This window comes from Eulemur rufifrons, unplaced genomic scaffold, assembly GCF_041146395.1.
Source record: "Eulemur rufifrons isolate Redbay unplaced genomic scaffold, OSU_ERuf_1 scaffold_34, whole genome shotgun sequence".
NCBI classification, from domain to species: domain Eukaryota; kingdom Metazoa; phylum Chordata; class Mammalia; order Primates; family Lemuridae; genus Eulemur; species Eulemur rufifrons.
The window spans coordinates 1,045,687-1,117,775 of NW_027182817.1; positions in this window are offsets into that span (position 1 = coordinate 1,045,687).

The window sequence follows — 72,089 nt, forward strand, 5'->3', positions numbered from 1 at the left end:
GGGTACGGTTTTTTTTGTGTGTGTGGTCGATGTGGATGGGGGGGGTAAGGCCCTCTGTCAGTTCGCTGGTTAGTTTTTATTATCCCCAGAGAGGAGAAGTGGGCATGTGTTTGGCAGGGAAAAGGGCAGATTCTGTTTCAGAGAATTAACGATGATCCCCATGGTCATCCCATTCCTTTAATAATCCTTTACTTCATCAGCTGGAAATCCAACATGGTTCTATATACTCCTCTTTGCGTCGGAACAGGTAACTGCCTTGTTCCAAGAAGTATGCAGCAGAGCTTTTCAATTAACCAGTACGTTGAAAATTATTTGTACGTGTTCAGCGTTTCACCATAATTGTGATAACGTTTGTTTGTGCCTCCTGAAACCCAAGATGGCTGCCACGAACATAACGATGCTGAGGGGTAGCTGACTTGGTTTTGCCTATTTTTGTTAGTGGAGACTGACAAGAATCCATTCTTCCAAGTATCATCTCACCATCATTTTTCCATTGTTTAAAAATGCAGGAAAATTTTGCAAGTTAGCATTATAATTAGTAGCTGGAGGCTACGGTGTTTTTTTTTTTTTTTTTTCCTGTGGGGTCGGTGTGGATGTGTTGGTCAGGCCCTCTGTCAGTTCGCTGGTTTGTTTTTATTATCCCCAGAGAGGAGAAGTGGGTATTAGTATGGCAGGTGAAAACTGCGGATCTGTTTCAGAGAATTAAACAGGATCCGCATGTTAATCCCGTTCCTTTAAGAATCCTTTGCTTCATGAGCTGGGAATCCACCATGGTTCTATATACTTCTTTATGCGAGGGCACAGAAAACTGGCTTGTTCCAAGAAGTATGCCTCAGAGCTTTTAAATTAACCAGTATGTTGAAAATCCTTTGCAGGTTTTCAGCGTTTCACCATAATTGTCATAAAGTGTGTATGTGCCTACTGAAACCAAATATGGCTGCTACGGACATAACTATGCCGAGGCGTAGCTGACTTGGTGTTGCCTATTTTTGTCAGTGGAGACTGACAAGAAGCCATTCTTCTAAGTATCATCCCACCATCATTTCACCATTGTTTAAAATTGCAGGGAAATTTTGCAAATTGGCATTATAATTAGTAGCTGGAGGGTACGGTTTTTTTTGTGGGGTCGGTCAGGATGGGTGTTCAGGCCCTCTGTCAGATCGCTGGTTTGTTTTTATTATCCCCAGAGAAGAGTAGTGGGCATGTGTTTGGTAGGTGAAAAGGGCGGATTCTGTTTCAGAGAATTAACGATGATTCCCTGGTCATCCCGTTCCTTTAATAATCCTTTACTTCATCAGCTGGAAATCCACCATGGTTCTATATACTCCTCTTTGCGTGGGAACAGGTAACTGGCTTGTTCCAAGAAGTATGCCGCAGAGCTTTTCAATTAACCACTACGTTCAAAATTATTTGCAGGTGTTCAGCGTTTCACCATAATTGTGATAACGTTTGTTTGTGCCTCCTGAAACCCAAGAAGGCTGCGAGGGACATAACTATGCTGAGGAGTAGCTGACTTGGTGTTGCCTATTTTTGTTAGTGGAGACTGACAAGAAGCCATTCTTCTAAGTATCATCCCACCACCATTTTTCCATTGTTTTAAAATGCAGGGAAATTTTGCAAGTTAGCATTATAATTAGTAGCTGGAGGGTACGGTTTTTTTGTGTGTGTGTGGTCGATGTGGATGGGGGGGTCAGGCCCTCTGTCAGTTCGCTGGTTAATTTTTATTATCCCCAGAGAGGAGAAGTGGGCATGTTTTTGGTAGGTGAAAAGGGCGGATTCTGTTTCAGAGAATTAACGATGATCTCCATGGTCAACCCGTTCCTTTAATAATCCTTTACTTCATCAGCTGGAAATCCACCATGGTTCTATATACTCCTCTTTGCGTGGGAACAGGTAACTGGCTTGTTCCAAGAAGTATGCCGCAGAGCTTTTCAATTAACCACTACGTTGAATATTATTTGCACGTGTTCAGCGTTTCACCATAATTGTGATAACGTTTGTTTGTGCCTCCTGAAACCCAAGAAGGCTGCGACGGTCATAACTATGCTGAGGAATAGCTGACTTGGTGTTGCCTATTTTTGTTAGTGGAGACTGACAAGAAGCCATTCTTCTAAGTATCATCCCACCACCATTTTTCCATTGTTTTAAAATGCAGGGAAATTTTGCAAGTTAGCATTATAATTAGTAGCTGGAGGGTACGGTTTTTTTTGTGTGTGTGGTCGATGTGGATGGGGGGGGTAAGGCCCTCTGTCAGTTCGCTGGTTAGTTTTTATTATCCCCAGAGAGGAGAAGTGGGCATGTGTTTGGCAGGGAAAAGGGCAGATTCTGTTTCAGAGAATTAACGATGATCCCCATGGTCATCCCATTCCTTTAATAATCCTTTACTTCATCAGCTGGAAATCCAACATGGTTCTATATACTCCTCTTTGCGTCGGAACAGGTAACTGCCTTGTTCCAAGAAGTATGCAGCAGAGCTTTTCAATTAACCAGTACGTTGAAAATTATTTGTACGTGTTCAGCGTTTCACCATAATTGTGATAACGTTTGTTTGTGCCTCCTGAAACCCAAGATGGCTGCCACGAACATAACGATGCTGAGGGGTAGCTGACTTGGTTTTGCCTATTTTTGTTAGTGGAGACTGACAAGAATCCATTCTTCCAAGTATCATCTCACCATCATTTTTCCATTGTTTAAAAATGCAGGAAAATTTTGCAAGTTAGCATTATAATTAGTAGCTGGAGGCTACGGTGTTTTTTTTTTTTTTTTTTCCTGTGGGGTCGGTGTGGATGTGTTGGTCAGGCCCTCTGTCAGTTCGCTGGTTTGTTTTTATTATCCCCAGAGAGGAGAAGTGGGTATTAGTATGGCAGGTGAAAACTGCGGATCTGTTTCAGAGAATTAAACAGGATCCGCATGTTAATCCCGTTCCTTTAAGAATCCTTTGCTTCATGAGCTGGGAATCCACCATGGTTCTATATACTTCTTTATGCGAGGGCACAGAAAACTGGCTTGTTCCAAGAAGTATGCCTCAGAGCTTTTAAATTAACCAGTATGTTGAAAATCCTTTGCAGGTTTTCAGCGTTTCACCATAATTGTCATAAAGTGTGTATGTGCCTACTGAAACCAAATATGGCTGCTACGGACATAACTATGCCGAGGCGTAGCTGACTTGGTGTTGCCTATTTTTGTCAGTGGAGACTGACAAGAAGCCATTCTTCTAAGTATCATCCCACCATCATTTCACCATTGTTTAAAATTGCAGGGAAATTTTGCAAATTGGCATTATAATTAGTAGCTGGAGGGTACGGTTTTTTTTGTGGGGTCGGTCAGGATGGGTGTTCAGGCCCTCTGTCAGATCGCTGGTTTGTTTTTATTATCCCCAGAGAAGAGTAGTGGGCATGTGTTTGGTAGGTGAAAAGGGCGGATTCTGTTTCAGAGAATTAACGATGATTCCCTGGTCATCCCGTTCCTTTAATAATCCTTTACTTCATCAGCTGGAAATCCACCATGGTTCTATATACTCCTCTTTGCGTGGGAACAGGTAACTGGCTTGTTCCAAGAAGTATGCCGCAGAGCTTTTCAATTAACCACTACGTTCAAAATTATTTGCAGGTGTTCAGCGTTTCACCATAATTGTGATAACGTTTGTTTGTGCCTCCTGAAACCCAAGAAGGCTGCGAGGGACATAACTATGCTGAGGAGTAGCTGACTTGGTGTTGCCTATTTTTGTTAGTGGAGACTGACAAGAAGCCATTCTTCTAAGTATCATCCCACCACCATTTTTCCATTGTTTTAAAATGCAGGGAAATTTTGCAAGTTAGCATTATAATTAGTAGCTGGAGGGTACGGTTTTTTTGTGTGTGTGTGGTCGATGTGGATGGGGGGGTCAGGCCCTCTGTCAGTTCGCTGGTTAATTTTTATTATCCCCAGAGAGGAGAAGTGGGCATGTTTTTGGTAGGTGAAAAGGGCGGATTCTGTTTCAGAGAATTAACGATGATCTCCATGGTCAACCCGTTCCTTTAATAATCCTTTACTTCATCAGCTGGAAATCCACCATGGTTCTATATACTCCTCTTTGCGTGGGAACAGGTAACTGGCTTGTTCCAAGAAGTATGCCGCAGAGCTTTTCAATTAACCACTACGTTGAATATTATTTGCACGTGTTCAGCGTTTCACCATAATTGTGATAACGTTTGTTTGTGCCTCCTGAAACCCAAGAAGGCTGCGACGGTCATAACTATGCTGAGGAATAGCTGACTTGGTGTTGCCTATTTTTGTTAGTGGAGACTGACAAGAAGCCATTCTTCTAAGTATCATCCCACCACCATTTTTCCATTGTTTTAAAATGCAGGGAAATTTTGCAAGTTAGCATTATAATTAGTAGCTGGAGGGTACGGTTTTTTTTGTGTGTGTGGTCGATGTGGATGGGGGGGGTAAGGCCCTCTGTCAGTTCGCTGGTTAGTTTTTATTATCCCCAGAGAGGAGAAGTGGGCATGTGTTTGGCAGGGAAAAGGGCAGATTCTGTTTCAGAGAATTAACGATGATCCCCATGGTCATCCCATTCCTTTAATAATCCTTTACTTCATCAGCTGGAAATCCAACATGGTTCTATATACTCCTCTTTGCGTCGGAACAGGTAACTGCCTTGTTCCAAGAAGTATGCAGCAGAGCTTTTCAATTAACCAGTACGTTGAAAATTATTTGTACGTGTTCAGCGTTTCACCATAATTGTGATAACGTTTGTTTGTGCCTCCTGAAACCCAAGATGGCTGCCACGAACATAACGATGCTGAGGGGTAGCTGACTTGGTTTTGCCTATTTTTGTTAGTGGAGACTGACAAGAATCCATTCTTCCAAGTATCATCTCACCATCATTTTTCCATTGTTTAAAAATGCAGGAAAATTTTGCAAGTTAGCATTATAATTAGTAGCTGGAGGCTACGGTGTTTTTTTTTTTTTTTTTTCCTGTGGGGTCGGTGTGGATGTGTTGGTCAGGCCCTCTGTCAGTTCGCTGGTTTGTTTTTATTATCCCCAGAGAGGAGAAGTGGGTATTAGTATGGCAGGTGAAAACTGCGGATCTGTTTCAGAGAATTAAACAGGATCCGCATGGTAATCCCGTTCCTTTAAGAATCCTTTGCTTCATGAGCTGGGAATCCACCATGGTTCTCTATACTTCTCTATGCGTGGGCACAGGAAACTGGCTTGTTCCAAGAAGTATGCCTCAGAGCTTTTCAATTAACCAGTATGTTGAAAATCCTTTGCAGGTTTTCACCGTTTCACCATAATTGTGATAACGTGTGTATGTGCCTACTGAATCCAAATATGGCTGCTACGGACATAACTATGCCGAGGCGTAGCTGACATGGGGTTGCCTATTTTTGTCAGTGGAGACTGACAAGAAGCCATTCTTCTAAGTATCATCCCACCGTCATTTCTCCATTGTTTAAAAATCCAGGGAAATTTTGCAAATTGGCATTATAATTAATAGCTGGAGGGTACTTTCTTTTTGTGGGGTCGGTCAGCATGTGTATTCAGGCCCTCTGTCAGATCGCTGGTTTGTTTTTATTATCCCCAGAGAGGAGAAGTGGGCATGTGTTTGGCAGGTGAAAAGTGCGGATTCTGTTTCAGAGAATGAAACAGCATCCGCATGCTCATCCCGTTCCTTTAGGAAACTTTTGCTTCATCAGCTGGGAATCCACCATGGTTCTATAAACTCCTCTATGTGTGGGCACAGGTAACTGGCTTGTTCCAAGAAGTATGCCGCATTGCTTTTCAATTAAGCAGTACGTTGAAAATTATTTGCAGGTTTTCAGCGTTTCACGATAATTTTTACAACGTTTGTATGTGTCTCCTGAAACCCAATATGGCTGTCACGGACATAAGTATGCTGAGGCGTAGCTGACTTCGTGTTGCCTATTTTTGTTAGTGGAGACTGACAAGAAGCCATTCTTCTATGTATCATCCCACCATCATTTTTCCACTGTTTAAAAAGCAGGGAAATTTTGCAAGTTATCATTATAATTAGTAGCTGGAGGGTACTTTTTTTTTTTTTTGTGGGATCAGTGTGGATGGGTTGGTCAGGCCATCTGTCAATTCACTGGTTTGTTTTTATTATCCCCAGAGAGGGGAAGTGGGCATGTGTTTGACAGGTGAAAAGTGCGGATTCTGTTTCAGAGAATTAAACAGGATCCGCATGGTCATCTCATTCCTTTAAGAATCCTTTGCTTCATCAGCTGGGATTCCACCATGTTTCTATATACTCCTCTATGCGTGGGCACAGGTACCTGGCTTGTTCCAAGAAGTATGCTGGAGAGTTTTCAAATTAACCAGTACGTTGAAAATTATTTGCAGGTTTTCAGCGTTTCACCATAATTTTGATAACGTTTGTATGTGCCAACTGAAACCCAAGAAGGCTACGACGGACATAACTATGCTGAGGAGTAGCTGACTTGGTGTTGCCTATTTTTGTTAGTGGAGACAGACAAGAAGCCATTCTTCTAAGTATCATCCCACCACCATTTTTCCATTGTTTTAAAATGCAGGGAAATTTTGCAAGTTAGCATTATAATTAATAGCTAGAGGGTACGGTTTTTTTGTGTGTGTGGTCGATGTGGATGGGGGGTCAGGCCCTCTGTCAGTTCGCTGGTTAGTTTTTATTATCCCCAGAGAGGAGAAGTGGGCATGTGTTTGGCAGGTGAAAAGGGCGGATTCTGTTTCAGAGAATTAACGATGATCTCCATGGTCATCCCGTTCCTTTAATAATCCTTTACTTCATCAGCTGGAAATCCACCATGGTTCTATATACTCCTCTTTGCGTGGGAACAGGTAACTGGCTTGTTCCAAGAAGTATGCCGCAGAGCTTTTCAATTAACCACTACGTTGAAAATTATTTGCAGGTGTTCAGCGTTTCACCATAATTGTGATAACGTTTGTTTGTGCCTCCTGAAACCCAAGAAGGCTGCGACGGACATAACTATGCTGAGGAGTAGCTGACTTGGTGTTGCCTATTTTTGTTAGTGAAGACTGACAAGAATCCATTCTTCTAAGTATCATCTCACCATCATTTTTCCATTGTTTAAAAATGCAGGAAAATTTTGCAAGTTAGCATTATAATTAGTAGCTGGAGGCTACGGTGTTTTTTGTTTTTTTCTGTGGGGTCTGTTGGATGTGTTGGTCAGGCCCTCTGTCAGTTCGCTGGTTTGTTTTCATTATCCCCAGAGAGGAGAAGTGGGTATTAGTATGGCAGGTGAAAACTGCGGATCTGTTTCAGAGAATTAAACAGTATCCGCATGGTAATCCCGTTCCTTTAAGAATCCTTTGCTTCATGAGCAGGGAATCCACCATGGTTCTATATACTTCTCTATGCGTGGGCACAGGAAACTGGCTTGTTCCAAGAAGTATGCCTCAGAGCTTTTCAATTAACCAGTATGTTGAAAATCCTTTGCAGGTTTTCATCGTTTCACCATAATTGTGATAACGTGTGTATGTGCCTACTGAAACCAAATATGGCTGCTACGGACATAACTATGCTGAGGCGTAGCTGACTTGGTGTTGCCTATTTTTGTCAGTGGAGACTGACAAGAAGCCATTCTTCTAAGTATCATCCCACCATCATTTCTCCATTGTTTAAAAATGCAGGGAAATTTTGCAAATTGGCATTAAAATTAGTAGCTGGAGGGTACTTTTTTTTTGTGGGGTCGGTCAGGATGGGTGTTCAGGCCCTCTGTCAGATCGCTGGTTGGTTTTTATTATCCCCAGAGAAGAGTTGGGCATGTGTTTGGCAGGTGAAAAGTGCGGATTGTGTTTCAGAAAATTAAACAGGATTCGCATGGTCATCTCATTCCTTTAAGAATCCTTTGCTTCATCAGCTGGGATTCCAACATGTTTCTATATACTTCTCTATGCGTGGGCACAGTTACCTGGCTTGTTCCAAGAAGTATGCTGGAGAATTTTAAAATTAACCACTACGTTGAAAATTATTTGCAGGTGTTCAGCGTTTCACCATAATTGTGATAACGTTTGTATGTGCCTCCTGAAACCCAAGAAGGCTGCGACGGACATAACTATACTGAGGAGTAGCTGACTTGGTGTTGCCTATTTTTGTTAGTGGAGACAGACAAGAAGCCATTCTTCTAAGTATCATCCCACCACCATTTTTCCATTGTTTTAAAAGGCAGGGAAATTTTGCAAGTTAGCATTATAATTAGTAGCTGGAGGGTACGGTTTTTTTTTGTGTGTGGTCGATGTAGATGGGCGGGTCAGGCCCTCTGTCAGTTCGCTGGTTAGTTTTTATTATCCCCAGAGAGGAGAAGTCGGCATGTGTTTGGCAGGTGAAAAGTTCGGATTCTGTTTCAGAGAATGAAACAGGATCCGCATGGTAATCCGGTTCCTTTAGGAAACTTTTGCTTCATAAGCTGGGAATCCACCATGGTTCTATATACTCCTCTATGTGTGGGCACAGGTAACTGGCTTGTTCCAAAAAGTATGCCGCAGAGCTTTTCAATTAACCACTACGTTGAAAATTATTTGCAGGTTTTCAGCGTTTCACCATAATTCTTATAACGTTTGTATGTGTCTCCTGAAACCCAATATGGCTGCCACGGACATAAGTATGCTGAGGCGTAGCTGACTTCGTGTTGCCTATTTTTGTTAGTGGAGACTGACAAGAACCCATTCTTCTAAGTATCACCCCACCATCATTTTTAAATTGTTTAAAAATGAAGGGAAATTTTGAAAGTTATCCTTTTAATTAGTAGCTGGAGGGTACTTTTTTTTTTCTTTTGTGGTGTCAGTGTGGATCGGTTGGTCAGGCCATCTGTCAATTCACTGGTTTGTTTTTATTATCCCCAGAGAGGAGATGTGGGCATGTGTTTGGCAGGTGAAAAGGGCGGATTCTGTTTCAGAGAGTTAAACAGGATCCGCATGGTCATCTCATTCCTTTAAGAATCCTTTGCTTCATCAGCTGGGATTCCACCATGTTTCTATATACTACTCTATGCGTGGGCACAGGTACCTGGCTTGTTCCAAGAAGTATGCTGGAGAGTTTTCAAATTAACCAGTACGTTGAAAATTATTTGCAGGTTTTCAGGGTTTCACCATAATTTTGATAACGTTTGTATGTGCCTCCTGAAACCCAAGAAGGCTGCAACGGACATAACTATGCTGAGGAGTAGCTGACTTGGTGTTGCCTATTTTTATTAGTGGAGACAGACAAGAACCCATTCTTCTAAGTATCATCCCACCACCATTTTTCCATTGTTTTAAAATGCAGGGAAATTTTGCAAGTTAGCATTATAATTAGTAGCTGGAGGGTACGGTTTTTTTTATGTGTGTGTGCGGTCGATGTGGATGGGGGGGTCAGGCCCTCTGTCAGTTCGCTGGTTAGTTTTTATTATCCCCAGAGAGGTGAAGTGGGCATGTGTTTGGCAGGTGAAAAGGGCGGATTCTGTTTCAGAGAATTAACGATGATCCCCATGGTCATCCCGTTCCTTTAATAATCCTTTACTTCATCAGCTGGAAATCCACCATGGTTCTATGTACTCCTCTTTGCGTGGGAACAGGTAACTGGCTTGTTCCAAGAAGTATGCCGCAGAGCTTTTCAATTAACCACTACGTTGAAAATTATTTGCAGGTTTTCAGCGTTTCACCATAATTGTGATAACGTTTGTTTGTGCCTCCTGAAACCCAAGAAGGCTGCGACGGACATAACTATGCTGAGGAGTAGCTGACTTGGTGTTGCCTATTTTTGTTAGTGGAGACTGACAAGAAGCCCTTCTTCTAAGTATCATCCCACCACCATTTTTCCATTGTTTTAAAATGCAGGGAAATTTTGCAAGTTAGCATTATAATTAGTAGCTGGAGGGTACGGTTTTTTTTTGTGTGTGTGGTCGATATGGATGTGGGGGTCAGGCCCTCTGTTAGTTCGCTGGTTAGTTTTTATTATCCCCAGAGAGGAGAAGTGGGCATGTGTTTGGCAGGTGAAAAGGGCAGATTCTGTTTCAGAGAATTAACGATGATCCCCATGGTCATCCCGTACCTTTAATAATCCTTTACTTCATCAGCTGGAAATCCACCATGGTTATATATACTCCTCTTTGCGTGGGAACAGGTAACTGGCTTGTTCCAAGAAGTATGCCACAGAGGTTTTCAATTAACCACTACGTTGAAAATTATTTGCAGGTGTTCAGCGTTTCACCATAATTGTGATAACGTTTGTTTGTGCCTCCTGAAACCCAAGAAGGCTGCGAGGGACATAACTATGCTGAGGAGTAGCTGACTTGGTGTTGCCTATTTTTGTTAGTGGAGACAGACAAGAAGCCATTCTTCTAAGTATCATCTCACCATCATTTTTCCATTGTTTAAAAATGCAGGAAAATTTTGCAAGTTAGCATTATAATTAGTAGCTGGAGGCTATTGTGTTTTTTTTTTTTTTCCTGTGGGGTCGGTGTGGATGTGTTGGTCAGGCCCTTGAAAGTTCGCTGGTTTGTTTTTATTATCCCCAGAGAGGAGAATTGGGTATTAGTATGGCAGGTGAAAACTGCCGATCTGTTTCAGAGAATTAAACAGAATCCGCATAGTAATCCCGTTCCTTTAAGAATCCTTTACTTCGTGAGCTGGAAATCCACCATGGTTCTATATACTCCTCTTTGCGTGGGAACAGGTAACTGGCTTGTTCCAAGAAGTATGCCGCAGAGCTTTTCAATTAACCACTACGTTGAAAATTATTTGCAGGTGTTCAGCGTTTAACCCTAACCAGAACCCCTAAAGCTAACCCTGAACCCTATCCCTAACCCTAGCAGTAAACTTTAACCCTAAACCTAAGCCCAACCCGTAACCCTAATCCTATCCTTTTACCCTAAAACTAACCCCTAAACCTAACCCCTATACCTCACCCTAACTCTAACCCCAATCCTAATTCTAACCATACCCCTTCATAAAACACTAAGTCCTAACCACTAACCTAACACTAACCAAAAACCCCAATCACTAATCCCTAACCCTAATGCTTAACCTTTACCCTAACCGTTAACCCTCACCCTAAATCTTAACACTGACCGTAACCTTAACCTTTAACTCTAAGCCTAACTCTTAACCCTACAGTAAGGAAGACCCTTAATGCTAATGGGATCCCTTATCCCTAACCCTAACACTACAGCTAAATATAACCCTAACCTTGGATCCTTAAACCTAACCCCTAACACTTACTTTAACCCCAAACCCTAACCCTAATCCTAAGCATTAAACCTAACCCTATCTCTTAACCCTAACGCTACCCCTTACCCTAACGCCTAGATCTAACCCTAAATCTAAACTACCGCCTAAACCTAACCTTAAGCCCTAATGCTAACACTAACCCTGAACCCAAACCTACCCGTAACCCTTAACATTAACCCTATCCGTGAACCTAAACCCTGACCCTAACCATTACCCGCACCCAAGCATTTAACCCTGACCCTAACCCTAACCCTTAATGCTAACCCTAACAATAAACCCTAACCCTAAGCCCAACACTTATCCCTAATCCTACACCTTAACCCTAACCCTAACCCTAACCCTAATGCTACCCCCTAAACGTAACTCTAACCGTGACCAGTAAACCTAACCCTAACCTCTAACACAAACCATAGCACATAAATCTAACCCTAAAACTAACCCTAACCCTAAACCTAAACCCTAACTCTTAACCTTAATCCTAAGCGTTAACTCTCACGCTAACCTTTAATCCTAACCCTAATCCTAATCTTCAACCCTAAACCTAACACTTAACCCTAACCCTGTACCAAACCCTAACCCCTCATCTTAACCCTAACCGTAAACCTCAACCCTAAACCAAAGTGTAACGGTTAAACCTAAGAGTAACCTTTAACCCTAACCCTATTCTCTTACCCTAAGCGCTCACCCTAACACTAAACTTCATCCTTAACCCTAACCATAATCCTAACCCTAAATCTAATTCTCAGACTTCTTGCTTTCTTAGAGTTTAGAAAGCCTGCAATCCTCCCATGCCATGCGTGAAAGGAGGCTCTACCACTGTGTCCTGCATGAAACCCACGGGCCCATACCCAGAGTATGATAGAGTGGGTTTCCGGGTACAATCCCAGACCCCTAAACTCCCCCCGCCCGCCTAATGCAGACAGGGCCCGTGCGCTAAGCATAAACAATACCTTTAACAGATAACCCTAACCCTGAACATAACACCGAACCCTGTTCTTATTTCTTCCCTTAACACGTAAACCTCACCGTGCGCCTAACTTTAACCTCTTATCCTAACGTTAATGCATAACCCATTTCCTGAGAACAACCCCTATCCCATAATTCTAACCCTATCTCCTAGTCATCACTGTGACACCTAGTACCTAACCCTAATTCTAAACCGCTAACCCTAACCGTAACCCTACCTACAACCCTAACACTGACAGTAACCCTTACTTCTAACCCCAACGCTATGCCTAACAAAAACCCTAACCCTTGACCCTAACCCTTCACCCTAACCCCTAAGCCTTACCCTAACCCTTAACCCTAATCCTAATCCTAACCATTAAACCTAACCCTAGCTCTTAAAGCTAACCCTAAACCTTACCCTCACGACTAGACCTAACCCTGACACTAACCTAACACCTAACCCTAACCAGAACCCCTAAAGCTAACCCTGAACCCTATCCCTAACCCTAGCAGTAAACTTTAACCCTAAAACTAAGCCCAACCCGTAGCCCTAATCCTATCCTTTTACCCTAAATCTAACCCCTAAACCTAACCCCTATACATCACCCAAACTCTAACCCCAATCCTAATTCTAACCATACCCCTTCATAAAACACTAACTCCTAACCGCTAACCCTAACACTAACCAAAAACCCTAATCACTAATCCCTAACCCTAACGCTTAACCTTTACCCTAACCGTTAAACCTCACCCTAAATCTTAACGCTGACCCTAACCTTAACCTTTAACTCTAAGCCTAACCCTTAACCCTACAGTAAGGAAGACCCTTAATGCTAATGGGATCCCTTATCCCTAACCCTAACACTACAGCTAAAAATAACCCTAACCTTGGATCCTTAAACCTAACCCCTAACACTTACTTTAACCCCAAACCCTAACCCTAATCCTAAGCATTAAACCTAACCCTATCTCTTAACCCTAACGCTAGCCCTTACCCTAACGCCTAGATCTAACCCTAAATCTAACCTACCGCCTAATCCTAACCTTAAGCCCTAATGCTAACACTAACCCTGAACCCTAAACCTACCCGTAACCCTTAACACTAACCCTATCCGTGAACCTTAACCCTGACCCTAACCATTACCCGCACCCAAGCATTTAACCCTGACCCTAACCCTAATCCTTAATGATAACCCTAACACTAAACCCTAACCCTAAGCACAACACTTAACCCTAATCCTATCCCTCAACCCTAACCCTAACCCTAACCCTAATGCTAAACCCTAAATGTAACCCTAACCGTGACCAGTAAACCTAACCCTAACCTCTAACGCAAACCATAGCACATAACTCTAACCCTAAAACTAACCCTAACCCTAACCCTAAACCCTAACTCTTAACCTTAACCCTAAGCGTTAACTCTCACGCTAACCTTTAATCCTAACCCTAATCCTAATCTTCAACTCTAAACCTAACACTTAACCCTAACCCTGTACCAAACCCTAACCCTCATCTTAACCCTAACCGTAAACCTCAACCCTAAACCAAAGTGTAACCGTTAAACCTAAGAGTAACCTTTAACCCTAACCCTATTCCCTAACCCTAAGCCCTCACCCTAACACTAAACTTCATCCTTAACCCTAACCAGAATCCTAACCCGAAATCTAATTCTCAGACTTCTTGCTTTCTTAGAGTTTAGAAAGCCTGCAATCCTCCCATGCCATGTGTGAAAGGAGGCTCTACCACTGTGTCCTGCATGAAACCCACGGGCCCATACCCAGAGTATGATAGAGTGGGTTCCCGGGTACAATCCCAGCCCCCTAAACTCCCCCCGCCCACCTACTGCAGACAGGGCCCGGGCGCTAAGCATAAACAATACCTTTAACAGATAACCCTAACCCTGAACATAACACCCAACCCTGTTCCTATTTCTCCCCTTAACACGTAAACCTCACCGTGCGCCTAACTTTCACCTCTTATCCTAACGTTAATGCATAACCCATTTCCTGAGAACAACCCCTATCCCATAATTCTAACCCTATCTCCTAGTCATCACTGTGACACCTAATCCCTAACCCTATTTCTAAACCGCTAACCCTAACCGTAACCCTACCTACAAACCTAACACTGACATTAACCCTTACTTCTAACCCCAACGCTATGCCTAACAAAAACCCTAACCCTTGACCCTAACCCTTCACCCTAACCCCTAAGCCTTACCCTAACCCTTAACCCTAATCCTAATCCTAACCATTAAACCTAACCCTAGCTCTTAAAGCTAACCCTAAACCTTACCCTCACGACTAGACCTAACCCTGACACTAACCTAACACCTAACCCTAACCAGAACCCCTAAAGCTAACCCTGAACCCTATCCCTAACCCTAGCAGTAAACTTTAACCCTAAATCTAAGCCCAACCCGTAGCCCTAATCTTATCCTTTTACCCTAAAACTAACCCCTAAACCTAACCCCTATACCTCACCCTAACTCTAACCCCAATCCTAATTCTAACCATACCCCTTCATAAAACACTAACTCCTAACCGCTAACCCTAACACTAACCAAAAACCTTAATCACTAATCCCTAACCCTAACGCTTAACCTTTACCCTAACCGTTAACCCTCACCCTAAATCTTAACACTGACCCTAACCTTAACCTTTAACTCTAAGCATAACCCTTAACCCTACAGTATGGAAGACCCTTAATGCTAATGTGATCCCTTATCCCTAACCCTAACACTACAGCTAAAAATAACCCTAACCTTGGATCCTTAAACCTAACCCCTAACACTTACTTTAACCCCAAACCCTAATCCTAATCCTAAGCATTCAACCTAACCTATCTCTTAACCCTAACGCTAGCCCTTACCCTAACGCCTAGATCTAACCCTACATCTAACCTACCGCCTAATCCTAACCTTAAGCCCTAAGGCTAACTCTAACCCTGAACCCTAAACCTACCCGTAACCCTTAACACTAACCCTATCCCAACCCCCTTACCCTGACTCTGTTAACCCTCACCCTAACCCTCAACCCTGACCCTAACCTCAAACCTTAATCCTAACCATGCGTGAGATGAGCCTCTGCCTTTGTCCTGCGTGACAGTTGATGCCCAACACCCAGGGTACGATGAAGTGGAGACGCAGCCTTGCTCCACACCCACAGTGCCCCGTACGTTAGACAGGACCCATGCCCTAACACACACCGTTAAACGTAAGCCCGAACCCTATCACTAAACCAAACCCTTCGTAAGCCCTGAATCTAACTCCTAATAGTAACCCTAATCCCTGACCCTTACTCTTGCCTCTCAGCCTAAACCTAAACCCAACCACTAAACATAATCCTATTCTCTAACCCTAACAGTAATCCTAACCCTAATTCTAACCTAAAACCCTAACCCCTAAACCTAATCCTAGTCCCTAACACCTAACCTTACCCTAAACCGAATTCCAATTCTCAGACTTTTTCAATTCAAAAACTTAAAAAAGCCTACAATCCACCAATGCAGTGTCTGAGATGAGCGTCCGCCCCTATGTCCTGCATGACAGGCAGGCGCCAATGCCCAGGGTACTATGGAGTGGAGTCCTGGGGTCTGTAGGCTTGCTAAACTCCAGTTTGGAAGAATTACTATAGTCATATATAGGGATGCTTACATTTACTTATAGAAAGCAACTATTGGTGTGTGATTTGTAGGCTTGCCTTACTCTAGTTTGGATGAAGAAGCTGAATCATATATAGGAATATTAGCTTTGAGTTAGAGGAAGCATCTATGGGGGGTGCTTTTATGGCTTGTTAAACTCTGGTTTGGAAGAAGTTCGAGAGTCTTATATAGGAAAGATATCATTCTTTCAGAGAAAGCAATTATAGGGAGTTGGTTTGTAGGCTTGCTAAGCTCTAGTTCGGAGGAAGGCGAGAGTCATATATAGGAACGCTTACGTTCACATAAAGCGTCTACGGGGGGACGGTTTCTAGGCTTCCTAAACTCTAGCTTGGAAAAAGAGGACAGTTATGTATAGGAACTCTCGGCGGGGGATTTGTAGCATTGCTAAAATCTTAGATTGGAAAAGTTGCGAGAGTCATACATAGGAATGTTAACATTCACTCAATGAAAGCAACTATAAGGGGTGCTTTCCAGGCTGGCTACACTCTAATTTGGAAAAAGTGCGACAGTCATGTATAGGAAGGCTTATATTCACTCAGACAAAGCAATTATGTGTAGGTGTATAGTAGGCATGCTAACTCTAGTTTGGAAAATTTCGAGAGCCATGTATAGGAAAGCTTACAGTAACTTAGAGAAAGCAACGAACAGGGGTGGAGTGTAGGCTTGCTAAACTCTAGTTTGGAGGAAGTGCCATAGTCATATATAAGGAACGCTTAAATTCGTTCAGAGAATACAGCTGTCGGGGATTGGTTTGTAGACTTATTGAACTCTAGTTTGGAAGAAGTGCGAGAGACATATATAGGAATGTTTACATTGACTCAAAGAAAGCAACTATGGGGGAGTGTTATTTTGGCATGCCAGATGCTAGTTAGGAAGAAGTACAAGACTCATATATAGGAACGCTTAAATTCACACAGCGAGAGCAACTACGGAGTAGTGTCAGGTAGACATGTTAAAGTCTAGCTTGGGAGAAGTTCCAGAGTCCTATATAGGAAAGGTAACAGCCACTTTGAAAAAGCAAGTCTTGGCGGGTTGTTTGTAGGCCTGCAAAACCCTGTTTTAGTTGAAGTGTGAGAATCATATATGAGAACGCTTACATTCACTCAGAGAAAGCAACGATGGGGTTGTTTGTAGGCTTACTAAACTGCAGTTTGGAAGAAGCACGAGAATCACGTATAGGAACACATACATTTTGACGCACTGAAAGTAACTATGGGGTGGTGTCTTATAGGCATGCTAAACTCTAGTTTGGACGAAGTTTGAGAATCACATATAAGAAAGCTTAGAGTCAATTAGAGAAAGCAAATCTCTGGGTGTGGAATGTAGGGCTGCTAAACTCTATTTTGGTTTAAGACGGCGTGGTGGTTTGTAGGCATACTAAACTCTAGTTTGGAAGAAGTAGGAGAATGATATATGGGAACGCTTACATTCACGTAGAGAAAGCAATTATGGGGTGGCGTTTTTGTAGCCATGCTAATCTCTAGTTTGGAAGAAGTTAAGGAGTAATATATAGGAAAGGGTATAGTCATAGAAACCAACTCTCGGGGGATGTTTTGTACACCTGCAAAACTCCAGTTTGGAAGTGGGGGAGAGTCATATTGGGGACCGCGTGCATTCACTCAGAGAAATCAACGATGGGATTGTGATTTGTAGGCATAGTCAACTCTAGTTTGGAAGAAGTACGAGAATCGTATATAGGAACGCTTACCTTCACGCAGAGAAAGCAACTATGGAGTGATGTTTGTATGCCTACTAAAATATAGTTTGGAGGAAGTTCGAGAGCCATATCTGGGAAGCTTACAGTCACTTAGAGAAAGCAACTCTCGGGGGTGTTTCGTAGGCCTGCTAAACTCTATTTTCAATGAAGTGTTAGAATAATATATGGGAACTCAGTGAAAGCAACGTTGTGGTTGTGGTTCCTAGGCATACTAACCTGTAATTTGGAAGAAGCAAGAGAATCACATGTAGAACCGCTTACATTCCGGCACCGAATGCAACTATGGGGTGGTGTTTTGTAGGCTTGCAAAACTCCAGTTTGGACGAAGTTTGAGAGTCATATATAGGAAAGTTTACAGTCACGTAGAGAAAGCAACTCTCTGGGTGTGGAATGTAGAGTTATTTTGGTTGAAATAGAGTTATTTTGGTTGAAGTGTGAGAGTCATATATGGGAACGCTTACATTCACTCAGAGAAAACAACGTTTGGGTGGTGGTTTGTAGGGCATACTAAACTGTAGTTTGGAAGAAGTACGAGAGTCCTATATAGGAACACTTACATTCACGCAGAGAAAGCACTTATGGCGTCAGGTTTTGTAGGCATGCTAAACTGCAGTTTGGAAGAAGTTGGAGAACCTTATACAGGAAAGATTACCGTCACCTAGGGAAAGCAACTCTCGGGAGATTTTTTTGTACACATGCTAAACTCTAATTTGGATGAAGTGTGAGAGTCAAACATGGGACCGCTTACATTCCCTCAGAGAAACAACACTGGGGTGGTTTTTGTAGGCATACTAAATAGTTTGGAAGAAGTACGAGAATGATATTTGGGAACGCTTACATTCACACAGAGAAAGCAACTACGGGGTGGTGTTTTGTAAGCATGCTATAGTTTGGAAGAAGTTCTAAACCTGAACAGTCACTTAGAGAAAGCAACTCTTGGTGGGTGATTTTTAGGTCTGCTAAATTGTATTTTGAAAGAAGTACCAGAGTCATATATACTAATGCTTACATTCATGCAAAGAAAAAACCATGGGGTGATGTTTTGTGGGCATGTTAACCTGTAGTTTGGAAGAAGTTGGAGGGTCTTATTTAGGAAAGCTTACAGTCACCTAGAGAAAGCAACTCTCGGGAGAGCCTTTCTTGGCCTGCTAAACTCTACTTTGCATCAATTGTGAGAGTCAAACATGGGAATGCTTTCATTCATTCAGAGAACGCAACGTTTGGGTGGTGGTTTGTAGGCATTCTAAACTGTATTTTGGAGGAAGTACGAGAGTCATGTATATGAACGCTTACATTCAGGCAGAGAAAGCAACTCTGGGGTCGTATTTTGTTGGCATGCTAAACTGTGGTTTGGAAGAAGTTCGAGAGTCTTATATAGGAAAGATTACAGTGACACAGAGAAAACAACTCTCGGAAGTTTATTGGTAGGCCTGCTAAACTCTAACTTGGATGAAATGTGAGAACGCTTGCATTCATTCACTCAGAGAAAGAAACATCGTGATGGTTTGAAGGCATAATAACTGTAGTTGGGAAGAAGTAGGAGAGTCATATATATGAACCGTTACATTCACGCAGAGAACGCAACTGTGGGGTGGCGATGTATGCATGTTAATCTGTAGTTTGGAGGAAGTGCGAGAGTCATATCTGGGGAAAATTACAGTCACTTAGAGAAAGGAACCATCTTGGGCTGGTTTGTAGATCTGCTAAATTCTATTTTGGAAACAGAGTGTGAGTCATATATGGGAACGCTTATGTTCACTCAGAGAAAGCAACCACGGTGTGGTGTTTTGTTGGCATGGTGTAGTTTGAAAGAAGTTGGAGATTCTTATATAGGAAAGTTTACAGTCACCTAGAGAAAGCAACTCACGGGGTGTTGTTTGTAGGCCTGCTAAACTCTAATTTAGATGAAGTGAGAGAGGCATATATATGAACGCTTATATTGATGCAGAGAAAGCAACTATGGGGTGGTGTTTTGTAGGCATGCTAAAATATAATTTGGAAGAAGTTCGAAAACAGTCACTTAGAGAAAGCAACTCTCGGCGGTTGATTTTTCGGTGTGCTAAATTGCATTTTGAAAGAAGTACCAGAGTCATATATACAAACGCTTACATTCATGCAGAGAAAGCAACTGTGGGGTGGTGCTTTCTAGGCATGCTAAACTCTAGTTTGGACGAAGTTTGAGAATCACATATAAGAAAGCTTAGAGTCGCTAAAGCAAATCTCTGGGTGTGGAATGTAGGCGTGCCAAACTCTATTTTGGTTTCAGAGTGAGAGTCATATATGGGAAGGCTTACATTCACTCAGAGAAAGCAACGATGGTGTGGTGGTTTGTAGGCATACTGAACTCTAGTTTGGAAGAAGTAGGAGAATGATATATGGGAACGCTTACATTCATGCAGAGAAAGCAATTATGGGGTGGCTTTTTTGTAGCCATGCAAATCTCTATTTTGCAAGAAGTTAAGAGTAATATATAGGAAAGCGTACCGTCATTTATAGAAACCAACTTTCGGAGGATGGTTTGTAGGCCTGCAAAACTCTACTTTGGAAGAAGGGGGAGAGTCATATGGGGGACTGGGTACATTCACTCGGAGAAATCAACGATGGGGTTGTGGTTTGTAGGCATACTAAACTCTAGTTTGGAAGAAGTACGAGAATCATATATAGGAACGCTTACATTCATGCAGAGAAAGCAACTATGGAGTGATGTTTGTATGCCTACTAAACGATAGTTTGGAGGATGTTCGAGAGTCATATCTGGAAAGCTTACAGTCATTTAGAGAAAGCAACTCTCTGGGGATGGTTCGTAGGCCTGCTAAACTCTATTTTCAATGAAGTGTTAGAATCATATGCAGGAACGCTTACATTCACTCAGAGAAAGCAACGTTGGGGTGGCCGTTTTTGAGCATACTAAACTCTACTTTGGAAGAGGTACGAGAGACATAAATACGAACGCTTACATTAACACAGAGAAAGCAAATACGGGGTGCTGTAGTGCAGGCATGCTAAACTATAGATTGGAAGAAGTTCGAAAGCTGACAGTCACTTAGAGAAAGCAACTCTTGGCGGGTGATTTTTAGGTCTGCTAAATTGTATTTTGAAAGACGTACCAGAGTCATATATACAAACGCTTACATTCATGCAGAGAAAGAAACTATGGGGTGACGTGTTGTTGGCATGCTAAACTGCAGTTTGAAAGGAGTTCCAGAGCGTTATATAGGATAGCTTACAGTCACCTAGAGAAAACAACACTCGGGACAGCTTTGCAAGCCTCTAAACACTAATTAGCAGCAATTGTGAGAGTCAAATATGGGAACGCTTACATTCACGGAGAGAACACAACGTTTGGGTGGTGGTTTGTAGGCATAATAACTGTAGGTCGGAAGAAGTAGGAGAGTCATATATATGAACAGTTACATTCACGCAGAGAAAGAAACTGTTGGGTGGTGTATGTACGCATGTTAATCTATACTTTGGAGGAAGTTTGAGAGTCATATCTGGGGAAAATTACAGTCACATAGCTAAATCAACCATCGGGGACTGGTTTGTAGGTCTGCTAAATTCTATTTTGGAAAAAGTGATTCATATAAGGGAATTCTTATGTTCACTCAGAGAAAGCAACGATGCGGTGGTGTATTGTTGGCATGCTAAACTTTAGTTTGGAAGAAGTTCGAGAGTTTTACATAGGAAAGCTTACATTCACCTAGAGAAAGCAACTCTCAGGATGTGGTTTATAGGCCTGGTGAACTCTAATTTGGATCAAGTGTGAGAGTCATACATACGAGTTCCAAAATAAAGTTTAGTATGCCTACAAACCACCAGCCTAACATTGCTTTCTCTGAGTGGATATAGGCCTTCCCTTATATGAATCTCGGGCTGCTTTCAAAATGCAATTTGCCTGACCTACAAAACACCGCCCGAGAGTTGCTTTCTCTCACTATAAGCTTTCCTATATATGACTTTGGAACATTATTTAGCATGCCAACAAAAGGCCACCCCATAGTTTGCGTGAATGTAAGCGTTCCTATGCATCACGCTCGTACTTCTTCCAAAGTATAGTACACCTACCAACCACCTCCCCAACGTTGCTTTTTCTGAGTGAATGTAAGCATTCTTTTATTCTCGTACTTCCTCCAAACTCCAGTTTAGTGTGACTAAAAATCACCACCGCAACCCTGCTTTCTCTGAGTGAATGTTAGCGTTCCCATTTATGATTCACACTTCATCCAAAATAGAATTTAGCAGAACTACAAACCGGCCCCCAAGGGTTGCTTTCTCTGTGAGACTGTAAGCTTTCCTATTACTCTTAACTTCTTCGCAACTAGAGATTTGCATGCCTACAAAACACCACCCCATAGTTGCCCTCTCTGCGTGAATGTAAGCACTCACATATATGACTCTGCTACTTCTTCCAAAATACAGTTTAGTATGCTTACAAACAACCACCCAAAAGTTAAGTTCTCTGAGAGAATGTTAGCGTTCCCATGTATGACAGTCACAAATGGTGCAAGGTAGAGTTTAGCAGGCTAACAAACAATCTCTCGAAAGTTGCTTCCTCTAGCGGACAGTAAGCTTTCCTATAAAAGACTGTCGAACTTTTTAGAAACTACATTTCAGCACGCCAACAAAACATCACCACATAGTTTTTCTCAGCATAAATGTAACAGATTTTATATATGACTCTGGTACTTCTTTCAAAATACAATTTAGCACACCTCAAAATCAACCGCCGAGAGTTGCATTCTCTGTCACTGTCAGCTTTCGAACTTCTTCCAAATTATATTTTATCATGCCTACAAAACACCACCGCATAGTTGCTTTCTCTGCGTCCATATAAGCGTTCATATATATGACTCTCGTACTTCTTCCAAACTGGAGTTAGTATACCTACAAACCGGCACCCAAATTTACCTTTCTCTGAGTGAATGAAGCGTATCCATGTATGCCTCTTTCACTTCATCCAAATTAGAGTTTAGCGGCCCACAAACCACCTCCTGTGAGTTGCTTTCTCTAGGTGACTATAAACTTTCCTATATAAGACTCTCGAACTTCTTCCAAACTACAGTTTAGCATGCCAACAATACAGCGCACCATCGTTGATTTCTCTGAGTGAACATAAGCGTTCCCATATATGACTCTCACTCTTCCTCCAAAATAGAATTTAGCAGACCTACACAACACCCGATGGTTCCAATTCTCTAGGTGACTCTAATTTTTCCCACATATGACTCTCGAGCTTCCTCCAAACTAGATTATGATGATTACATAGGCCACCCCACAGTTGCTTTCTCTTCGTGAATGTAACCGTTCATATATGACTCTCCTACTTCTTTTGAACTACAGCATTTATTCCTACAAACCATCACGACAACGTTCTTTCTCTGAGTGAATGCAAGCGTTCCTGCATATGATTCTAACACTTCATTGAAAATAGAGTTTAGCAGGCCTACGAACCACCCCCAGAGAGTTGCTTTCTCTAAATGACTGTAAGCTTTCCAGATATGACTCTCGAGCATCCTCCAAACTATCGTTTAGTAGGCATACAAACATCACTCCATAGTTGCTTTCTCTGCATGAATGTAAGCGTTCCTATATATGATTCTCGTCCTTCTTCCAAACTAGAGTTTAGTATGCCTACAAACCACAACCCCATCGTTGATTTCTCCGAGTGAATGTACCCAGTCCCCCATATGATTCTCCCCCTTCTTCCAAAGTAGAGTTTTGCAGGCCTACAAACCATCCCCCAAAAGTTGGTTTCTATAAATGACGGTACGCTTTCCTATATATTTCTCTTTAACTTCTTGCAAAATAGAGATTTGCATGGCTACACAAAAGCCACCCCATAATTGCTTTCTCTGCATGAATGTAAGCGTTCCCATATATCATTCTCCTACTTCTTCCAAACTAGAGTTCAGTATGCCTACAAACCACCACACCATCGTTGCTTTCTCTGAGTGAATGTAAGCCTTCCCATATATGACTCTCACTCCGAAACCAAAATAGAGTTTGGCACGCCTACATTCCACACCCAGAGATTTGCTTTAAGTGACTCTAAGCTTTCTTATATGTGATTCTCAAACTTCGTCCAAACTAGAGTTTAGCACGCCTAGAAAACACCACCCCACAGTTCCTTTCTCTGCATGAATGTAAGCGTTTGAATATATGACACTGGTACTTCTTTCAAAATACAATTTAGCAGACCTAAAAATCCACCGCCAAGAGTTGCTTTCTCTAAATGACTGTCTGCTTTCGAACTTCTTCCAAACTATATTTTAGCAGGCCTACAAAACACCACCCCATAGTTGCTTTCTCTGCGTCCATATAAGCGTTCATATATATCACTCTAGTACTTCTTCCAAACTGGAGTTAGTATACCTACAAACCGGCACCCCAATTTACCTTTCTCTGAGTGAATGAAGCGTATCCATGTATGCCTGTTTCACTTCATCCAAATTAGAGTTTAGCGGCCTACAAACCACCTCCTGTGAGTTGCTTTCTCTAGGTGACTGTAAACTTTCCTATATAAGACTCTCGAACTTCTTCCAAACTACAGTTTAGCATGCCAACAATACAGCGCCCCATCGTTGATTTCTGTGAGTCAACATAAGCGTTCCCATCTATGACTCTCACTCTTTTTCCAAAATAGAATTTAGCAGACCTACACACCAGCCCCCGATGGTTCCTTTCTCTAAATGACTCTAATTTTCCCCAGATATGACTCTCGAACTTCCTCCAAACTACAGATTATGATGATTACATACGCCACCCCACAGTTGCTTTCTCTGCGTGAATGTAACCGTTCATATATGACTCTCCTACTTCTTCGAACTACAGTTGTTATTCCTACAAACCACCACGACAAAGTTCTTTCTCTGAGTGAATGCAAGCGTTCTCACACTTCATCCAAATTACAGTTTAGCAGACCTACCAACAAACTACAGAGAGTTGTTTTCTCTGTGTCACTGTAATCTTTCCTATATAAGGCTCTCGAACTTCTTCCAAACCACAGTTTAGCATGCCAACACAATACGATCACAGAGTTGCTTTCTCTGCGTGAATGTAAGCATTCGTATATATGACTCTCCTACTTCCTCCAAAATACAGTTTAGAATGCTTACAAACCACCACCCAAACGTTGCGTTCTCTGAGTGAATGTAAGCGTTCCCATGTTTGACTCTCACAATTGCTGCTAATTAGTGTTTAGAGGCTTGTAAACCTGTCCCGAGTGTTGCTTTCTCTAGGTGACTGTAAGCTATCCTATATAACACTCTCCAACACCTTCCAAACTGCAATTTAGCATCCCCACAACACATCACCCCATAGTTTCTTTCTCTGCATGAATGTAAGCATTTGTATATGTCTCTGGTACGTCTTTCAAAATACAATTTAGCCGACCTAAAAATCACCCGCCAAGAGTTTCTTTCTCTAAGTGACTGTCAGCTTTCGAACTTCTTCCAATCTATAGTTTAGCATGCCTGCACTACAGCACCCCGTATTTGCTTTCTCTGTGTTAATGTAAGCGTTCGTATTTATGTCTCTCGTACCTCTTCCAAAGTAGAGTTTAGTATGCTCAAAAACGGCCACCCCAACGTTGCTTTCTCTGAGTGAATGTAAGCGTTCCTGTATATGATTCTAACACTTCATTGAAAATAGATTTTAGCAGACCTACGAACATCCCCAGAGAGTTGCTTTCTCTAAATGACTGTAAGCTTTCCAGATATGACTCTCGAACATCCTCCAAACTATCGTTTAGTAGGCATACAAACATCACTCCATAGTTGCTTTCTCTGCATGAATGTAAGCGTTCCTATATATGATTCTCGTACTTCTTCCAAACTAGAGTTTAGTATGCCTACAAACCACAACCCCATCGTTGATTTCTCCGAGTGAATGTACCCAGTCCCCCATATGACTCTCCCCCTTCTTCCAAAGTAGAGTTTTGCAGGCCTACAAACCATCCTCCGAAAGTTGGTTTCTATAAATGACGGTACGCTTTCCTATATATTACTCTTAACTTCTTGCAAAATAGAGATTTGCATGGCTACAAAAAAGCCACCCCATAATTGCTTTCTCTGCATGAATGTAAGCGTTCCCATATATCATTCTCCTACTTCTTCCAAACTAGAGTTCAGTATGCCTACAAACCACCACACCATCGTTGCTTTCTCTGAGTGAATGTAAGCCTTCCCATATATGACTCTCACTCTGAAACCAAAATAGAGTTTGGCACGCCTACATTCCACACCCAGAGATTTGCTTTAGCGACTCTAAGCTTTCTTATATGTGATTCTCAAACTTCGTCCAAACTAGAGTTTAGCATGCCTAGAAAGCACCACCCCACAGTTGCTTTCTCTGCATGAATGTAAGCGTTTGTATATATGACTCTGGTACTTCTTTCAAAATGCAATTTAGCACACCGAAAAATCAACCGCCGAGAGTTGCTTTCTCTAAGTGACTGTTTTCGAACTTCTTCCAAATTATATTTTAGCATGCCTACAAAACACCACCCCATAGTTGCTTTCTCTGCATCAATATAAGCGTTCATATATATGCCTCTCTCACTTCATCTAAATTAGAGTTTAGCAGGCCTACAAACAACACCCCGTGAGTTGCTTTCTCTAGGTGACTGTAAACTTTCCTATATAAGAATCTCCAACTTCTTTCAAACTACACCATGCCAACAAAACACCACACCGTGGTTGCTTTCTCTGAGTGAACATAAGCGTTCCCATATATGACTCACACTCTGTTTCCAAAATAGAATTTAGCAGATCTACAAACCAGCCCAAGATGGTTCCTTTCTCTAAGTGACTGTAATTTTCCCCAGATATGACTCTCGCACTTCCTCCAAACTACAGATTAACATGCATACATCGCCACCCCACAGTTGCGTTCTCTGCGTGAATGTAACGGTTCATATATATGACTCTCCTACTTCTTCCCAACTACAGTTATTATGCCTTCAAATCATCACGATGTTTCTTTCTCTGAGTGAATGAATGCAAGCGTTCTCACATTTCATCCAAGTTAGAGTTTAGCAGGCCTACCAATAAACTTCCGAGAGTTGTTTTCTCTGTGTCACTGTAATCTTTCCTATATAAGACTCTCGAACTTCTTCCAAACCACAGTTTAGCATGCCAACAAAATACGACCCCAGAGTTGCTTTCTCTGCCTGAATGTAAGCGTTCATATACATGACTCTCGTACTTCCTCCAAAATACAGTTTAGAATGCCTACAAACCACCACCCAAACGTTGCGTTCTCTGAATGAATGAAAGCATTCCCATGTTTGACTCTCACAATTGATGCAAAGTAGAGTTTAGCAGGCCAAGAAAGGCTCTCCCGAGAGTTGCTTTCTCTAGGTGACTGTAAGCTTTCCTAAATAAGACCCTCCAACTTCTTCCAAACTACAGGTTAACATGCCCACAAAACATCACCCCATGGTTTTTTCTTTGCATGAATGTAAGCATTAGTATATATGACTCTGGTACTTCTTTCAAAATACAATTTAGCAGACCTAAAAATCACCCACCAAGAGTTGCTTTCTCTAAGTGACTGTTCAGGTTTAGAACTTCTTCCAAACTATAGCATGCTTACAAAACACCACCCCGTAGTTGCTTTCTCTGTGTGAATGTAAGCGTTCCCAAATATCATTCTCGTACTTCTTCCAAACTATTTAGTATGCCTACAAAAACCACCCCAGTGTTGTTTCTCTGAGGGAATGTAAGCGGTCCCATGTTTGACTCTCACACTTCATCCAAATTAGAGTTTAGCATGTGTACAAAAAAATCTCCCGAGAGTTGCTTTCCCTAGGTGACGGTAATCTTTCCTGTATAAGGTTCTCCAACTTCTTCCAAACTGCAGTTTAGCATGCCTACAAAACCTGACGCCATAAGTGCTTTCTCTGCGTGAATGTAAGTGTTCCTATATAGGACTCTCGTACTTCTTCCAAACTACAGTTTAGTATGCCCTACAAACCACCACCCAAACGTTGTTTTCTCTGAGTGAATGTAAGCGTTCCCATATATGACTCTCACACTTCAACCAAAATAACTCTATTTCAACCAAAATAACTCTACATTCCACACCCAGAGAGTTGCTTTCTCTACGTGACTGTAAACTTTCCTATATATGACTCTCAAACTTCGTCCAAACTAGAGTTTTGCAAGCCTACAAAACACCACCCCATAGTTGCATTCGGTGCCGGAATGTAAGCGGTTCTACATGTGATTCTCTTGCTTCTTCCAAATTACAGGTTAGTATGCCTAGGAACCACAACCACAACGTTGCTTTCACTGAGTTCCCATATATTATTCTAACACTTCATTGAAAATAGAGTTTAGCAGGCCTACGAAACACCCCCGAGAGCTGCTTTCTCTAAGTGACTGTAAGCTTCCCAGATATGGCTCTCGAACTTCCTCCAAACTATATTTTAGTAGGCATACAAACATCACCCCATAGTTGCTTTCTCTGCGTGAAGGTAAGCGTTCCTATATACGATTCTCGTACTTCTTCCAAACTAGAGTTGACTATGCCTACAAATCACAATCCCATCGTTGATTTCTCTGAGTGAATGCACGCGGTCCCCAATATGACTCTCCCCCACTTCCAAACTGGAGTTTTGCAGGTGTACAAAACATCCCCCGAGAGTTGGTTTCTATGACTATACCCTTTCCTATATATTACTCCTTAACTTCTTCCAAACTAGAGATTAGCATGGCTACAAAAACGCCACCCCATAATTGCTTTCTCTACGTGAATGTAAGCGTTCCCATATATCATTCTCCTACTTCTTCCAAACTAGAGTTTAGTATGCCTACAAACCACCACGCCGTCGTTGCTTTCTCTGAGGGAATGTAAGCCTTCCCATATATGACTCTCACTCTTAAACCAAAATAGAGTTTAGCAGGCCTACATTCCACACCCAGAGATTTGCTTTCTCTAAGTGACTCTAAGCTTTCTTATATGTGATTCTCAAACTTCGTCCAAACTAGAGTTTAGCATGCCTATAAAACACCACCCCATAGTTACTTTCAGTGCGTCAAAATGTATGTGCTCCTATATGTGATTCTCGTGCTTCTTCCAAACTGCAGTTTAGTAAGCCTACAAACAACCCCATCGTTGCTTTCTCTGAGTGAATGTAAGCGTTCTCATATATGATTCTCACACTTCAACCAAAACAGGGTTTTGCAGGCCTACAAACCACCCGCCAAAACTTGCTTTTTCAAAGTGGCTGTTACCTTTCCTATATAGGACTCTGGAACTTCTCCCAAGCTAGACTTTAACATGTCTACCTGACACTACTCCGTAGTTGCTCTCGCTGTGTGAATGTAAGCGTTCCTATATATGAGTCTTGTACCTCTTCTTAACTAGCATCTGGCATGCCAAAATAACACTCCTCCATAGTTGCTTTCTTTGAGTCAATGTAAACTTTCCTATATATGTCTCTCGCACTTCTTCCAAACTAGAGTTGAATAAGTCTACAAACCAATCCCCGACAGCTGTTTTCTCTGAACGAATTTAAGCGTTCCTATATATGACTATGACACTTCCTCCAAACTAGAGTTTAGCAAGCCTACACTCCACCCCTGTTCGTTGCTTTCTCTAAGTTACTGTAAGCTTTCCTATACATGGCTCTCGAAATTTTCCAAACTAGAGTTAGCATGCCTACTATACACCTACACATAATTGCTTTGTCTGAGTGAATATAAGCCTTCCTATATATGACTGTCGCACTTTTTCCAAATTAGAGTGTAGCCAGCCTGGAAAGCACCCCTTATAGTTGCTTTCATTGAGTGAATGTTAACATTCCTATGTAAGACTCTCGCAACTTTTCCAATCTAAGATTTTAGCAATGCTACAAATCCCCCGCCGAGAGTTCCTATACATAACTGTCCTCTTTTTCCAAGCTAGAGTTTAGGAAGCCTAGAATCCGTCCCCCCGTAGACGCTTTATGTGAACGTAAACGTTCCTATATATGACTCTCGCCTTCCTCCAAACTAGAGCTTAGCAAGCTTACAAAACAACTCCCTATAATTGCTTTCTCTGAATGAATGATATCGTTCCTATATAAGACTCTCAAACTTCTTCCAAACCAGAGTTTAACAAGCCAAAAAAGCACCCCCCATAGATGCTTCCTCTAACTCAAAGCTAATATTCCTACATATGATTCAGCTTCTTCATCCAAACTAGAGTAAGGCAAGCCTACAAATCACACACCAATAGTTGCTTTCTATAAGTAAATGTAAGCGTCCTTATATATGACTATAGCAATTCTTCCAAACTGGAGTTTAGCAAGCCTACAGACCCCAGGACTGCACTCCATAGTACCCTGGGCATTGGCGCCTGCCTGTCATGCAGGACATAGGGGCGGACCCTCATCTCAGACACGGCATTGGTGGATTGTAGGCTTTTTTTAAGTTTTTGAATTGAAGAACTCAGAGAATTGGAATTCGGTTTAGGTTAAGGTTAGGTGTTAGGGACTAGGATTAGGTTTAGGGGTTAGGGTTTTAGGTTAGAATTAAGATTAGGATTACTGTTAGGGTTAGAGAATAGGATTATGTTTAGTGGTTGGGTTTAGGTTTACGGTGAGAGGCAAGAGTAAGGGTCAGGGATTAGGGTTACTGTTAGGAGTTAGATTCAGGGCTTACTAAGGGTTTGGTTTAGTGATAGGGTTAGGGCTTACGTTTAACGGTGTGTGTTAGGGCACGGGCCCCGTCTAATGTACGGGGCACTGTGGGTGTGGAGCAAGGCTGCGACCCCACTTCATCTTACCCTGGGTGTTGGGCTTCAACTGTCACGCAGGACAAAGGCAGAGGCTCATCAAACGCATGGTTAGGATTAAGGTTTAAGGTTAGGGTCAGGGTTGAGGGTTAGGGTGAGGGTTAACAGTTAGAGTTAGGGTAAGGGGGTTAGGGATAGGGTTAGGGTTAAGGGTCAGGTGTATAGTTCAGGTTTAAGGTTAGCATTAGAGGGTAGGGTTAGTGTAACTGTAGGTCAGTGTTGGGGTTAGATCTCTAGGCATTAGGGTAAAGGTTAGGGTTAAGGTTAAGAGGTAGGGTTAAGTTTAATGGTTAAGGATTGGGATTAGGGTTGAGGGTTAGGGTTAAGGTTATGGGTAATGACTAAGGATCAAAGGTTAGGGTTATTTTTAGGCGTAGGGTTAGCGTAAGGTGTTAGGGTTAGTGTTAGTGTTGTTGGTAGGGTTAAGGTTAGGGTTGGCGTTTCAGAATTAGGGATTAGGTGTTATGGTTATAGCTAGGAGTTAGGGTTAGAATTACAATATAGGGCTTGTTCTCAGGGTGTGATGCATTAACGTTAGGATAACGGGTTAAAGTTAAGTTTACGGTGAGCTTTACCTGTTAAGGTGAGCAGTAGGATCAGGGTTAGGTGTTATGTTCTGGGTTAGGGTTATGGGTGAGGGGTAGGGTTTATCCTTAGGCCACGGGCCCTGTATGCACTAGGAGGTGAAGTTAGGGGTCTGTTATGGTCGCTGGGAACCCACTCTATCGTACGCAGTGTATGGGCCTCTGGGTTTCATGCAGGACCCTGTGGCAGAGCCGGCTTTCATGCATGGCTTAGTAGGATTGTAGGCTTTCAAAACTCTGAGAAAGCAAGAAGTCTGAGAATTAGATTTCGAGTTAGGATTTCGGCACGGTTTAGGGATGAAGATTAGTGGTTAGGGTGAGGGCTTAGGGTTAGGGGTTAGGGTTAGGTTTAGGTTTGCTGGTAGGGTGAAGGTTAGGGTTGAGGTTTTAGAATTAGGGATGAGGTGTTACGGTTATGACTATGGTTTAGGATTAGAATTACGGGATAGGGCTTCTTCTCAAGGTGTTATGCATTCACATTAAGTTAAGGGGCTAAGTTAGGGTTACGGGGAGGTTTATGTTTTAAGGTGAGTAATAGGATCAGGGTTAGGTGTTATGTTCAGGGTGAGAGTTATCTGTTAGGGGTAGCGTTTATACGTAGCGTACAGGCCCTGTCTGCACTGGGCGGGGGGCGGGGGTTAGGGGGATGGGATTGTCCCCGGGAACCCACTCTATCGTACGCTGGGTATGGGCTCCTGGGTTTCATGCAGGACACAGTGGCAGAGCCCCCTTTTACTCATGGCATGGGAGGATTGTAGGCTTTCTAAACTCTGAGAAAGCAAGAACTCTGAGAATTAGATTTAGGGGTAGGATTCTGGTAATGTTTAGGGATGAAGATTAGTGTCAGGGTGGGGTCTTGAGTTAGGGGTTGGGGTTAAAGGTTAGTGTTAGGTTTAACAGTTACAGTTAGGTTTACGGTTAAGTCTCAGGGATAGGGTTAAGGTTTGGGTTTAGCGTTTGGCACAGGGGTAGGCTTCAGTGTTAGCTTCATGGTTAAAGATTAGGAGTAGGGTTAGTGTGAGGGTTAAGGGTAAGAGTCAAGATTAAGGGTTCAGGTTGGGGTTAGGCTTAGGTTTCGGGTTAGGGGTTAGGGTTAGGCTTAGGGTCAAGGGTTAGGATTAGGGTTAAGTGTTGGACTTAGGGTTGGGGTTTAGTGTTAAGTTTATCGTTAAGGATTAGGGTTAGGGTCAGGGTTAAATGTTTGGGTGCGGGTAATGGTTAGGGTCAGATTTAAGGTTTATGGATAGGGTTAGTGTTAAGGGTTTACGGGTAGGTTTAGGGTTCAGGGTTAGAGTTAGCATTAGGGCTTAAGGTTAGGATTAGGTGGTAGGTTAGATTCAGGGTTAGATCTAGGCGTTAGAGTAAGGGTTAAGAGATAGGGTTAGGTTTAATGCTTAGGATTAGGGTTAGGGTTTGGGGTTAAAGCAAGTGTTAGGCGTTAGGTTTAAGGATCAAAGGTTAGTGTTATTTTTAGCTGTAGTGTTAGGGTTAGGGATAAGGGATAAGGTTGGCGTGAAGGTTTTCCTTACTGTTAAGGTTAAGGGTCATGCTTAGATTAAAGGTTAAGGTTAGGGTCAGTGTTAAGGGTTAGGGTGAGGGTTAACGGTTACGGTAAAGGTTAAGCGTTAGTGTTAGGGATTAGCGATTAAGGTTTTTGATAAGTGTTAGGGTTAGGAGTTAGTGTTTTATGAAGGGGTATGGTTAGAATTAGGATTGGGGTTAGTGTTAGGGTTAGGTTTCGGGGTTAGGTTTAGGGTAAAAGGATAGCATTAGGGTTAAGGGTTGGGCTCAGGTTTAGGGTTAAAGTTTAGTGTTAGGGTTAATGTTTAGTGTTATGGTCCAGTTTAAGTGTTAGGGTGAGGGTTAACGGTTAGGATTAGGCTTACAGGTTGGGGATATAGTGAGGGTTCAGTGTTAGGGTTAGGTTTAGGGTTCAGGGTTAGGGTTAGCTGTAGGGGTTATGGTTAGGGTTAGGTGTTAGGTTAGTGTCAGGGTTAGGTCTAGTCGTGAGGGTAAGGTTTAGGGTTAGCTTTAAGAGCTAGGGTTAGGTTGAATGGATAGGATTAGGATTAGGGTTAAGGGTTAGGGTAAGGCTTAGGGGTTAGGGTGAAGGGTTAAGGGTTTTTGTTAGGCATAGCGTTGGGGTTAGAAGTAACTGTTACTGTCAGTGTTAGGGTTGTAGGCAGGGTTACGGTTAGAGTTAGTGGTTGAGAATTAGGGTTAGGGATTAGGTGTTACAGTGATGACTAGGAGACAGGGTTAGAATTATGGGATAGGGGTTGTTCTCAGGGAATGGGTTATGCACTAACGTTAGGATAAGAGGTTAAAGTTAGGCTCACGGTGAGGTTTCCGTGTTAAGGGGAGAAATAGGAACAGGGTTAGGTGTTATGTTCAGGGTGAGGGATATCTGTTACAGGTATTGTTTATGCTTAGCGCACGGGCCCTGTCTGCCTTAGGCGGGGGTGGGGGGAGGTTAGGGGACTGGGATTGTCACCAGGATCCCACTGTATCGGACTCTGGGTATGGGCCCGTGGATTTCATGCAGGACACAGTTGTAGAGCCTCCTTTCACGCATGGCATGGGAGGATTGCAGGCTTTCTAAACTCTAAGAAAGCAAGAAGTCTGAGAATTAGATTTAGGGTTAGGATTCTGGTTAGGGTTAAGGATGAAGTTTAGTGTTAGGGTGAGGGCTTAGGGTTAGGGATTAGGGTTAGGGTTAAAGGTTACTCTTAGGTTTAACGGTTACACTTTGGTTTAGGGTTGAGGTTTACGGTTAGGGTTAAGATGAGGGGTTAGGGTTTGGTATAGGGTTAGGGTTAGGTACAGGGTTAGGGTTAAGTGTTAGGTTTCGGGTTGAAGTTTAGGATTAGGGTTAGGATTAAAGGTTAGCGTGAGAGTTAACGGTTAGGGTTAAGGTTAAGAGTTAGGGTTAGGGTTTAGGTTTAGGGTTAAGGGTTAGGGTTAGTTTTAGGGTTCGGGTTATGTGTTAGGGTTTGTGTTAGAGGTTAGGGTTAGGTTTACTGTCCACGGTTAGGGTTACGTTTAGGGGTTAGCATTAGGGTTAAGATTTAGGTATAGGGTAAGGGTGTAGAGTTAGTGTTGGGCTTTAGGCTCGGGGCTTAGGTTCAGGGTCAGGGGTTAGGGTTGGTGGTAGGGCTTAGATTTATCAGTCAGTTTAAGGGCACAGGACCTCGTTAATCTACGGTGAGAGGGGTGCGGTCGGAGTCATCACGAAAGCACAACATCATTCCCTGGACCCTGGGACAAGACCTACATGCAGGATTCAGGCGGAGCCTCATCTCACACATGGCATGGCTGTATTGTAGGCTTGCTTCACTCGGGAATGGAAGTAGTGTGAGAATTAGGGTTAGGTTTGGGGTTAGGGGTTTCGAGTTAGGGGTTAGGTTTGTAGTCAGGGTTAGGTGCTAGGGATTAGTGGTTAGGGTTAGAGTTAGTTTTACGGGTTAGGTGTTAAGTCTGGTTTAGGGGGCCAGGGTAAGGTTTAGGTTTGGAGTTAGCGTTAGGGTTAGGCGTTAGGGTTAAGGGATAGGGTTAGGGTTAAGGGTTAGCTTTAGGGTTAGGGTTCAGGTTTAGGGTTAGGGTCAGGGTTAAGGGTTAGGGTGAGGTTTAACAGTTAGGGTTAGGGTTAGGGGGTTAGGGATAGGTTTAGGGTTAAGGGTCAGGTGTACGGTTCAGGTTTAAGGTTAGCGTTAGGGGCTTAGGGTTAGTCTTAACTGTAGGTCAGCGTGGGGGTTAGATCTCTAGGCATTAGGGTAAAGGTCAGGGTTAGGGTTAAGAGTTACGGTTATGTTTAATGGTTAGGATTGGGATTAGGGTTAAGAGTTAGGGTTAAGGTTAGGGGTTATGACTAAGGATCAACGGTTAGGGTTATTTTTAGGCGTAGGGTTAGCGTAAGGGGTTAGGGTTAGTGTTAGTGTTGTTGGTAGGGTTAAGGTTAGGGATGGTGTTTCAGAATTAGGGATTAGGTGTTATGGTTATGGCTAGGAGTTAGGGTTAGATTTACGGTATAGGTCTTGTTCTCAGGGTGTCATGCATTAACGTTAAGATAAGGGGTTAAAGTTAGGGTTACGGTGAGCTTTACCTGTTAAGGTGAGCAGTAGGATCAGGGTTAGGTGTTATGTTCTGGGTTAGGGTTATGGGTGAGGGGTAGGGTTTATCCTTAGGGCACGGGCCCTGTATGCACTAGGAGGCGAAGTTAGGGGTCTGTGATGGTCGCTGGGAACCCACTCTATCGTACGCAGTGTATGGGCCTCTGGGTTTCATGCAGGACCCTGTGGCAGAGCCGGCTTTCATGCATGGCTTAGTAGGATTGTAGGCTTTCAAAACTCTGAGAAAGCAAGAAGTCTGAGAATTAGATTTCGGGTTAGGATTACGGCACGGTTTAGGGATGAAGATTAGTGGTTAGGGTGAGGGCTTAGGGTTAGGGGTTAGGGTTAGGGTTAGGGTTGCTGGTAGAGTGAAGGTTAGGGTTGACGTTTTAGAATTAGGGATGAGGTGGTACGGTTATGACTATGGTTTAGGATTAGAATTACGGAATAGGGCTTCTTCTCAAGGTGTTATGCATTCACGTTAAGTTAAGGGGCTAAGTTAGGGTTACGGGGAGGTTTATGTTTTAAGGTGAGCAATAGCATCAGGGTTAGGTGTTATGTCAGGGTGAGGGTTATCTGTTAGGGGTAGTGTTTATACTTAGCGTACGGGCCCTGTCTGCACTGGGCGGGGGGCGGGGGTTAGGGGGATGGGATTGTCCCCGGGAACCCACTCTATCGTACGCTGGGTATGGGCTCCTGGGTTTCATGCAGGACACAGTGGCAGAGCCCCCTTTTACTCATGGCATGGGAAGATTGTAGGCTTTCTAAACTCTGAGAAAGCAAGAACTCTGAGAATTAGATTTAGGGGTAGGATTCTGGTAATGTTTAGGGATGAAGATTAGTGTCAGGGTTGGGTCTTGGGTTAGGGTTCGGGGTTAAAGGTTAGTGTTAGGTTTACCAGTTACAGTTAGGTTTATGGTTAAGTCTCAGTGTTAGGGTTAAGGTTTGGGTTTAGCGTTTGGCACAGGGGTAGGCTTCAGTGTTAGCTTCATGGTTAAAGATTAGGAGTAGGGTTAGTGTGAGGGTTAAGGGTAAGGGTCAAGATTAAGGGTTCAGGTTGGGGTTAGGCTTAGGTTTCGGGTTAGGGGTTAGGGTTAGGCTTAGGGTCTAGGGTTAGGATTAGGGTTAAGTGTTGGACTTAGGGTTGGGGTTTAGTGTTAAGTTTATCGTTAAGGATTAGGGTTAGGGTCAGGGTTAAATGTTTGGGTGCGGGTAATGGTTAGGGTCAGGGTTAAGGTTTATGGATAGGGTTAGTGTTAAGGGTTTACGGGTAGGTTTAGGGTTCAAGGTTAGAGTTAGCATTAGGGCTTATGGTTAGGATTAGGTGGTAGGTTAGATTTAGGGTTAGATCTAGGCGTTAGAGTAAGGGTTAAGAGATAGGGTTAGGTTTAATGCTTAGGATTAGGGTTAGGGTTTGGGGTTAAAGTAAGTGTTAGGGGTTAGGTTTAAGGATCAAAGCTTAGGGTTATTTTTAGCTGTAGTGTTAGGGTTAGGGATAAGGGATAAGGTTGGTGTAAGGGTTTTCCTTACTGTTAGGGTTAAGGGTGAGGCTTAGATTAAAGGTTAAGGTTAGGGTCAGCGTTAAGGTTTAGGGTGAGGGTTAACGGTTACGGTAAAGGTTAAGTGTTAGTGTTAGGGATTAGCGATTAGGGTTTTTGGTAAGTGTTAGGGTTAGGAGTTAGTGTTTTATGAAGGGGTATGGTTAGAATTAGGATTGGGGTTAGTGTTAGGGTTAGGTTTCGGGGTTAGGTTTAGGGTAAAAGGATAGGATTAGGGTTAAGGGTTGGGCTCAGGTTTAGGGTTAAAGTTTAGTGTTAGGGTTAATGTTTAGTGTTATGGTCCAGTTTAAGTGTTAGGGTGAGGGTTAACGGTTAGGATTAGGCTTAGAGGTTGGGGATATAGTGAGGGTTCAGTGTTAGGGTTAGGTTTAGGGTTCAGGGTTAAGGTTAGCTGTAGGGGTTATGGTTAGGGTTAGGTGTTAGATTAGTGTCAGGGTTAGGTCTAGTTGTGAGGGTAAGGTTTAGGGTTAGCTTTAAGAGCTAGGGTTAGGTTGAATGGATAGGATTAGGATTAGGGTTAGGGTTAGGGTAAGGCTTAGGGGTTAGGGTGAAGGGTTAAGGGTTTTTGTTAGGCATAGCGTTGGGGTTAGAAGTAACGTTTACTGTCAGTGTTAGGGTTGTAGGCAGGGTTACGGTTAGAGTTAGCGGTTTAGAATTAGGGTTAGAGATTTGGTGTTACAGTGATGACTAGGAGATAGGGTTTGAATTATGGGATAGGGGTTGTTCTCAGGGAATGGGTTATGCACTAACGTTAGGATAAGAGGTTAAAGTTAGGCTCACGGTGAGGTTTCCGTGTTAAGGGGAGAAATAGGAACAGGGTTAGGTGTTATGTTCAGGGTGAGGGATATCTGTTAAAGGTATTTTTTATGCTTAGCGCACGGGCCCTGTCTGCCTTAAGCGGGGGTGGGGGGAGGTTAGGGGGCTGGGATTGTCACCAGGATCCCACTGTATCGTACTCTGGGTATGGGCCCGTGGGTTTGATGCAGGACACAGTGGTAGAGCCTCCTTTCACGCATGGCATGGGAGGATTGCAGGCTTTCTAAACTCTAAGAAAGCAAGAAGTCTGAGAATTAGATTTAGGGTTAGGATTATGGTTAGGGTTAAGGATGAAGTTTAGTGTTAGGGTGAGGGCTTAGGGTTAGGGATTAGGGTTAGGGTTAAAGGTTACTCTTAGGTTTAACGGTTACAGTTCGGTTTAGGGTTGAGGTTTACGGTTAGGGTTAAGATGAGGGGTTAGGGTTTGGTATAGGGTTAGGGTTAGGTACAGGGTTAGGGTTAAGTGTTAGGTTTCGGGTTGAAGATTAGGATTAGGGTTAGGATTAAAGGTTAGCGTGAGAGTTAACGGTTAGGTTAAGGTTAAGAGTTAGGGTTAGGGTTTAGGTTTAGGGTTAAGGGTTAGGGTTAGTTTTAGGGTTCGAGTTATGTGTTAGGGTTTGTGTTAGAGGTTAGGGTTAGGTTTACTGTCCACGGTTAGGGTTACGTTTAGGGGTTAGCATTAGGGTTAAGGATTAGGTTTAGGGTAAGGGTTTAGAGTTAGTGTTGGATTTTAGGCTCGGGGCTTAGGTTCAGGGTCAGGGGTTAGGGTTGGTGGTAGGGCTTATATTTATCGGTCAGTTTAAGGGCACAGGACCTGGTTAATCTACGGTGAGAGGGGTGCGGTCGGAGTCATCACGAAAGCACAACATCATTCCCTGGGCCCTGGGACAAGACCTACATTCAGGACTCAGGCGGAGCCTCATCTCACACATGGCATGGCTGTATTGTAGGCTTGCTTCACTCGGGAATGGAAGTAGTGTGAGAATTAGGGTTAGGGTTGGGGTTAGGGGTTTCGAGTTAGGGGTTAGATTTGGAGTCAGAGTTAGGTGCTAGGGATTAGTGGTTAGGGTTAGAGTTAGTGTTACGGGTTAGGTGTTAAGTCTGGTTTAGGGGGCCAGGGTAAGGTTTAGGTTTGGAGTTAGCGTTAGGGTTAGGCGTTAGGGTTAAGGGATAGGGTTAGGGTTAAGGGTTAGGCTTAGGGTTAGGGTTCAGGTTTAGGGTTAGGGTCAGGGTTAAGTGTTAGGGTGAGGGTTAACAGTTAGGGTTAGGGTTAGGGGGTTAGGAATAGGATTAGGGTTAAGGGTTAGGTTTATGGTTCAGGTTTAAGGTTAACATTGGTGGGTTAGGTTTAGTGTTAACTGTAAGTCAGTGTTAGGGTTAGATCTCTAGGCATTAAGGTAAAGGTTAGGTTTAGGGTTAAGTGTTAGGGTTATGTTTAATGGTTAGGCTTGGGATTAGGGTTAAGGGTTAGGGTTAAGGTTAGGGGTTATGACTAAGGATGAACGGTTAGGGTTATTTTTATGCGTAGGTTTAGGGTAAGGGCTTAGGGTTAGTGTTAGTGTTGTTGGTAGGGTTAAGGTTAGGGTTGGCGTTTCAGAATTAGGGATCAGGTGTTATGGTTATGGCTAGGTGTTAGCGTTAGAATTACAGTATAGTGCTTGTTCTCAGGGTGTCATGCATTAACGTTAATATAAGGTGTTAAAGTTAGGGTTATGGTGAGCTTTACCTCTTAAGGTGAGCAGTATGATCAGGGTTAGGTGTTATGTTCTGGGTTAGGCTTATGGGTGAGGGGTAGGGTTTATGCTTAGGGCACGGGCCCTGTATGCACTAGGAGGCAAAGATAGGGGCCTGTGATGGTCGCTGGTAACCTACTCTATCGTATGCAGTGTATGGGCCTCTGGTTTCCTGCAGGACACTGTGGCAGAGCGGGCTTTCATGCATGGCTTAGTAGGATTGTAGGCTTTCAAAACTCTGAGAAAGCAAGAAGTCTGAGAATTAGATTTAGGGTTAGGATTACGGCACGGTTTAGGGATGAAGATTAGTGTTAGGGTGAGGGCTTAGGGTTAGGGGTTAGGGTTAGGTTTAGGGTTGATGGTAGGTTGAAGTTTAGGGTTGGCACTTTAGAATTTGGATGAGGTGTTATGGTTATGGCTAGGGGTTAGGTTTAGAATTATGGGATAGGGCTTCTTCTTTGGGTGCTATGCATTAACGTTAAGATAAGGGGATAAATTAGGGTTATGGTTAGGTTTATGTTTTAAGGTGAGTAACAGGATCAGGGTTAGGTTTTATGTTTGGAATTAGGGTTATCTGATAGGGATAGTTTTTTTGCTTAGCACACGGGCCCTGTCTTCACCAGGAGGGGGGGGGGTTAGGGACTAGGATTGCCACTGGGAACCCGCTCTATCATGCACTAGTTATGGGCCCCCGGGTTTCTTGCAGGACACAGTGGCAGAGCCTCCTTTTACTCATGACATGGGAGAATTGTAGGCTTTCTAAACTCTGAGAAAGCAAGAAGTCTGAGAATTAGATTTAGGGGTAGGTTTATGGTAATGTTTAGGGATGAAGGTTAGTGTTAGGGTGCGTTCTTAAGGTCAGTGGTTAGGGTTAAAGGTTAGTGTTAGGTTTAACAGTTACAGTCAGGTTTATGGTTATGTTTTAGGGTTAGGGTTAAGGTTAAGGTTTAGCATTTGGTACTGTGTTAGGCTTAAGTTTTAGCTTTAGGGTTAAAGATTAGGATTAGGGTTAGGGTTAAGGGCTAGTGTGAGGGTTAATGGTAAGGATCAAGACTAAGGGCTAGGGTTTTTGTTAGTGTTAGGAATAAGTCTTCGTGTAGGCTTTAGGGTTAGCGTTAAGTGTTATGGTTAGGGTTAGGTTTAGGGTTCATGGTTAGTGTTATGTTTAGGGGTTAGTGTTAGGGTTAGGGCTTAGGTTTAGGGTAAGGTTTTAGAGTTCGTGTTCAGCGTTACGGTCGGAGCTTATGTTTACGGTTAGGGGTTAGTGTTAGTGTTAGGGCTGAGATTTAGCTGTTAGTTTAAGGGCACAGGACCTGTTTTATCTACGGTGAGAAGGGTGCTGTCGGAGTCTCCACGAAAGCACAAAATCGTTCCCTGATCCTTGGGAAAGGACCTACATGCAGGACTCAGGTGGAGCCTCATCTCACGCATAGTATAGCTGTATTGTAGGCTTGCTTCACTCTGAGAATGGAAGTAGTGTGAGAATCAGGGTTAGGGTTTGGGTTAGGGGTTTGGAGTTTGGGATTATGGTTCGAGTCAGGGTTAGGTCCTAGGGATTAGGAGTTAGGGTTAGTGTTAGGGATAGGGGTTAGTTGTTGGGTTTGGGTTAGGGTGCTAGGGTTAGGTTTAGGGTTGGGGTTAATATTAGGGTTAGCGTTTAGGGTTAAAGGATAGGATTATGGTTAAGGGTTTGGCTTAGGGTTAGGGTTAAGGGTTAGTGTTAAGGTTTAGGGTTAAGGTCAGGGTTACGTGTTAGGGTGAGGGTTAACAGTTAGGGTTATGGTTAGGGTCTTAGGGGTAGGGTTAGGGTTAGAGTTAGGGGTTAGGATTAAGGGTGAAGTGTTAGGGTTATTTTTAGGCATAGTTTTAAAGTTAGGGGCTAGGGTAATGTTTGGTTTGATGGTAGGTTTAAGGTTAGGGTTAGCGGTTTAGAATTCGCATTAGGGATTAGGTGTTATGGTTATGGCTTGGAGTTAGGGTTAGAATTCAGAGATAGGAGTTGTTCTCAGGGTAAGTGTTATGCATTAACGTTATGATAAGGGGTTAAATTTAGGGTTATGGTGAGATTTACATTTTAAGGTGAGCAATGGGATCAGGGTCAGGTGTTATGTTCAGGGTTATGGTTAGGGGTGAGGGGTAGGGTTTACGCTTACGACTCGGGCCCTGTCTGCACTAGGCAGGGGGGGAGGGGTTTGGGGTTGCGATTGTCATCGGGAACCCACTCTAGTGTATGCTGAGTATGGGCACTGGGGTTTCCGGCAGGACACAGTGGTAGAGCCTCCTTTTATTCATGGCATGGGAGGATTGTAGGCTTTCTAACGCTGAGAAAGCAAGAAGTCTGATAATTAGATTTAGGGTTAGGATTATAGTTAGGGTTAGGAATGAGGTTAGTGCTAGGGTGAGGGATTAGGGCTACGGATTATGGGTAGAGTAAAGGTTAAATGTTAGAGTTAGGTTTAACGGTTCCAGTTAGGTTTAGGGTTACGTTTTAGGGTGAGGGTTATGGTTAGGGGTTAGGGTTTGGTACAGGGTTAGGGTTAAGTGTTAGGTTTAGGGTTAAAGATTAGAATTCGGATTAGGGTTGACGGTTAGTGTGAGTGTTAACGGTTAGGTTTGTGTTTAAGGGTTAGGGTTAGGGTTTAGGGCTAGTGTTAAGCGTTCGTGTTAGATTTAGGGTTAGAGTAAAGTGTTATGGTTAGGGTTATGGGTTAGCATTAGGGTTAAAGGTTAAGGGTTAGGTTTATTTTCAGGCACAGGGTTAGGATTAGGTGTTAGGGTTAGTGTTACCGTTAAGGTTTTTTGTAGGCTTAAGGTTAGGTTTAGCAGTTTAGAATTAGGGTTAGGGATTAGGTGTAATGGTTATGGTAAGGAGTTAGGGTTAGAATTATGGCATAGGGGTTGGTCTCAGGGTCAGTTTTATGCTTAAAGTTAGGGTAAGCGGTTAAAGTTAGTGTTACGGTGAGCTTTACATGTTAAGGTGAGCAATAGGATCAGGGTTAGGTTTTATGTTCAGGGTTATGGTTATGGGTTAGGGGCAGTGTTTATGCTTAGGGCACAGGCCCTGTCTTCACTAGGTGGGGGGGGGGTTCGGAGGCTGGGATTGTCACCAGGAACCCACTCTATCGTATGCTGGGTATGGGCCTCTGGGTTTCATGCAGGGCACAGTGGCAGAGCCTCCTTTCATGCATGGCATGGGAGGATTGTAGGCTTTCTAAACTCTGAGAAAGCAAGAAGTCTGAGAATTAGATTTAGGGTTAGGATTACGGTTAGGGTTAGGGATGAAGTTTAGTGTTAGGGAGAGGGCTTAGTGTTAGGGATTAGGGTTTGGTACAGGGTTAGGGTTAAGTGTTCGGTTTAGGGGTACAGATTAGGATTAGTGTTAGGTTTAAGGGTTAGCTGAGGGTTAACGGTTAGGGTTAAGGTGAAGGGTTAGGGTTAGGGTTTAGGGTTAGGATTAGGGGTTCGTGTTAGGTTTAGGGTTACACTTAAGTGTTAGGGTTTAGGTTCAGGTTTAGGGTTCATGGTTAGGGTTATGTTTAGGGGTTAGGTTTAGGGGTTAGGTTTGGTGTAAGGGTATAGTGTTAGTGAAGGGAGTTTGGGTCAGGGTTTCTGTTTAGGGTAGGGATTAGTGTTAGTGTTAGGACTTAGATTTAGCGATTAGTTTAAGGTCAGAGGACCTGTTTAATCTATGGTGAGAAGGGTGTGGAATGGGTCGCTGAGACACCACAGCATTGTACCCTGGGCCTTGGGCTCAGACCTACATGCAGGAATCAGGGGGAGCCTGTTCTCATGCATGGCATGGTTGTATTATAGGCTTGGTTAACTCTTAGAATGGAAGTGTGAGAATTAGGGTTATGGTTAGGGTTAGGGATTTGGGTTTGGGAGAGAGTGTTCAAATGAGGGTTAGGGGTTAGGCATTAGGGGTTAGGGTTAGTGTTAGGGTTAGGGGTTGGGGTGAGGGTTGGGTTAGGGGCTAGGGTTAGGTTTAGGGTTGGGGTTAGTGTTAGCATTCGAGTTAGGGATTAGAGTTAGGGTTAAGGGATAGGATTAGGGTTAAGAGTTTGGCTTAGGGTTCAGGTTAAGGGTTAGGGTTATGGTTAAAGATTAGTGTTAGTTTAAACAGTTACAGTTAGGTTTAGGGTTAAATTTTAGGGTGAGGGCTTTTTAAACTCTGAGAGAGGAAGACGTCTGAGATTAAGATTTAGGGTTAGGATTATGGTCAGGATTAGGGATGATGATTAGTGTTAGGGTGAGGGCTTAGGGTTAAGGGTTAGGGTTAGAGTTAGGGTTAAGGTTAGTGTTAGTTTTAACGGTTAAAGTTAGGTTTAGGGTTAAGGTTTATTGTCAGGGTTAAGGTCAGGGGTTAGGGTTTCGTACAGGGTAAGAGTTAAGTGTTAGGTTTAGGGTTAAAGATTAGCATTATGGTTAGTGTTAAAGGTTAGTGTGAGGGTAAAAGTTTAGGGTTAAGTTTAAGGGCTAGGGTTAGGGGTTAGTGTTAGGGTTAAGGGGTCTTGTTAGGTTTAGGGTTACAGTTAAGTGTTATGGTTAGTGTTAGGGGTTACGGTTAGGCTTAGGGTTCATGGTTAGTGTAACATTTAGGGGTTAGGGCTAGGGTTAAATGATAGTGTTAGAGTTAAGGCTTAGGCTTTGGGTAAAGGTTTAGGGATAGGTTTACAGGTTAGGGTTAGTGTCAGGGTTAAATGTTAGGGTGAGAGTTAACAGTTATGGTTAGGGTTATTGGTTAGGGGTTGTGTTTATGCTTAGGGCACGTGCCTTGTCTGCACTAGGCGGAGAGGTTAGGGGGCTAGCATATTCGCCGGGAAATCACTCTATCGTATGCTGGGTATTGGCCCCTGGACACAGTGGCAGGGCCTCCTTTCACACATGGCATGGGAGGATTATAGGCTTTCTAAACTCTGAGAAAGAAAAAGTCTGAGAATTAGATTTAGGGTTAGGATTATGGTTAGAATTAGGGATGAAGTTTAGTGTTAAGGTGATGCCTTAGGGTTAGGGGTTAGGTTTAGGGTCAGAGTTAAATGTCAGTGTTAGGTTTAACAGTTACAGTTAGGTTTAGCGTTAAGGTTTAGTGTTAGGGTTCAGTTTAGGGGATAGGTTTTGGTACAGGTTAAGGTTTAAGTGTTAAGTTTAGAGTTAAAGATTACAATTAGGGTTAGGTTTAAAGGTAAGTGTGAGGATTAACGGTTAGGGTTAAGCATGAGGGTTAGGGATTAGGTTTAGTGTTAAGGGTTTATGTTAGTTTAGGGTTAGAGTTAAGTGTTATGGTTAGGGTTAGGGGTTAGGGTTAGATATAGGGTGCATGGTTAGGGTTACGTTTAGGGGTTAGGGTTACGGGTTAGGTTTAGGGTGAGTGTTTGGTGTTAGTGTTGGGCATTAGGATAAGGGCTTAGGTTTAGGGTTAGCGTTTAGGTTTAGTGTTAGGGCTTAGATTTAGCGGTTAGTTTAAGGGCACAGGACCTGTTTAATCTATGGTGAGAAGGGTGCAGAATTGGTCCCCTTGACACCACACCATCGTACCTGGGCCTTGGGCCCAGACCTACATGCAGGACTCAGGCGGAGCCTCTTCTCACTCATGGCATGGCTCTATTGTAGGCTTGGTGAACTCTGAAAATGGAGGAAATGTGAGAATTAGGGTTATGGTTATGGTTAACTGTTTGGGGTTAGGGGTTAGGGTTCGAGTGTGGTTCAGGGGTTAGAAATTAGGAGTTAGTGTTAGTGTTAGGGTTAGGGGTTAGGGGTTAGTGTTGGTTTAGGGGCTAGGGTTAGATTCAGAGTTAGGGTTAGTGTTAGGGTTAGGGTTAGGGATTATGGTTAGGGTTAGGAATTAGGGTTAGGGTTAGGCTTAAGGGATAGGATTAGGGTAAAGGGTTAAGGCTTAGGGTTAGCATTAGGGATTAGGGTTAGGGTTAAGTGTTAGGGTTTTGGTCTGATTTAAGGGTTAGGGTGAGCGTTAACAGTTAGGGTTAAGGTTAATTGTTAGGATTGGGGGTTAGGCTTAAGGATTCGTATTAGGGTTAGGGTATAAGGGTGAGATTTAAGTCTTATGGTTAGGGACAGGGCTTTTGGTTAGGGATAAGGGTTAGGAGTTAGGGTTACTTTTAGGCATAGGGTAGGATTAGGGGTGAGGGTTAGGGTTAGGGTTAGTGTTAGGGTTGTTGGTAGTGTTAAGGTTAGGGTTAGCAGTTTAGAATTAGGGTTAGGGATTAGGTTGTATGGTTATGGCTAAGATTTAGGGTTAGAATTATGGGATAGGCGTTGTTCTCAGTGAAAGTGTTATGCATTAACTTTAGGAGATGCGGTTAAAGTTAGGGTTACAGTGTGGTCTACATGATAAGGTGAGCAGTAGGATCAGGGTTAGGTGTTACGTTCAAGGTTAGGGTTATATGTTAGGCGTACTTTTTATGCTTAGGGCACGGGCCCTGTCTGCACTAGGCGGGAGGATTAGGGGTCTAGGATTGTGGCCGAGAACTTTATCGTACACTGGGTATGGGTCCCTGGGTTTCATGCAGGACACAGTGGCAGAGCCTCTTTTCACGCATGGCATGGGAGGATTGTAGGCTTTCTAAACTCTGAGAAAGCAAGAAGTCTGAGAATTAGATTTAGGGATAGGATTATGGTTAGTGTTAAGGATAAAGTTTAGCATTAGGGTGAGGGCTTAGGGTTAGGGGTTAGAGTTACGGTCAGGGTTAAAGGTTAGTGTTAGGTTTAATGGTTACAGTTAGCTTTAGGGTCAAGTGTTAGGGTTAAGGTTAAGGTTAGGGGTTAGGTTTTGGTACAGGGTAAGGGTTAACTGTTAGGTTTAGGGTTAAAGATTACGATTAGGGTTAGGTTTAAGGGTTAGTGTGAGAGTTAACGGTTAGGGTTAAGGTTAAGTGTTAGGGTTAGTGGTTAAGTTTAGGTTTAAGTGTTCGTGTTAGGTTTAGGGTTAGAGTTAAGTGTTATGGTTAGGGTTTGGGGTTAGGGTTAGGTTTAGGGTTCATCGTTAGGGTTACGTTTAGGCATTAGGGTTATGGGTAAGGATTAGGGTAAGGGTTTAATGTTAGTGTTGGGCGTTAGGGTCATGGCTTAAGTTTAGGGTTAAGGGTTAGTGTTAGAGTTAGCGTTAGGGCTTAGATTTAGAGGTTATTTTAAGGGCACAGGACCTGTGTAATCTATGGTGAGAAGTGTGCAGAATGGGTCATCGTCACACCACACCATCGTACCCGAGGCCTTGGGACCAGACCTACATGCAGGTCTCAGGTAGAGCCTCTTCTCACGCATGGCATGGTTTTATTGTAGGCTTGGCTAACTCTGAGAATGGAGGAAGTGTGAGAATTATGGTTATGATTAGGGTTAGGTGTTTGGGGTTAGGGGTTAGTGTTCGCGTGAGGGTTAGGTGTTAGGGATTAGGGGTTAGGGTTAATGTTAGCATTAGGGGATAACGGTTAGGGTTGGGTTAGGGTCTAGGGATAGATTTAGCGTTGGGGTTAGGGTTAGGGTTAAGGGTTAGGGTTTAGGGTTAAGGGATAGGATTAGGGTTAAGGGTTAAGGCTTAGGGTTAGCATTAAGGGATAGGGTTAGGGTTAAGGGTTAGGGTTACGGTCCGAGTTAAGGGTTAGGGTGAGGGTTAACAGTTAGGGTTAGGGTTATAAGTTAGGGATAGTGTTAGGTTTAAGGTCTAGGGTTAGGGTTAGAGGTAGCTTTACTGCTAAGATTAGGTCTCGGCATTAAGGTAAGTGTTAGTGTTAGGGTTAAGGGTTAGGGTTAGGTTTAATTGTTAGGATTAGGATCAGAATTAAGGGTTAGGCTTAGGGTTAGGGGATAGGGTTAGGGTTTAGGGTAAACTTTTAAGGTTATGTTTAGGGATAAGGTTAGGGTTAGCGTTTAAGGTTAGGGTTAGTATTAGGGTTGTTTGTAGGGTTAAGGTAATGTTTAGTGGTTAGAATTAGAGTTAGGGATTAGGGGTTACTGTTATGGCTAGGAGTTAGGGTTAGAATTAAGTGATAGGGGTTGTTCTTAGCATAAGTGTTATGCATTAATGTTAGGATAAGTGGTTAAAGTTAGGTTTACGGTGAGGTTTATGTGTTAAGGTGAGCAATAGGATCAGGGTTAGAATTATGAGTGAGGGGTAGGGTTTTGCTTAGGGTATGGGCCCTGTCTTCCCTAGGAGTGGGACTGAGGGGGATGCGATTGTCACCAGAAACCCACTCTATCGTATGCAGGGTATGGGCCCATGGGTTTCTTGTAGGACACTCTGGCAGAGCCTGATTTCACTCATGGTAAATGAGGATTGTAAGCTTTCAAATCTCTAAGAAAGTAAGAAGTCTGAGAATTAGATTTAAGGTTAGGATTATCGTTATGGTTAGGGATGAAGTTTAATCTTAGGGTGAGGGCTTCGGGTAAGGGGATACGGTTAGTTTTAGGGTTAAAAGTTACTGTTAGGTTTAACAGTTACAGTTAGACTTAGGGTTTAGGTTTAGGGTTAGGGTTAAGCTTAGGGGTTATGGTTTGGTACAGGGTTAGGGTTAAGTGTTAGGGTTAGGGTTAAAGATCATGACAAGGGTTAGAGTTAAGGGTTAGTTTGAGTGTTAACAGTTAGGGTTAAGGATAACTTTTAGGGTTAGGGGTTAGGATTAGTGTTAGGGCTGAGATTTAGCGGTTAGTTTAAGGGCACAGGACCTGTTTAATCTATGGTGAGAGTGGTGCACAGGGTCGCTGCGACACAACACCACCGTACGCTGGGCCTTGGGCCAAGACCTACATACAGGACTCAGGTGGAGCCTCTTCTCACGCATGACATGGCCATATTGTAGGCTTGGTTAACTCTGAGAATGGAAGAAGTGTCAGAAATCGGGTTAGGGCTGGCTGTAGGTGTTTTTAACCCCTAACCCTAACACTAACCCCCTAATCCTAACCCTAACACTAACCCCAAGGTTAAATCTAACCTTAACCCCTACGACAACCCTAACCCTAACCCTAACCCCTCTCACTGTAGAATAAACAGGTCCTGTGCCCTTAAACTAACCACTAAATCTAAGCCCTAACATCAACCCTAACCTCTGACCCTAAACCTAAGCCCTGAGCCTAAAGCCCAACACTAACTCTAAACTCTTACCCTAAAGCTAATCCCTAACCCTAATGCTAACCTCTAAACGTAACCCTAACTGTGAACCCTAAACCTAACCCTAACCTCGAGCGCTAACCATAGCACTTAACTCTAACCCTAAACCTAACATGAACCCTTAATCCTAACACTAACCCTAACCCTAACTCTTAACTTTAACCCTGACTGTTAACCCTCACACTAACCTTTAAACCTAACCTTAATCGTAATCTTTAACCCTAAACCTAATATTTAACCCTAATCCTGTACCAAACCCTAAACCCTAACCTTAAACCTAACCATAAACCTTAACCCTGAACCTAACTGTAACGGTTAAAACTAAGAGTAACCTGTAACGCTACCCATAACCCCTAACTCTAAGCCTTCACCCTAACACTAACCTTGATCCTTAACCCGAACCCTAACCCTAACCCTAAATCTAATTCTCAGTCTTCTTGCTTTCTTAGAGTTTAGAAAGCCTACAATCCTCCCATGCCATGCGTGAAAGGAGGCTCTTCCACTGTGTCCTGAATGAACCGCTGGGGCCCATGGCCAGAGTACGATAGAGTGGGTTCCTGGTGACAATCCCAGCCCCCTAACCGCCCCCCCCGCCTAATGCAGACAAGGCCCGTGCCCTAAGCATAAACTCTACACCTCACACAAAACTCTAACCCTGAAAATAACATTTAACCCTGATTCTATTGCTCACCTTAGAATGTAAACCTCACCGTAACCTGAACTTTAACCTCTTATCCTAACGTTAATGCATAACACTTACCCTGAGATTAACCCCTATCCCATAATTCTAACCCTACCTCCTAGTCATAACTGTGACAACTAATCCATAACCCTAATTCTAAACCACTAACACTAACTGTTACCCTACGTAGTTACTGTTACGGTAACCTACTGTTACCCTAACACTGAACCTAATCCTTACTCCTAACGCCAAAGCTATGGCTAAAAATAATGCTAACCCTTGACCCTTTACCCTAACTCCTAACCCTAATCCTAATCCTAACCACTAAACCCAACCTTAGCTCTTAACCCTAACCCTAAACCTTACCCTGACGCCTAGACCTAACCCTGACACTAACCTAACACCTAACCCTAATCATAACCCCTAAAGCTAACCCTAACCCTGAACCCTAAACCTAACCCTAACACTTAATACTAACTATATCCCTAACCCCTAACCCCAACCCTAACCCTAACCGTTAACCCTCACCCTAACCCTTAAACCGGACCCTAACACTAAATCTTAACCCTAAACCTACGCTCAACCCTTAACCATAATCCTATCCCTTAACCCTAAACCTAACCCCTAACCCTAAACCTAACACTAACCCCAATCCTAATTCTAACCATAGCCCTTACTACATCACTACGCCTAACCCCTAACCCTAACCCTAACCCCTAATGCTAACCCTAACACTGAACCCTAAACCTAACCCTATCCCTAACCCTTAAACATAACTCTATCCCTAACCAATAATCCTAAGCCTAATCTTTAACCCTCACCCTAGAGCTTAACTCAAATGGTAACCCTAAGCCTAAACCCCAACCCTAACACTTAACACAAACCCTAAGCCTTAACACTTAACTCCAATCCTATCCTTTAACCCTAATACTAACCCTGATGCCTAATCCTAACCCTAACACTAACCCCAACCATAAATCTAACCCTAGCCCCTAACGCAAAACTAACCCCTAACCCTAACACTAACCCTAAATCCTAGTCCCTAACCACTAAACCTCACTTGAACCCTAACCCCTAACACCAAACCCTTAACCCTAACCATAACCCTATTTCTCACACTACTTCCATTCTCAGAGTTAACCAAGGCTAAAATACAACCATGCAATGCGTGAGTAGAGTTTCCGCATGAGTCCTGCAAGTAGGTCTGGGCCAAAGGCCCAGGATCCGATGGTGTGGTGTCGCATGTAAACATTCTGCACCCTACTCACCATAGATTACACAGGTCCTGTACCCTTAAACTAACCGCTAAATCAAAGCCCAAACACTGACCCTAACCCCTAACCCTAAACCTAAGCCCTCACCCTAATGCCCAACACTAACACTAAATGCTTACCCTAAACCTAACCCCTAAATGTAACCTTAACCATGAACCCTAAACCTAACCCAAACCCCTAACCCTAACCATAACACTTAACTCTAACCCTAAACCTAACATGAACACTTAACCCTAACCCTAACCCAAAAACCTAACACTTAACCTTAACCCTAACCGTTAACCCTCACACTAAACCTTAACCCTAACCCTAATCCTAATCTTTAAGCCTAAACCTAGCACTTAACCCTTACCCTGTACCAAAACCTAAACCCTAATCTTAACCCTAAGCTTAAACCTTAAAGCTTAACCCTAAACCTAACTGTAACTGTTAAACCTAACACTAACCTTTAACCCTGACCCTAACCGAAACCCCTAACCCTAAGCCCTCACCATAACAGTAACCTATATTGCTAACCCTAACCCTAATCCTAGCCCTAAATTTAATTCTCAGACTTCTTGCTTTCTCAGAGTTTACAAAGCCTACAATCCTCCCATGCCATGTGTAGAAGGAGGCTCGGCCACTGTGTCCAGCATGAAGCCAAGGGGCCCATACCCAGCGTATGATAGAGTGGCTTCCGGCATCTATCCTAGCCCTCTAAGCCCCCTCCTAGAGCAGAGAGGGCTCGTGATATAAGCATAAACACTACCCCTCACCCATAACCCTAACCCTGAACATCACAGCTCACCCTGATACTATTGCTCACCTTAACACATCAACCTCACCATAACTCTAACTTGAACCCGTTATCCTAACGTTAATGCATAAGACTTACCCTAAGAACAACCCCTATCCCTTAATTCTAACCCTAACTCCTAGCCACAATTGTAACACCTAATCCCTAAGGCTAATTCAAAACTGCTAAACATTACCTTATCTCTACAAACTAACCCTAACCCTAACTGCTAACCCTAACCGTACACCTAAAAATAACCGTAACACTTGACACTTAACCCTAACCCTTAACCCTGATCCTAATCCTAACAATTAAACCTAACCCTAACTCTTAAGCCTAACACTAACACGTACCCTAATGCCTAGACCTAACCCTAAGAGTAAACGTAACCCCTAACCCTAACGCTAATCCCTAATGCTAACCCTAACACTGAACCCTAATCCTAAGACTTAAACCTAACTCTTTCCTTAACCCATAACCCTAGCCCTAACCGTTAACCCCACACTAACCCTTAACTCGAACTGTAACCCTAACCCTTAAAACTAAACCTAACACTTAACGCTAACCCTAAGCCTTAACGCTTAACCCTTATCCTATCCCTTAACCCTAACCCTAACCCCTAACGCTAACCCTAACCCCACTCTAAATCTAACCCTAGCCCCTAACCCAACCCTAACCCCTAAGCCCTAACCCTATCACTAAACCCAACACCTACTCCCTAACCCCTAATCCTCACTCGAAGCTTAAGCCCTAACCCTAAGCCCTCTCCCTGACTAATCTTCATCCCTAACCCTAACCATAATCCTAACCCTAAATCTAATTCTCAGACTTCTTGCTATCTCAGAGTTTTAAAAGCCTACAATTCTCCAAAGCCATGCGTGAAAGCTGGCTCTGCCACAGTGTCCTGCATGAAACCCAGGAGCCCATATACTGCGTACGATAGAGTGGGTTCCCGGGGACAATCACAGCCCCCTAACTCCCCCTGCTAGTGCTGACAGGGCCCATGCCCTAAGCAAAAACCCTGCACCTCACCCATAACCCTAACCCTGAACATAACACCTAACCCTGATGTTATTGTTCACCTTAACACGTAAACCTCACTGTAACCCTAACTTTAACCCCTATCCTAATGTTATTGCATAACACTTACCCTAAGAACAAACCCTATCCCTTAATTCTAAGCCTAACTCCTAGCATAACCGTAACACCTAATCCCTAACCTTAATTCTAAACTGCTAAACATTACCTTCACCCTACAAACAACCCTAACACTAACCCTAACTCTAACCGCTAACCCTAACCCTAACCATTACCCTGATCATAATCCTAACAATTAAACCTAACCCTAATTCTTAACCCTAACACGAACCATTACCATAATGCCTAGACCTAACCCTAACTGTAACCCTAACCCCTAACCCTAACCCTAACCGCTAATGCTAACCCTAACCCCGAACCCTAAACCTAACCCTAACCCTATCCCTTAAACCTATTACTATCCCTAAACCATTACCCTAATCGCAACTGTTAACCCTCATTCTCACCCTTAACTTGGAACGAAACCCTAACCCTTAACCCTAACCTTAACCCTTACTGCTAATCTTAAGCCTTCACCCTTTACCTTAATCCTATCTTGTAAGCCTAACCCTAACGCTGACCCCTAACCCACCTGAACATTAACCCTAAACCTAAATCTAACGCTAGCCCCTTACAAAAACCTAACACCTAACCCCTGACACACTAATCCTAACTTCTAATTCCTAACCACTAAACTTCACTCAAACCTAAACCTCTAACCCCAAACACATAACCCTAACCATAACCCTAATTCTCACACTTCCTTCGTTCTCAGAGTTGACCAAGCCTACAATAGAGCCATGCCACGAGTGAGAAGAGGCTCTGCCTGAGTCCTGCATGTAGGTCTGGGCCCAAGGTACGATGGTGTGGTGTTGAGGCGACCCAGTCTGCACCCTTCCCACCATAGATTAAACAGAGCATGTGCCCTTAAACTAACCACTAAATCTAAGCCCTAATACTAAACCTAAATCCTAACCCTAAACCTCGGCCCTTATCCTAACGCCCAACAGTAACACTAAACACTCACCCTAAACTTAACCCATAACCCGAACCCCTAAATGTAACCCTAACCATGAACCCTAAACCTAACCCTAACCTCTAGCCATAACCATAACACTTAACTCTAAACCTAAACGTTACACGAAGCCTTATTCCTAACCCTAAGCCCAACCCTAACACTTAATCTTGACCCTTACCATTAACCCTCACACTAACCCTTAACCCTAACCCTAATCCTAATCTTTAACCATAAAGCTAACACTGAAGCCTAACCCTGTGACAAACGATAAAACCAAACCTTAACCCTAACCCTAACCCTGAAACTTAACCGAAAACGTAACTGTAACTGTTAAAAATAACACGAACCTTTAACCCTAACCCCTAACCCTAAGAGCCCACCCTAACACTAATCTTCCTCGCTAAACATTACCATAATCTTACCCCTAAATCTAATTCTCAGACTTCTTGCTATCTCAGAGTTTAGAAAGCTTACAATCCTCCCATGCCATGAGTAAAAGGGGGCTCTGCCACTGTGTCCTGCATGAAACCCAGGAGCCCATACCCAGCGTACGATACAGTGCGTTCCCGGGCACAATCCCATCCCCCTAACCCCCGCCCCCCGCCCAGTGCAGACAGGGCCCGTACGCTAAGTATAAACACTACCCCTAACAGATAACCCTCACCCTGAATATAACACCTGACCCTGATGCTATTGCTCACCTTAAAACATAAACCTCCCCGTAACCCTAACTTAGCCCCTTATCTTAACGTTAATGTATAACACCCTGAGAAGAAGCTCCATCCCATAATTCCAATCCTAATCCCCAGCCATAACCATAACACCTCATCCCTAATTCTAAAATGCCAACCCTACCTTCACCCTACCAACAACCCTAACCCTAACCCTAACATCTAACCCTAAGCCCTCACCCTATCACTAATCTTCATCCCTAAACCGTACCGTAATCCTAACCCTAAATCTAATTCTCAGACTTCTTGCTTTCTCAGAGTTTTGAAAGCCTACAATCCTACTAAGCCATGCATGAAAGCCGGCTCTGCCACAGTGTCCTGCAAGAAACCCAGAGGCCCATACACAGCGTACGATAGAGTGGGTTCCCAGCGACCACAACAGACCCCTAACTTCGATTCCTAGGGCATACATGGCCCATGCCCTAAGCATAAACACTAGCCCTCACCCATAACCCTAACCCAGAACATAACACCTAACCCTGATACTACTGCTCACCTTAACACGTAAACCTCACCGTAACCCTAACTTTAACCCCATATCGTAACGTTAATGCATGACACCCTGAGAACAAGCCCTGTACTGTAATTCTAACCCTAACTCCTAGCCATAACCATAACACCTAATCTCTAATTCTGAAACGCCAACCCTAACCTTAACCCTACCAACAACACTAACACTAACCCTAACCCCTTACCCTAACCCTATGCCTAAAAATAACCCTAACCGTTGATCCTTAGTCATAACCCCTAACCTTAACCCTAACCCTTAACCCTAATCCCAATCCTAACAATTAAACATAACCCTAACTCTGAACCCTAACTCTAACCTTTACATTAATGCCTAGAGTTCTAACCCCAACACTGACCTACAGTTACAAGTAACACAAACCCCTAATTATAACCTTAAACCTGAACAATAAACCTAATCCTTAACCCTAACCCCCTAACGATTAACCCTCACCCTAACCCTTAACCCTGACCCTAACCCTAAACCTGAACCCTAACCCTGAACCCTAACCCTAAGCCTAACCCTTAACCCTAACCCTATCCATTAACCTTAACCGCTAACCATAACACTAACCCCAACCCTAAACCTAACCCTGGCCCCCTAACCCAGAATTAACACCGAACCCGTAACACTAACTCTACCCCTAACCACTAGCACCTAACCCTGACTCGAAACTTAACCCCTAACTCGAAACCCCTAACCGCAAACCTAACCCTAATTCTCACACTACTTCCATTCCCAGAGTGAAGCAAGCCTACAATACAGACATGCCATGTGTGAGATGAGGCTCCACCTGAGTTCTGCATGTAAGTTTTGTCCCAAGGCCCAGGGAATGATGTTGTGCTTTCATGGTGACTCTGACCGCACCCCTCTCACCTTAGATTAACCAAGTCCTGTGCCCTTAAACTGACCGCTAAATCTGAGCTCTACCACCAACCCTAACGACTGACCCTGAACCTAAGCCCCGAGCCTAAAGCCCAACACTAACACTAAACCCTTACCCTAAACCTAATCCCTAACCCTAATGCTAACCCCTAAATGTAACCCTAACCGTGAACAGTAAACCTAACCCTAACCTCTAACACAAACCCTAACACATAACTCTAACCCTAAAACTTACCCTAACCCTTAACCCTAAACCTAAACCCTACCGTAACTCTTAACCTTAACCCTAACCGTTAACTCTCACGCTAACCTTTAATCCTAACACTAATCCTAATCTTAAACCCTAAACCTAACACTTAACCCTAACCCTGTACCAAACACTAACCCCTCATCTTAACCCTAACAGTAAACCTCAACCATAAACCGAACTGTAACCGTTAAACCTAAGAATAACCTTTAATCCTAACCCTAATCCCTAACCCCAAGCCCTCACCCTAACACTAAACTTCAACCTTAACCCTAACCATAATCCTAACCCTAAATCTAATTCTCAGACGTCTTGCTTTCTTAGAGTTTAGAAAGCCTGCAATCCTCCCATGCCATGCGTTAAAGGAGGCTCTACCACTGTGTCCTGTATGAAACCCACGGGCCCATATCCAGAGTACGATACAGTGGGTTCCTGGTGACAATCCCAGCCCCCTAACCTTCCACACCGCCTAATGCAGACAGGGCCCATGCGCTAAGCATAAACAATACCTTTAACAGGTAACCCTAACCCTGAACATAACACCTAACCCTGTTCCTATTTCTCCCCTTAACACATAAACCTCACCGTGAGCCTAACTGTAACCTCTTATCGTAACGTTCATGCATAACCCATTCCCTGAGAACAACCCCTATCCCATAATTCTAACCCTATCTCCTAGTCATAACTGTAAAACCTGATCCTTAACCCTAATTCTAAACTGCTAACCCTAACCGTAACCCTAACTACAACCATAACACTGACAGGAACCCTTACTTCTAACCCCAACGCTATGCCTAACAAAAGCCATAACCCTTCACACTTCACCCTAACCCGTAAGCCTTACCCTAACCCTTAACCCTAATCCTAATCCTAACCATTAAACCTAACCCTAGCTCTTAAAGCTAACCCTAAACCTTACCCTCACGACTAGACCTAACCCTGACACTAACCTAACATCTAACCCTAACCATAACCCCTAAAGCTAACCCTAACCCTGAATCCTAAACCTAACCCTAACTCTGAACCCTCACTATATCCCCAACCTCTAAGCCTAATCCTAACCGTTAACCCTCACCCTAACATTTAAACTGGACCATAACACTAAACATTAACCCTAACACTAAACTTTAACCCTAAACCTGAGCCCAACCCTTAACCCTAATCCTATCCTTTTACCCTAAAACTAACCCCTAAACCTAACCCTAATACTAACCCCAAACCTAACTCTAACCATACCTCTTCATAAAACACTAACTCCTAAACCCTAACCCTAACACTAATCATAAACCCTAATTGCTAACCCTTAACCCTAAGGCTTAAGCTTTACCCTAACCATTAACCCTCACCCTAACCCTTAACACTGACCCTAACATTAACCTTTAACTCTAAGCCTAACCCTTAACCCTAACAGTAAGGGAAACCCTTAACGCTAACCTTATCCCTTAACCCTAAACCTAACACTACGGCTAAAAATAACCCTAACCTTTGATCCTTAAACCTAACCCCTAACACTTACTTTAACGCCAAACCCTAACCCTAATCCTAAGCATTAAACCTAACCCTATCTCTTAATCCTAACCCTAGCCCTTACCCTAACGCCTAGATCTAACCCTAAATCTAACCTACAACCTAATCCTAACCTTAAGCCCTAATGCTAACTCTAACCCTGAACCCTAAACCTACCCGTAACCCTTAACACTAACCCTATCCGTAACCCTTAACCCTGACCCTAACCATTACCCGCACCCAAACATTTAACCCTGACCCTAACCCTAATCTTTAACGATAACCCTAACACTAAACCCTAACCCTAAGCCCAACACTTAACCCGAATCCTATCCCTTAACCCTAAGCCTAACCCTAACCCCTAACCCTAAACCTAACACTGAACCCAACCCTAAACCTAACCCTAGCTCCTATCCCAACCCTAAGACCTAACCTTTAATGCTAACAGTAACCCTAACTACTAATCCCTAACCCCTAACCCTCCCTCTAACCCTAAACCCCTAACCCCAAACCCGTAACCCTAAACTTAACCCTAATTCTCACACCTCTTCCATTCTCAGCCTTAAGCAAACCTACAATACAGCCATGCCATTCCTGAGATGAGGCTCTGCCTGTGTCCCACATGTAGGTCTGGGCCAAATACAAAGAGTACGATGGTGTGGTGTCACAGCGACCTGTCCACACCCTTCTCACCATAGATTAAACAAGTCCTGTGCCCTTATACTAACAGATAAATCTCAGCCCTAACACTAACACTAACCCCTAACCGTAAACATAAGCTCAGACTGTAACGCCGAACACTAACTCTAAAACCTTACCTTAAACCTGACCACTAACCCTAACACTAACCGCTAAACATAACCCTAACCATGAATCCTAAACCTAACCCTAAGCTCTACCCGTAACCACAACAATTAACTCTAACCCTAAAGGTTACATGAAGCCTTATTCCTAACCCTAACCCCACCCTAACCCATAATATTGACCCTTACCATTAACCATCACACTAAACCTTAACCGTGACTCTAATCCTAATATTTAACCATAAAGCTAACACTGAAGCCTAACCCTGTGTCAAACACTAGACCCAAACATAAACCCTAACCCTCAAACTGAACCGTAAACCTAACTGTAACTGTTAAAACTAACATTAACCTTTAACCCTAACCCCTAACACTAAGACGCCACCCTAACACGAATCTTGATCCCTAAACATTACCATAATCCTACCCCTAAATCTAATTCTCAGAGTTCTTGCTTTCTCGGAGTTAAGAAAGCCTACAATCCTCCCATGCCATGAGTAAAAGGGGGCTCTGCCACTGTGTCCTGCATGAAACCCAGGAGCCCATACCCAGCGTATGATAGAGTGGGTTCCCGGGGACAATCCCATCGCTATAATCCCCGCCCGCCACCAAGTGCATACAGGGCCCGTGCCCTAAGTATAATCAATACCCCTAACTGATAAACCTCACCCTGAACATAACACCTAACCCTGATCCTATTGCTCACCTGAAAACATAAATCTCCCCGTAACCCTAACTTATCCCCTTATCTTAACCTTAATGCATAACACCCTGAGAAGAAGCCCTATCCCATAATTCTAATCCTATCACCTGGTCATAACCGTAACACCTCATCCCTATTTCTAAAATGCCAACCCTAGCTTTCACCCTACCAAAAACCCTAACCCTAACCCAAACCCCTAACCCTAAGCCCTCACCCTATCACTAGTCTTCATCCCTAAACCGTACCGTAATCCTAACCCTAAATATAATTCTCAGACTTCTTGCTTTCTCAGAGTTTTGAAAGCCTACAATCCTATTAAGCCATGCATGAAAGCCGGCTCTACCACAGTGTCCTGCATGAAACCCAGAGACCCATACACTGCGTACGATAGAGTGGGTTCCCAGCGACCATCACAGACCCCTAATTTCGCCTTCTAGTGCATACAGGGCCTGTGACCTAAGCATAAACCCTACCCATCACCCATAACCCTAACCCAGAACATAACAACTATCCCTGATCCTACCGCTCACCTTAACACGTAAACCTCACTGTAACCCTAACTTTAACCCCTTATCTTAACGATAATGCATGACACCCTGAGAACAAGCCCTATACCGTAATTCTAACCCTAACTCCTAGCCATAACCATAACACCTAATCCCTAATTCTGAAACGCCAACCCTAACCTTAACCCTACCAACAACTCTAACACTAACCCTAAACCCTTACCCTAACCCTACGCCTAAAAATAACCCTAAGCATTGATCCTTAGTCATAACCCCTAAACTTTAACCCTAACCCTTAACGCTAATCCCAATCCTAACCATTAAACATAACCCTAACTCTTAACGCTAACCGTAACCTTTACCCTAATGCCTAGAGATCTAACCCCAACACTGACCTACAGTTAACACTAACCCTAACACCTAATGCTAACTTTAAACCTGAACCATAAACCTAACCCTTAACCCTAACCCTATCCCAACCCCCTAACCCTAACCCTAATTGTTAAGCCTCACCCTAACCCTTAACCCTGACTCTAACCCTAAACCTTAACCCTAACCCTGAACCCTAACCCTAAGCCTAACCCTTAACCCTAACCCTATCCCTTAACCCTGACACCTACAGCTAACACTAACCCCAACCCTAAACCTAACCCTGGCCCCCAAACCCACACTTAACACCTAACCCCTAACACTAACTCTAACCCTAACCACTAATCCCTAGCACCTGACCCTGACTCGAAACTAACCCCTAACTCGAAACCCCTAACCCCAACCCTAACCCTAATTCTCACACTACTTCCATTCCCGAGTGAAGCAAGCCTACAATACAGCCATGCCATGTGTGAGATGAGGCTCCGCCTGAGTCCTGCATGTAGGTCTTGTCCCAGGGCCCAGGGAATGATGTTGTGCTTTCGTGATGACTCCGACCACACCCCTCTCACCGTAGATTAACCAGGTCCTGTGCCCTTAAACTGACCGCTAAATCTAAGCCCTACCACCAACCCTAACCTTTACCCTGAACTTAATCCCCGAGCCTAAAGCCCAACACTAACTCTAAACACTTACCCTTAACCTAATCCCTAACCCTAATGCTAACCCCTAAACGTAACCCCAACCATGAACAGTAAACCTAACCCTAACCTCTAACACAAACCCTAACACATAACTCTAACCCTAAAACTAACCCTAACCCTTAACCCTAAACCTAAACCCTAACCCTAACCCTTAACCTTAACCGTTAACTCTCATGCTAACCTTTAATCCTAACCCTAATCCTAATCTTGAACCCTAAACCTAACATTTAACCCTAACCCTGTACCAAACACTAATCCCTCATCTTAACCCTATCCGCAAACCTCAACCCTAAACGAACTGTAACCGTTAAACCTAACAGTAACCTTAAACCCTAACCCTAATCCGTAACCCTAAGCCCTCACCGTAACACTACACTTCATCCTGAACCCTAACGATAATCCTAACTCTAAATTTAATTCTGAGACTTCTTGCTTTCTTAGAGTTTAGAATGCCTGCAATCCTCCCATGCCATGTGTGAAAGGAAGCTCTACCAATGTGTCCGGCATGAAACCCACGGGCCCATACCCAGAGTCTGATACAGTGGGTTCCCGGTGACAATGCCAGCCCCCTAAACTCCCCCTGGCTAATGCAGACAGGGCCCGTGCGCTAGGCATAAACAATACCTTTAACAGATAACCCTAACCCTGAATATAACACCTAACCCTGTTCCTATTTCTCCCCTTAACACGTACACCTGACCGTGAGCCTAACTTTAAACTCTTATTCTTATGTTAATGCATAACCTATTCCCCCAGAACATTCCCTATCCCATAATTCTAACCCTATCTCCTAGTGATAACTGTAGCACATGACCCCTAACCGTAATTCTAAACTGCTAACCCCAACCGTAACCCTACCTACAACACTAACACTGACAGTAACCCTTACTTCTAACCCCAACGCTATGCCTAACAAAAGCCCTAACCCTTCACCCTTCACCCTAACCCCTAAGCCTTACCCTAACACTTAACCCTAATCCCAATCCTAACCATTAAACATAACCCTGACTCTTAACCCTAACCCTAACCTTTGCCATAATGCCTAGAGATCCAACCCCAACAGGACCTACAGTTAACACTAACCCTAATCCCTAATGCTAACCTTCAACATGAACCATAAACCTAACCCTTAACCCTAATCCTATCCCTAACACCCTAACCCTAACCGTACCTGTTAACCCTCACCCTAACCCTTAACCCTGACCCTAACCCTAAACCTTAACTCTAAACCTGAATCCTAACCCTAAGCCTAACCCTTAACCCTAACCCTAACGGTAACCCTAAACATTATCATAATCCTACCCCTAAATCTAATTCTCGGACTTCTTGCTTTCTTAGAGTTTAGAAAGCCTAAAATCCTCCCATGCCATGAGTAAAAGGGGGCTCTGCAGCTCTCTCTTGCATGAAACCAGGAGCCCATACCTAGCGTATGATAGAGTGGGTTCCCGGGGAAAATTTCATCCCCCTAACCCCAGGCCCCCGCCCAGTGCAGACAGGGCCTGTACGCTAAGTATAAACACTACCCCTAACAGATAACCCTCACCCTGAACATAGCACCTGACCCTGATCCTATTGCTCACCTTAAAACATAAACCTCCCCGTAACCCTAAATTATCCCCTATCTTAACCTTAATGCATAACACCCTGAGAAGAAGTCCTATCCCATAATTCTAATCCTAACCCGTAGCCATAACCGTAACACCTCATCCCTAATTCTAAAATGCCAACCCTAACCTTCACCCTACCAACAACCCTAACCCTAACCCTAACCCCTAACCCTAAGTCTCACCCTATCACTAATCTTCATCCCTAAACCGTACAGTAATCCTAACCCTAAATCTAATTCTCAGACTTCTTGCTTTCTTAGAGTATAGAAAGCCTGCAATCCTCCCATGCCATGTGTGAAAGGAGGCTCTACCACTGTGTCCTGCATGAAACCCACGGGCCCATACCCAGAGTCCGATACAGTGGGTTCCCGGTGACAATCCCAGCCCCCTAAACTCCCCCCAGCTTAACGCCGACAGGGCCCGTGCGCTAAGCATAAATGATACCTTTAACAGATAACCCTAACCCTGAACATGGCACCTAACCCTGTTCATATTTCTCCCCTTAACACGTAAACCTCACCGTGAGCCTAACTTTAACCTCTTATCGTAACGTTAATGCATAACCCATTCCCTGAGAACATCCCCTATCCCATAATTCTAACCCTATCTCCTAGTCATCACTGTAACACCTAATCCCTAACCCTAATTCTCAACCGCTAAGCCTAACCGTAACGCTGCCTACAACCCTAACACTGACAGGAACCCTTACTTCTAACCCCAACGCTATGCCTAACAAAAGCCCTAACCCTTCACCCTTCACCCTAACCCCTAAGCATTACCCTAACCCTTAACCCTAATCCTAATCCTAACCATTAAACCTAACCCTAGCTCTTAAAGCTAACCCTAAACCTTACCCTCACGACTAGACCTAACCCTGACACTAACCTAACACCTAACCCTAACCATAACCCCTAAAGCTAACCCTAACCCTGAACCCTAAACCTAACCCTAACACTGAACCTTCACTATATCCCTAACCCCTAAGCCTAATCCTAACTGTTAACCCTCACCCTAACACTTAAACTGGACCATAACACTAAACATTAACCCTAACACTAAACTTTAACCCTAACCATAAGCCCAACACTTAACCCTAATCCTATCCCTTAACCCTAAGCCCTAACCCTAAACCTAACCCTAACCTCAACCCTAACCCTTAATCTTGACCCTTACCATTAACCCTCACACTAACCCTAACCCTAATCTTTAACCATAAAGCTAACACTGAAGCCTAACCCTGTGCCAAACGCTAAACCCAAACCTTAACCCTATCCCTGAAACTTAACCATAAACCTAACTGTAACTGTTAAACCTAACACTAACCTCTAACCCTAACCCCTAACCCTAAGACCCCACCTTAACACAAACCCTAACCCTAAACATTATCATAATCCTACCCCTAAATCTAATTCTCGGACTTCTTGCTTTCTTAGAGTTTAGAAAGCCTAAAATCCTCTCATGCCATGAGTAAAAGGGGGCTCTGCAGCTCTCTCTTGCATGAAACCAGGAGCCCATACCTAGCGTATGATAGAGTGGGTTCCCGGGGACAATCCGATCCCCCTAACCCCAGCCCCCCGCCCAGTGCAGACAGGGCCTGTACGCTAAGTATAAACACTACCACTAACAGATAACCCTCACCCTGAACATAGCACCTGACCCTGATCCTATTGCTCATCTTAAAACATAAACCTCCCCGTAACCCTAACTTATCCCCTTATCTTAAACTTAATGCATAACACCCTGAGAAGAAGTCCTATCCCATAATTCTAATCCTAACCCCGAGCCATAACCGTAACACCTCATCCCTAATTCTAAAATGCCAACCCTAAACTTCACCCTACCAACAACCCTAACCCTAACCCTAACCCCTAACCCTAAGCCTCACCCTATCACTAATCTTCATCGCTAAACCGTACAGTAATCCTAACCCTAAATCTAATTCTCAGACTTCTTGCTTTCTCAGGGTTTTGAAAGCCTACAATCCTACTAAGCCACGCATGAAAGCCCGCTCTGCCACAGTGTCCTGCATGAAACCCAGAGGCCCATACACTGCGTACGATAGAGTGGGTTCCCAGAGACCATCACAGACCCCTAACTTCGCCTCCTAGTGCATACAGGGCCCGGGCCCTAAGCATAAACCCTACCCCACACCCATAACCCTAACCCAGAACATAACACCTAACCCTGATCCTACTGCTCACCTTAACACGTAAACCTCACCCTAACCCTAACTTAACCCCTTATCTTAACGATAATGCATGACACCCTGAGAACAAGCCCTATACCGTAATTCTAACCCTAACTCCTAGCCATAACCATAACACCTAATCCCTAATTCTGAAACGCCAACCCTAACCTTAACCCTACCAACAACACTAACACTAACCCTAAAACCCTTACCCTAACCCTACGCCTAAAAATAACCCTAACCATTGATCCTTAGTCATAACCCCTAAAGCTAAACCCTAACCCTTAACGCTAATCCCAATCCTAACCATTAAACATAACCCTAATTAATCCTAACCCTAACCTATACGCTAATGCCTAGAGATCTAACGCCAACACTGACCTACAGTTAACACTAACCCTAACCCCTAATCCTAACCTTAACCCTGAACCATAAACCTAACCCTTAACCCTAACCTTATCCCTAACCCCCTAACCCTAACCCTAGCTGTTAAGCCTCACCCTAACACTTAACCCTGACTCTAACCCTAAACCATAACCCTAACCCTGAACCCTAACCCTAAGCCTAACCCTTAACCCTAACCCCTAACCCTAACGCTAACCCCAACCCTAAACCTAACCCTGGCCCCCTAACCCAGACTTAACACCTAACCCCTAACACTAACTCTAACCCTAACCACTAATCCCTAGCACCTGACCCTGACTCGAAACCTAACCCTTAACTCGAAACCCCTAACCCAAAACCTAACCCTAATTCTCACACTACTTCCATTCCCAGAGTGAAGCAAGCCTATAATACAGCCATGCCATGTGTGAGATGAGGCTCCGCCTGAGTCCTGCATGTAGGTTTTGTCCCAAAGCCCAGGGAATGACGTTGTGCTTTCGTGGTGACTCCGACCACACCCCTCTCACTGTAGATTAACCAGGTCCTGTGCCCTTAAACTGACCGCTAAATCTAAGCCCTACCACCAACCCTAATCCCTGACCCTGAACTTAAGCCCCGAGCCTAAAGCCCAACACTAACTCTAAACACTTACCCTGAACTTAATCCCTAACCCTAATGCTAACCCCTAAACGTAACCCTAACCGTGAACAATAAACCTAACCCTAATTTCTAACACACACCCTAACACATAACTCTAACCCTAAAACTAACCCTAACCGTTAACCCTAAACCTAAACCCTAACCCTAACCCTTAACCTTAACCGTTAACTCTCATGCTAACCTTTAATCCTAACCCTAATCCTAATCTTCAACCCTAAACCTAACACAACCCTAACCCTGTACCAAACCCTAACCCCTCATCTTAACCCTATCCGCAAACCTAAACCCCAATACGAACTGTAACCGTTAAACCTAACAGTAACCTTAAACCGTAACCCTAATCTGTAACCCTATCCGCTCACCATAACACTACACTTCATCCTGAACACTAACCATAATCCTAACCCTAAATCTAATTCTCAGACTTCTTGCTTTCTTAGAGTTTAGAATGCCTGCAATCCTCCCATGCCATGTGTGAAAGGAAGCTCTACCACTGTGTCCTGCATGAAACCCACGGGCCCATACCCAGAATCCGATACAGTGGGTTCCCGGTGACAATCCCAGCCCCCTAACCTCCCCCCAGCTTAATGAGGACAGTGCCCGTGCGCTAAGCATAAATGATACCTTTAACAGATAACCATAACCCTGAACATGGTACCTAACCCTGTTCCTATTTCTCCCCTAACACGTAAACCTCACCGTGAGCCTAACTTTAACCTCTTATCGTAACGTTAATGCATAACCCATTCCCGGAGAACATCCTCTATCCCATAATTCTAACCCTATCTCCTAGTCATAACTGTAACACCTAATCCCTAACCCTAATTCTCAACCGCTAAGCCTAACCGTAACGCTGCCTACAACCCTAACACTGACAGGAAACCTTACTTCTAACCCCAACGCTATGCCTAACAAAAGCCCTAACACTTCACCCTTCACCCTAACACCTAAGCCTTACCCTAACCCTTAACCCTAATTCTAATCCTAACCATTAAACCTAAACCTAGCTCTTAAAGCTAACCCTAAACCTTACCCTCACGACTAGACCTAACCCTGAAACTAACCTAACACCTAACCCTAACCAGAACCCCTAAAGCTAACCCTGAACCCTATCCCTAACATAGCAGTAAACTTTAACCCTAAACCTAAGCCCACCACGTAACCCTAATCCTATCCTTTTACCCTAAAACTAACCCCTAAACCTAACCCCTATACCTCACCCTAACTCTAACCCCAATCCTAATTCTAACCATACCCCTTCATAAAACACTAACTCCTAACCGCTAACCCTAACACTAACCAAAAACCCTAATCACTAATCCCTAACCCTAACGCTTAACCTTTACCCTAACCGTTAACCCTCACCCTAAATCTTAACACTGACCCTAACCTTAACCTTTAACTCTAAGCCTAACCCTTAACCCTACACTAAGGAAGACCCTTAATGCTAATGGGATCCCTTATCCCTAACCCTAACACTACAGCTAAAAATAACCCTAACCTTGGATCCTTAAACCTAACCCCTAACACTTACTTTATCCACAAACCCTAACCCTAATCCTAAGCATTAAACCTAACCCTATCTCTTAACCCTAACGCTAGCCCTTACCCTAACGCCTAGATCTAACCCTAAATCTAACCTACCGCCTAATCCTAACCTTAAGCCCTAATGCTAACACTAACCCTGAACCCTAAACCTACGCGTAACCCTTAACACTAACCCTATCCGTCAACCTTAACCCTGACCCTAACCATTACCCGCACCCAAGCATTTAACCCTGATTCTAACCCTAATCCTTAATGCTAACCCTAACACTAAAACCTAACCCTAAAACCAACACTTAACCCTAATCCTATCCCTTAACCCTAACCCTAACCCTAATGCTAACCCCTAAACGTAACCCTAACCGTGACCAGTAAACCTAACCCAAACCTCTAACACAAACCATAGCACGTAACTCTAACCCTAAAACTAACCCTAACCCTAACCCTAAACCCTAACTCTTAACCTTAACACTAAGCGTTAACTCTCACGCTAACCTTTAATCCTAACCCTAATCCTAATCTTCAACCCTAAACCTAACACTTAACCCTAACCCTGTACCAAACCCTAACCCCTCATCTTAACCCTAACCGTAAACCTAAACCCTAAACCAAAGTGTAACCGTTAAACCTAAGAGTATCCTTTAACCCTAACCCTAATCCCTAACCCTAAGCCCTCACCCTAACACTAAACTTCATCCTTAACCCTAACCAGAATCCTAACCCTAAATCTAATTCTCAGACTTCTTGCTTTCTTAGAGTTTAGAAAGCCTGCAATCCTCCCATGCCATGCGTGAAAGGAGGCTCTACCACTGTGTCCTGCATGAAACCCACGGGCCCATACCCAGAGTATGATAGAGTGGGTTCCCGGGTACAATCCCAGCCCCCTAAACTCCCCCCGCCCGCCTAATGCAGACAGGGCCCGTGCGCTAAGCATAAACAATACCTTTAACAGATAACCCTAACCCTGGACATAACACCCAACCTTGTTCCTATTTCTCCCCTTAACACGTAAACCTCACCGTGCGCCTAACTTTAACCTCTTATCCTAATGTTAATGCATAACCCATTTCCTGAGAACAACCCCTATCCCATAATTCTAACCCTATCTCCTAGTCATCACTGTGACACCTAATCCCTAACCCTAATTCTAAACCGCTAACCCTAGCCGTAACCCTACCTACAACCCTAACACTGACAGTAACCCTTAATTCTAACCCCAACGCTATGCCTGACAAAAAACCTAACCCTTGAACTTAACCCTTCACCCTAACCCCTAAGCCTTACCCTAACCCTTAACCCTAATCCTAATCCTAACCATTAAACCTAACCCTAGCTCTTAAAGCTAAACCTAAACCTTACCCTCACGACTAGACCTAACCCTGACACTAACCTAACACCTAACACTAACCAGAACCCCTAAAGCTAACCCTGAATCCTATCCCTAACCCCAGCAGTAAACTTTAACCCTAAACCTAAGCCCAACCCGTAACCCTAATCCTATCCTTTTACCCTAAAACTAACCCCTAAACCTAACCCCTATACCTCACCCTAACTCTAACACCAATCCTTATTCTAACCATACCCCTTCATAAAACACTAACTCCTAACCGCTAACCCTAACACTAACCAAAAACCCTAATCACTGATCCCTAACCCTAACGCTTAACCTTTTCCCTGACCGTTAACCCTCACCCTAAATCTTAACACTGACCCTAACCTTAACCTTTAACTCTAAGCCTAACCCTTAACCCTACAGTAAGGAAGACCCTTAATGCTAATGGGATCCCTTATCCCTAACCCTAACACTACAGCTAAAAATAACCCTAACCTTGGATCCTTAAACCTAACCCCTAACACTTACTTTAACCCCAAACCCTAACCCTAATCCTAAGCATTAAAACTAAACCTATCTCTTAACCCTAATGCTAGCCCTTACCCTAACGCCTAGATCTAACCCTAAATCTAACCTACCGCCTAATCCTAACCTTAAGCCCTAATGCTAACACTAACCCTGAACCCTAAACCTACCCGTAACCCTTAACACTAACCCTATCCGTGAACCTTAACCCTGACCCTAACCATTACCCGCACCCAAGCATTTAACCCTGACCCTAACCCTAATCCTTAATGCCAACCCTAACAATAAACCCTAACCCTAAGCCCAACACTTATCCCTAATCCTATAACTTAACCCTAACCCTAACCCTAACCCTAATGCTACCCCCTAAACGTAATCCTAACCGTGACCAGTAAACCTAACCCTAACCTCTAACACAAACGATAGCACATAACTCTAACCCTAAAACTAACACTAACCCTAACCCTAAACCCTAAATCTTAACCTTAACCCTAAGCGTTAACTCTCACGCTAACCTTTAATCCTAACCCTAATCCTAATCTTCAACCCTAAACCTAACACTTAACCCTAACCCTGAACCAAACCCTAACCCCTCATCTTAACCCTAACCGTAAACCTCAACCCTAAACCAAAGTGTAACCGTTAAACCTAAGAGTAACCTTTAACCCTAACCCTAATCCCTAACCTTAAGCCCTCACGCTAACACTAAACTTCATCCTTAACCCTAACCAGAATCCTAACCCTAAATCTAATTCTCAGACTTCTTGCTTTCTTCGACTTTAGAAAGCCTGCAATCCTCCCATGCCATGCGTGAAAGGAGGCTCTACCACTGTGTCCTGCATGAAACCCACGGGCCCATACCCAGAGTATGATAGAGTGGGTTCCCGGGAACAATCCCAGCCCCCTAAACTCCCCCCGCCCGCCTAATGCAGACAGGGCCCGTGCGCTAAGCATAAACAATACCTTTAACAGATAACCCTAACCCTGAACATAACACCCAACCCTGTTCCTATTTCTCCCCTTAACACGTAAACCTCACCGTGCGCCTAACTTTAACCTCTTATCCTAATGTTAATGCATAACCCATTTCCTGAGAACAACCCCTATCCCATAATTCTAACCCTATCTCCTAGTCATCACTGTGACACCTAATCCCTAACCCTAATTCTAAACCGCTAACCCTAGCCGTAACCCTACCTACAACCCTAACACTGACAGTAACCCTTACTTCTAACCCCAACGCTATGCCTAACAAAAACCCTAACCCTTGACCTTAACCCTTCACCCTAACCCCTAAGCCTTACCCTAACCCTTAACCCTAATCCTAATCCTAACCATTAAACCTAACCCTAGCTCTTAAAGCTAACCCTAAACCTTACCCTCACGACTAGACCTAACCCTGACACTAACCTAACACCTAACCCTAACCAGAACCCCTAAAGCTAACCCTGAACCCTATCCCTAACCCTAGCAGTAAACTTTAACCCTAAACCTAAGCCCAACCCGTAACCCTAATCCTATCCTTTTACCCTAAAACTAACCCCTAAACCTAACCCCTATACCTCACCCTAACTCTAACCCCAATCCTAATTCTAACCATACCCCTTCATAAAACACTAACTCCTAACCGCTAACCCTAACACTAACCAAAACCCCTAATCACTAATCCCTAACCGTAATGCTTAACCTTTACCCTAACCGTTAACCCTCACCCTAAATTTTAACACTGACCCTAACCTTAACCTTTAACTTTAAGCCTAACCCTTAAGCCTACAGTAAGGAAGACCCTTAATGCTAATGGGATCCCTTATCCCTAACCCTAACACTACAGCTAAAAATAACCCTAACCTTGGATCCTTAAACCTAACCCCTAACACTTACTTTAACCACAAACCCTAACCCTAATCCTAAGCATTAAACCTAACCCTATCTCTTAACCCTAACGCTAGCCCTTACCCTAACGCCTAGATCTAACCCTAAATCTAACCTACCGCCTAATCCTAACCTTAAGCACTAATGCTAACACTAACCCTGAACCCTAAACCTACCCGTAACCCTTAACACTCACCCTATCCGTGAACCTTAACCCTGACCCTAACCATTACCCGCACCCAAGCATTTAACCCTGACCCTAACCCTAATCCTTAATGCTAACCCTAACACTAAACCCTAACCCTAAGCCCAACACTTAACCTAATCCTATCCCTTAACCCTAACCCTAACCCTAATGCTACCCCCTAAACGTAACCCTATCCGTGACCAGTAAACCTAACCCTAACCTCTAACACAAACCATAGCACATAACTCTAACCCTAAAACTAACCCTAACCCTAACCCTAACCCTAAACCCTAACTCTTAACCTTAACCCTAAGCGTTAACTCTCATGCTAAACTTTAATCCTAACCCTAATCCTAATCTTCAACCCTAAACCTAACACTTAACCCTAACCCTGTACCAAACCCTAACCCCTCATCTTAACCCTAACCGTAAACCTCAACCCTAAACCAAAGTGTAACCGTTAAACCTAAGAGTAACCTTTAACCCTAACCCTATTCCCTAACCCTAAGCCCTCACCCTAACACTAAACTTCATCCTTAACCCAAACCAGAATCCTAACCCTAAATCTAATTCTCAGACTTCTTGCTTTCTTAGAGTTTAGAAAGCCTGCAATCCTCCCATGCCATGCGTGAAAGGAGGCTCTACCACTGTGTCCTGCATGAAACCCACGGGCCCATACCCAGAGTATGATAGAGTGGGTTCCCGGGTACAATCCCAGCCCCCTAAACTCCCCCCGCCCGCCTAATGCAGACAGGGCCCGTGCGGTAAGCATAAACAATACCTTTAACAGATAACCCTAACCCTGAACATAACACCCAACCTTGTTCCTATTTCTCCCTTTAACACGTAAACCTCACCGTGCGCCTAACTTTAACCTCTTATCCTAACGTTAATGCATAACCCATTTCCTGAGAACAACCCCTATCCCATAATTCTAACCCTATCTCCTAGTCATCACTGTGACACCTAATCGCTAACCCTAATTCTAAACCGCTAACCCTAACCGTAACCTTACCTACAACCCTAACACTGACAGTAACCCTTACTTCTAACCCCAACGCTATGCCTAACAAAAACCCTAACCCTTGACCCTAACCCTTCACCCTAACCCCTAACCCTTACCCTAACCCTTAACCCTAATCCTAATCCTAAACTTTAAACCTAACCCTAGCTCTTAAAGCTCACACTAAACCTTACCCTAACGACTAGACCTAACCCTGACACTAACCTAACACCTAACCCTAACTAGAACCCCTAAAGCTAACCCGGAACCCTATCCCTAACCCTAGCAGTAAAATTAAACCCTAAAACTAAGCCCAACCTGTAACCCTAATCCCATTCTTTTACCCTAAAACTCACCCCTAAACCTAACCCCTATACCTCACCCTAACTCTAACCCAAATCCTAATTCTAACCATACCCCTTCATAAAACACTAACTCCTAACTGCTAACCCTAACACTAACCAAAACCCCTAATCACTAATCCCTAACCCTAACGCTTAACCTTTACCCTAACCGTTAACCCTCACCCTAAATCTTAACACTGACCCTAACCTTAACCTTTAACTCTAAGCCTAAACCTTAACCCTACAGTAAGGAAGACCCTTAATGCTAATGGGATCCATTATCCCTAACCCTAACACTACAGCTAAAAATAACCCTAACTTTGGTCCTTAAACCTAACCCCTAACACTTACTTTAACCCCAAACCCTAACCCTAATCCTAAGCATTAAACCTAACCCTATCTCTTAACCCTAACG